We start from the raw sequence: 72,089 nt of genomic DNA on the forward strand, positions 1-72,089 counted from the left end.
GACAGCTGGTGTAGAGAGATTCCTTCTCTATACTTGGGTAAAAATACTGAATCATTTTTTCTCCTCTCCGGAAAGGCAAACTAAGAACGATGTCATTGAATCTTTATTCTCCTTTATTTGAACAGCTTCCCATGACAAATGTGTGCAAAATTTTGCCAATATTCTGCTATCGTAGGAATAACTCAATTGTGGTGTTTCCAATAAATAGGAAATGCAACGAAAGTCACACGTGAATACGTTTGTTCACGCGTTGAGTCACTAAACAAAGGTCATCCTCCTGCTTCCTGTCTTCTTCTTCGTGGTTTGCGACTCACCTGATGCAAAACAAACATTTCCGTTGCAGATTTGCAGCATAAACAAATTTCGACACTGCCAAAGAAAAGCCATCTTGGTGGCAAAATCTAAATCGAAAAATTTATGTCGTAATTAAGTTAATTTATTTTCAAAATGTCAAATCGTGCAAGATTCTGGTACTTGGAATTGCAGCTGCTGCTAATGCACCACTGTTTGGTATTTTGTGGGAGTTTTGGTCTGTTACAGACCGATGAAGTCGCTCTCTGCAGTTTTTCCATCTTTTTTGACTCGTTTCTTTACTTCTCTCTGTCTTTTGACCACCTGGGGTTTAAAGTGCGGTACTCTACACACACGCTTATTTAAATGAGATGAAGTTTTATCTCATTGTGGGATTCAAGCTTTAAGTCAGAGCAACTCAGAGTGAAGGTGGAGGCTTATGTAACATTACATGATGTAAAGTTCTTATGATCAGCAAGGATTTGCAATGGAACTTAGATTTTTTTTTGTTTGTTTTATTTCAAAAATTGAAGCTGGTTGTGCTAAACTGGCTTGATGATTGAGTCTATATACAAATTACCCTGGTGTGAGTTGAGGTAGTCGACTGACAGGTTCTTTTTTTTTTTTTTGAGTTCTTGTGTATGAAAGCAGAGTTTTCACTGACTTTTGTGCATTTACAAACAGAGGTAGTTTGACTTTCTTTAAAGGCACATTTTTTGAGTGAATGCTAGCTGTTTTATGTTACAATCTCCGACATTGTTTCACGACAGAGAACAAGCTGAGCGTAACGTAGCGGTTCAGAATGAAAGCACGGCGAGGAGAATGGCTGTAATGGAGCTGTCGGAGAAGAAAGGAAGGCATGGCAGCTGAAATGAGAACGTAAATGCTCCGTAATGTACAGGTCAGCATTAAAGACGCTGATCTTTAATGTACATGAATGGAGTGGGAGAATTATTTGATACAAAGGATAGTGGCAGAGTGACGAGGCTCTTTTTTCACTGACTAGAGTGCATGTTAAGGTTACATTTAATGCTTTTAATAGTCATTTTGCATCCATTAAGCAGACTGACGTGTAACATTTAATATGCACACATTTTCTTTAAAATTACTTTCATACAAGAGCCTCAAAGGTTCTGCGGTTCTTCTTGAAGGCTTTTCGTAGCTAAGCTGAAACGTCCTTGACAATATGGCGCATAATATCTCAGAACTACATGAATGTATGTTTAGTTTGTGTTTCCATTTGAAGTCACTGATGATTTCAGCTCTGACCAGTCGCCTTGTTGTCTCCTCATACATTCGATAGTTTGATCTGGGTTTTATTCAAGATTGTGTTCTTCTACAGGCATTTGCTTACAACACCCACAATGGAGTGTTTTACCCCTTCATTTCACCATGCATGCAAAGAGGCAGCAACATTCAGCTGGAACGACTTAAAGCTGTACCTTTTACAAAAATATTTCTTGAAACTGATAGGGGGCACTAATGGCGCGTTCAAACACGTTGACGCTTCAAGTTCGGCGAGTGTGCACCTTTGGTGCGCTCGCGCCAAATGTCTTTTGAGCGTCAGACGCGTCTGGTTTACATTCAAAGTCTCTGTGGAGCGTCGGACAAGGTTGGATGAGCTCGACGTGTCAAACACTCGAAACGGTTCAAATTGTGCCGCGCTAGACGCTCGAAAACGCGTTTGGTGTGAACGCACCATAAGACCCTCCTCCTGGCTCTGACTGGTTGTTTCTAATTGAGTGCTGTATTTCTGTACAACTGAGACAGAGGAGTTTGATTTTTTTTCACAGATTATCTGTCTCAAATTTTTAACAAATATGGAAAAAGTATATATATATATATATATATATATATATATATATATATATATATATATATATATACTGCAGCTTTAACTTGAATGTTTAGACTTGATCCAGGGTTTGTGGGCTTTGAGTGAGAATCCTAATAATGACGTCGTCTTTACCAATGCACTGTGTTATGGCTTTGTTTGGTTCATATTTTGTTCCAGGTATATCTCAGTTATCCCATGCCTGATAGACTGAAACCGCTAGTGAGCTGACCTTCTCAGAGCCTTCGTCATTACTGCTTTTCTTATGTATGGCTGCCATTTCTATCCCCTGATCAGAGAGACTTCTGCCTTTGTGGACCCCCATACACCCCATTCTCGAGCTCCTATTTATTTCTGGCGTTTCGCTCAGTTTGTTGTCATTGTGAACGCGGTTTCTTAGTCCCAACAGAAAGTTGCTGTGGTTGTTGCTGCCATCCCTCAGTTCGGTCCCTTCCGACAGCGCTTGTGCAGATCTTCCTCTCCGTCCCCATCGAGGCATTCTGCACTGCAGCCAGGCGACGCAGCAGAAGGGCTTCGTCTTGCACACCGCCTGAAAGCCCCGCTTGAAGTTCTTGTTGTAGTAGCCATAGACAATGGGATTGACGCTAGAGTTGGAGAAGGCCAACCAGTGGGCGAAGGGGAAGATGTAGCTGGTGAGGAGGTCCAGCTGGTCCCTGTCCAGTCCACCATAGTCCGCCATCATCATGAGGGTCCAGAGGGGCAACCAGGACAGCATGAACAGCAACGCCACCACGATGAGCATCTTTATGACCTTGATCTTTTTCTGGGAGATCACTTGCTGAGCGTGTCTCCTGCCTCCCGGCTGGACCGTGATGTTTCCCAACTGGGGCTCTCGGTTCGCCACAACGGGGGAGCAGAGTTTGACGCCGATGCTCACGTACATCAGCGTGATCACGGCGAGGGGAACCAGGTAGATGTGGGCGAAGAGAACCGCCGTGTAGACCTTTCTCATGTGGGGGTTGGCAAAGTTTTCATAGCAGGTGTAAAGGGGCAGCGTGTGATTGAAGTCATCATTGTAGACCATGTAATGGAAAGGGACTTTCTCCACAGTCAGGGCTATTGCCGCGGGACACATAATAGCCACGGCTAACACCCAGATGGACACAATGGCTACTTTGGCAACGAGCAGAGTCAGCTTGGGCTGGAGAGGATACACAATGCAGCGGAACCTGCAGTGGAGAGGCAGAGAAGAGCAATGCTGCTAATTAATGAGGACACAAAGAAAAATAGAGTCAAGACTTTAATGCATGCACTCCCTCTGTGTACATTCATGATCCAAATGTCTTCCTGCTTATCCACAGCAAGGCTTCTGCTATATCTGGACTGTTGCCATGTGCTCATCTGCAGAAACCCATTTCCTGAAAGATTTGAGACTTTTCTGGAAATGTCTCCAAGTTGCATATACATTTTGGAACCAAAATGCGACTGGCATGTTTGTAGATCACTTGTTGATTCAGAGTCAGCAGTTGGTAGGACGGTCGCCTTGCACCAAGGAGGTCCTGGGTTTGAATCCCTGTCTGGAACCATTCTGCCTGCAGTTTGCTTGTTCTCCTGTATGTGTGGGTCAAACAGCATGAGTGTTAATTGGTCTTTAAATTGTCCTCAGGTGTGAGTGTGAGCATGGCTGCTTGTCCTGACTGCCTCTGTGTTGACCTGGTGAACTGGATAATGACTGGATGGGTAAAACTCTGGTCCAGTCTTTCAAGTTTTATTTGTGCCTCTGGTTCTGCACACCTGAATCTAAAGGAAGAATGAGCTCCAGAAACTCTTGCTAATTTGGCCATTATTGTCCGGTGTGATGAGACAGAGACACATCGGACTTGTTCCTCTAGGATTGCAGTTTGTTACTAAGGGGGCACTGAAAAATCAACGCAGATTTTCTTCATTTTGTGTGATCTGCAATTGGCTGGTAATCAACACCAGAAACCCGATTTTATCTACCTGTAAAAGGGTCTGACAACCAGCCACCGAGAGAGGTTTGACTAACAGACCCGCCCACCCGGCCAGTAAACAAAGTCAACTCAAATGTTGCCAATTTGGCAACTTTTCAAGGAAAAATTGCTGTTGGCCAAAATCGGAATCAGGTTTTTTAAAGCTCAGTAATTGGCTAGGAAATTGCAATTGGTGCATCCTTCTTTGCAACCCGGCTGGTTAATGGTTAATGTCCTCACCTTCCTAAAATAATGTCCAATAAATCTTTGCCAAAAGTTTTTCTTTTCCTTATTGCCTAAAAGACATTTTTTGGAAAGAAAGAGGTGCTGATTTATTATTATTATTATTTTAGGAAGGTGACAATGTGACCTCTCTAAAGAGTTTGCTATGGTTTTCTTATTTATCGTAGATTTCTCTAAACATTTGCAATATTTTCTCTTTTTTTTGTCTTGAAATAATGATTGACAATGTTTGACTTTTTGCGGAGCTACAGTTTGCTTAACACCTCTTATAGTGCGTTCCTGTGGCAATATTAAGGGTCTCTGTTTACACTGAGAGGCAGCAGCTTCGGGTCACCAAATTCCCACACCTGCCTTGATTACAAGTGTGCATCCCGGCAGAAGAGGAGACATGATGGATGTGTGAAGAACAAGGGGGAGAAATCACAAGCTTTCCCTTTCAATCGTCAGGGGAAATCTAAGTTCCTTACTATATAGAAGATGGATCAGCTTAGATCCCTGGCAAATAGAGGGCATGACTTCTGAGAACACTGTATAATATTTCTCCAAACTCTGGAAGAAGAAACATTAAATTTGATGCATCTGTATTTGGATTTTCAGTGCAGATGATTTCATATATTGCTCCTGTGGATGTGGCAGAGTTGTGATGAATAGCAGTGGGGGGATTTTGTTTGTGTTGGGTTTGGAGTCTGATATATTTTAATGCATTGACAGTTGCTAATGCACCATCAGCTCAGACTCTAAAGGTCACTGATATTCTGCAGTGGTTCTGGTTTTGGCCTTTTTTTGTGCCAATATATGTTTTAAATGTTTTGAATCTTTCCACAATATTTGCAACAGCTGGTTCAAGAACCATATTCTTTGGAATTAATAATTCAGAAAAAATATTTTTATGGTTGATTTTGGTAATTTATTAGTACTTAGGAAGGCTCAAGGCACAATCACATATCAGGACATTTCTGTTTTTAAGAACTTCACAACTGGTCCTTTAAAGGTGCAGTAGGCAACTTTTATAAACAATAACTTTTTCTTACATATTTGTTCAAACCGTTGTGACAGAATGTTATGAGACAGATAATCTGTGAAGAAATTGATCTTCTGCATTTCCTCTTGTGGCTACTACTGCTGTCTGATAAATGCACCAAAAACAACCAATCAGAGCCAGGAGGCGGGTCTTAGCGCTGCCGGTTCACGTCATGTACTTGCTGCTAAACATGCTAATTGTGGAGAAACTACTTACCGTTACAGAAAAAGCCATTGATCCACGGTCAGCAGCGACCATGCTAACCAGGCTTAGAAGTCAGTTCAAGCTCTGCAAGCAGGGAGGGCTGAGCAGCACCACACAGAGGGGTGATTGACAGCGCTAAGACCTGCCTCCTCTGATTGGTTGTTTCCAGACATCACTGCGAGAAGGCGAAGGAGGTTCATTGTTCTCACAGATTATCTGTCTCATACCAAACTGTCATGACAGATATTTTAACCAATATGTAAAAAATATATTTTTGATCAAATTTACATACTTCAGCTTTAACTGGCTTTCCAAGACTGAACAAAATATTTTTGCTAAAAGAGTCGGAGCAACACGTGACGACAGTAAATCAGCTGATTTTCCTGTGGCCTATTTAAGCTCTGGCTTCAAAATCCGTGCAGAAATGGGCAAATAAGGACGAAATTTTAAAAAATGTTCCTCTATTTTATGAACAAAAAAATCAAGCAATTATAGGTGGTTTGTTCAGTTTACTACACCAATCGGTAAAAAAGAAAAAAGGTTTAGATTTAGGAAAACTCCACTAAACGCGGTGAGTCTTGGATATTTCAGCAATTCCTCACATTGAGGATGAAAGTGGCGACAGTGGAGAGGAAAACCGTTTTAACAAGCAACCTCCAGCAAAAGCTGGCTTAACGTCTTCAATTATTTGCACCACAATTACTATATTTGAGAAAATTGATCTGAAAATGCCCTCAAAGCCCACAAAAAATAAAATAAAAATATACAAAAGCACAGATAACAGAGAATGTTCCGTTGAAAAATCCCCCTCCATCTGTTGCTTCTGTCTTCTTATCCTTGCAGGGCTTCAGGCCGGCTGGTGACTATCTACTTCATATATATCAAAATGTGACTAATCTGAAACTAACTCACCCAACTTTTCAGGAAATTAGATTGGCAGTCACAGTTCTATTGAGTTGTTATAGTTAAATTATTACTCTGGGATTCCAGCCACCTGCCAAACTCACCTTTCAATGGCAATCGCTACCAGGGTGAAGACCGAGGCCGACACGGACACGCCCTGCACAAACCCACTCATCTTGCACACTGTGTTGGAGAAGGGCCACCCTGAGGGCAAGGCAGAAAGCAAGATTAAAAACATGTGCTTAATGTCGGAATAATAAATGTTGCACAGCTGATTGACAGATTCAGTTCTATTGTGGATCAAAATTGCAATGTTTGTTACATTTTCAGCCAGTGTGTTTTGTGTCAAACCAACGAAACTGTTGGAAAAACCTGTTTTTCCTCCTCGCCTGGGGAGGCGCTGCAACAAGAGCCATCGAAGGAAACAACTCAAACTTCTGAAAAAAGGGATGAATGGAACTTCCTTCTTCTCAAAATGTAAACAAAAGATGGAGTGTCATCAGATCTTAGTGTTTTGTTGTTGGTAAAAAAAAACAAACTACTAGTCATTTCTCCTGGTAGCTGTTTTGCTTTAGTTGTATTTACCCAGGATGCCTCTCACTGTAGTCCACTTCCTGCTTTTGGAGTGGTCTCTGGTCCACTCGGTAGTCACATATGCATTCAAGCTGCTTCATAGTTCACTTCAGCCAAACAAAGTCCGAGGTTTTCAGGCGGACCAGATTTTGCTTTTTTTATGATTATTTTTTTGATCCTTATCAGAGTTCGTTACACCTGTCCTCATGTGCTCTTTACAGGAATTGCAACCCAGCAACCTTTGGTTATTTGAAACAAAACTGTATTGAACAGCAGTAGCAGTCAAGCAGACAGTAGGGCGCCAGTACCCACTTTGTGAGGTCTGGTTAGGGTGAATATCTGCAGACATCTGTCATTTATAGCTGCATTGCTGGTACGCACTCCATGAGTAATTCTGTGGGATGATTGCCGTGCCAGATGTAGCTTACTAATTTGACTGTACAATAAGTTTCTTATGCAAATCAACACGATCCGAGAGGTTATCCAAAAGGGGGTTGGCAGCATAGATTTATAGATCTATTTAGGGTGGCATCTGGCAGAAACTGAGCGCAGAAGTGCATTCTTCACGTATTTATTATGTTCTTTGTCTTGGTTTCAGTTTCACCCTTTTGACGGTCAATTAACCTCCTGACATCGGTCTTCTGTCTTTGGAGTTTTGATTAGAGAAAGGTGTTAGCTTGCCTTTGCATCAGACATGCACCAGTAACGGCACACTCTCTTTACAGTTTAAGAACAGTACAGGTGAAAACTTTATATTTGGCTGTTTGGGTCTTTCTCGATCGGGGGAAACTGCTGAAGCTCAGACACATTGAGGAAAATGGACAGGAATTGACATTGACCTAAGGGAAGATAAGATCACTGTTCAATAGGGAACCAGCACTTCTTCAAACAGCTACCTGCAGAGGACGGCTGAGGTAGCAATGGTCTCAGTGATACGCTTATAAACCGTAGTGCTTTGATTGGGATTAATTGCATTCAAGAGTCCTGTAGCGCTGTGAATCATGGCTGAAACAAAACAAAATGTTTTTGTAGGAACAGCTTAAAGTGACTATATAGGTGGGGGAGTAGAAAGTAAAACACTCGTAAAACCACATAATTGCACCTTTTAAAGGAGCGGGAAATAGGCTTTGTGCAGCAGGGGGGTCTGAATCTGGTCCCTGAGGGGCAGCGTTTTAAAAGTTCTGAATCACACCAATCAGAAGGATTAATTACCTCCTCAAAATGTCGTCAAATTCAAAAAGAGGCTTGGCTGTAAGTCATTCATTTCATTTGGATGCCTTAACGGGGCAGAAATCTGAAGCATTCTTGTTGCTTGTCATGTATTGTCGAAGGAAGCGTAATAAATGTTGAGGTGTGTATTTCTGTAGTGAAAAGAAGGGATTAATTCATAATTAGAATTTTTTCCATTTGTTTTCCTATATTTTACGTTTTCTCCACCTGTCCAATTATTCTACGCCTGCTGCTAGGAATCAAAGCTCTGAAGTCATTAGATTATATTCAGTTTCCCACTAAAATTACAAACTTCAATGTGTGTCATTGAGATTTTACACCAAAAAGGTAGCAGGTAGTTGTGAAGTTGAAGAACGATTGAAGATTTCCAATATTTTTTCTTAAAATAGGGTCTTTGGAAGTTGTAGTTAGTGGCATTACAGAGGAGTTCTGGATTCAACACTATGGAATGACAAACTCAACTTTTGATGAAGGGAGCGACGCTGAGGGAGCTCTGGAGGAGCCAGTGCCTACAGATAAGCGCATTGCTTATCTGTAATGATAAGCATGATCATAACAGATGATAATGCTTATCTATAAGCAATGAGCCCAAAGATAAGCTCATTGCTTATCTGTGGGCAATGAGCTTATCTCATTGCCCCCCATCAAATTTGTGTGATGGGGGGGGGGGAAATGTTTCCACTGCAATTTTGCAAAATACACAAATTTCGATGCAATAATTCTCAAAAACTGTTAGCAAAAAATTCAGTTTTTTCAAAACTGCCATTTCCATAAACCATGCGTGCTTCTGTCATTTCAATTTGCTACATATCCATTGACCTTAAAACTCCACAAATCGGAAATGCAAAAATAAATGAATCTGATAAAAAGGCGACAATTTTTGAAAAAAAAAAAAAAAAAAAAGACTGATGAGATGAGTTTCTGGCTCCACGTAGATTTATTTATTTCTCCCGAAGCTGGAATGGAATGTTGCTACTGACAAAAACCACAAAGAAGACAAGAGGAAGTAGTTAGAAGATGGAGGCGAGGCATGCTTTTTTAATAACTTATCACATGGACAAACTTGTTCATGTCTGATTTTCTTACTTAATGGAAACACCTCCATTGCTAAATAGTTTATCTTTTTTTTAATATATATTAGCAGAATATCAACAAAGCTTTATGCATAGTTGCAGTGGAAACATGGCTGCTTTATGTGGCAGAAAACTGTCTCTTACATCATCCTGAATACGCCTCACCCCACTGTGAAGCATAGTTGTGGCTGCATCATGCTGAGGGGACATAAATCTGGGAGACATACCTCAACAGACCTACGGATGTTAACCACAGGCAAAGGTGGATTTGATTATAAAAAGTCTAAAATAATGGTCTGCTTTGCTGCAGTCGATCACAAAATGATCAACAACGTTGTTTTCTGACAACATGGAAGAGTTAAAATCAGCCATGTTGAATTTAAGTTGATTCCAAATCCTGCTGTTCTGCCACTGCTGAGCTTTCCAGGCGTTGGATGTTACTCTTCATTCTCCCTTAAAAACAGAGTTGTTGTGAGCTGCACGGCGAAAAACATCAAAGTTGAAATAGCTCTGAGTCGGAGCTAACGGCACATTACTGTACAGAACAATGACACCTGAGAAGAACCCCCGTTGGTGGAGAGTTTCATTATGCTGTTTGTGCTGTGGGAAAGTGGAGCCGTTTCTGTCACAGCAGCTTCCTCACAGAACGCATCCCTCCAACTCTCTTTAAACCACCTGCAGCAAACCACTCAGTGGGGCAGCGTGCAGAAGTCTATCATTTTTCTTTTAAATTCTTGTAACTGTTTATTGAGTTATTTAAGCAAAACAATCCAAACTCCAGACTCAGGGATTTATTTGAAGGCATTTGATGGAACTTTTTTTTTTGCACATATACCCTCTGTGTTTTTTAGAGACATGTATAGAAACCAATTTGTCAGACCTGTTAGACTAATTATAGGTTACCTGAAGGTTTGCTTTAATAATATGGTTGACACCTCAGGGGGCTTTAATGATCCTCTGACCTGCTGCTGATGGGAAAGGTCTAAGCAGTCACAGATTGGCTCAATGCATGACATTTGTTCATTTACTTTTCTAACGCACCAAGAAAATAAAGGAAGTGCTGCCGAACATATGCATGCATATCGCTTTCCGGACGGGTGGAGGAACCGCGCCAGAGTGTCCACAATGGCAAGCGGGTGGCGGTGCTGGGACTCCCGCGGTCGCCGTTCAAGGCTGCTTGCAGCTTAATTTATTTTTTAAGCTAATTTGATTAATGAACTGAGCTAAATGCACCATTTAGTGACCAATAATAATTAGAATGTGCGACCAATTGAACTAAAACGACTTCTTTGGCGCTCAATAAATGTAAGCCTTTTTCCCTTGAGTGAAATCTGAATTGAATGAAATCGAGAGAATATCTAGCGCACAGAAACACAGAAAGCGTGGAGAATTTTTCATCAGTCAGTGGGAAAGAAACTGTTAAGATCATTGGTGTCAAAGTCCAGTCCGCCAGGGACGCTGTCCTGCAGTTTTTAAATGTGCCACAGGTACAAAACACTGGAATGAAATGGCTTCAATATGTCTTCCTTGTGTAGATCAGTTCTCTAGAGCCTTAATGACCTAATTATTCTTTTCAGGTGTGGTGCAGCAGAGGAACATCTACAAGTTTCTGGGCAGTGGCCCTCCAGGACTGGAGTTTGACACCTGTGGTTTAGAAGAACCAGATTCTTTCAGTGTGTCTGCTGAGAATCAAGAGATTCTAAAGAAATCTCCGTGTATAAAGGCCAAAGTCAGGAGTCACACATAGATCTGTGTGACCTTCAAGCTTTCAAATAGCACTGCTTGTGAACTTGTCATGCAGCCACAATCAATAAAATCCCAGCAGGATAACTGCTCTCACTTCAAGCTCAAGCTGAAGCGTCCGGAAATAAATCCCGAAGTGTTCGTATGAGCGAAGTCTCAGCTCTGCAGAGAGATGTCTCCACTACAAGCCTGTCTCTGACATACATGGTCATTTGTGTGTTGGGGAATTTATCATGGTGACACATTTAAGTAGTGTTGGTGCGTCGCCTCGCCACTGACTGCACAAGAAGCTAGAAGACATGAAAAGTGTCTGGGGTGGAACTGAAAGAAAACTTGCGACTACTTTTGCCGACCCTCGACAGGAAGTTGAGCTGGCCGAAAGCCGAATCGGCTGTTGAGAAAGGCGAAAAGGTGTTGGCGGGCTGCATCAGCGCCTGCTATTGCAGATATAGATAAGCAGGGTGCTTATCTATAAAGACCCCGACTCAGGAGACTATACCAGAGTCTTTTCTGGGCAACATGTCCATCTGGCGTCGTCTCAGTGGGGAAACCGCAGACGACTTCTTTCTGCACAACGTCCAACTGTGTTACCCAGTCAATCACGCAAAGCGTGTGTGACTGGGCTGCAGGCGGAATCTCATTTCTATTGACAATGTCTGAAGAGGACAATCAGAGGACGGGTCCAGACTGAGGAGCCCTGGAAGTCTTGTAAGATGACAGGCTGGGAACACTGTCCTTCATTCACTTCAGGCGCAGATGCAGACTTCCGTAGTCATCTAAGAGGCTGTGGCTCTGCATGCACCAGACCCGGGAGAGACAGAACCACTGCAGCCTCCAGTCAGGCTGCGGCTGAATATATCGGCCATCAAGCAAATGAAAGGCAAGAAACAAGTTGGGGCCTGGCGAATCGGTAGGAATGTCTGACTTTCATCTCTCCAGTGACTTTTCAACATGATCAGCTTGTTGAAGAGTTTTAAATGCAGTGAAAACACCTGGAAGCCCGGTTCAACCCGCCTTCCAGGAACCTGACAGACTTCTCTGGTTTTTCACTGCATTTCACATTTATGCTTCATACAAAAACAAAAAAAAAAAAAGAATACTTTTTTTTTGTTATGAAACAAAAAATGTATTGCAGTTAGTATATATATATTTTCCAATATACTGGAATATAAAAACAGACAATACAAACGCACACATTATCAAATACAGAAAATGCATCATGATGAATGTGTCTCATCTTTCCGTTTCTCTGTTTTGTCTAAGTCGGCTGTTGTCCATATTCGCTATGAATAGAGTATGACCCTTTGTGCAGAACCTTTAATCTGGCTTTCTTTGAGGTGAAAGGCGGTTTTCATCAAACTGAATTGCATCTGAAAAAATATGAAGTCATGCAACCTCTCAAAAAGCTCACCATGTCTTGTAATTATCAATCAAACGAATGCAGGGACGAACAAAATGCTTGTGTTTGTATCTTTAGATATTTTTTGCAGTCTCCTCGACACCTTGGCACAAGGCGGATTCAACATCTTTTGGTTTTCTTTGACAAATACAGACTAATTAATCCTGTGATTGAACTACGCACTTGTTTTTAATATTACAAGGCTGGAGGGAGAGAATAGAAGGCAGAGGAGGAAAAAATCCCCCCAAAAAACCAAATCAATACACTTCAATATCCCAGTCGTGTTTCTGAAACATAAATGAACGTAACATTTTGTTATTGCAAATGTTTCATTAATGATATTTGCTCTATCTATCTATGGAATCCAACACATTAATTTCTCATACCGTTCTGTCCAGACATAGTTACAGATTTAGAAAATGTATAAAAAGATAGTCTTTATAAAAGTTACCGCAGGTTTAAGTTTCATTGTAAAAGCCTGCGGCTAATTGAGACATGATGTCGTAAATGCTTCAAAACTTATAGTAATTATCCAACATGTGCAGATAAAGTTCTGTTTAATTGGTAGAAGATGAAGAAAAAAATTAAAAGTCTAATCACTGTGGACTGTTGGTTTCAGTCCTGCAGAGTTCCAGCCAGACACTTTACCGAAAAGTAGAGAGCAGAGGTCAATCTAAAGGCAGAGGTCAGGAAGAAACACACATTTATCACACAAGAAATACCAATAAATGAAAGTAGGACATACAGTAAAACACAGGCCTTTACTGTGGTCAGATCATGGTAGCTGGTCCGGACTGAACCTTTGATGTAATTACATCAGAGCAGGTTTTGGGCCCCTGGTTCTGCTTCAGTTCCAGTATTGCACTTCCAAACACTTCGGCGTCTGCAGCCAGGACTTCACTTAATTGAAGCATGCCGCTTGCTTATGTCGGCCGTGGAGAGCAGGCTCATGTGCGTGCTTTCATGTTGCCATAGTAACAGAACAGAGACTCGATGAACGACGGAGCGATGAAGCCCGTTGGATCAGCCAGTCGTTGAAGCAGAGATGAAGCTTCTTCGGCTCGGTGCAGATTCTTCAGTGATTCACTTATTAGCACCTTCATTCATCTGTGACATCTCTTTTGAAACAGAGCTGTCAGACATGAGCTGTGTGATCTGGAGGTGAACAGCTTGGTGTTCTTTTGTTTCTTACGTTCAAGTGTGAATCTGACAGAGCAAAAGGACAAGGATGATAGGAAGAGCCTAGAAAAGCTGAATTAAAAACTAAAATAGTCCTTGTTGTTTATAACAGTTTGCACACAGCTTTAGAAGTAAGACAGAAGCTCGAGTAACTTCCAGGTACCAGTGACCATAAAACTGCACAAATTGGTATGAAAACAAATTAGCCTGATGAAAATGGAACAATTTTGAAAAGAACTCAAAAAAAAAACCAAAAAAAGTTCTTGCACTTGGATGAGGTGTATTGAAGTGGATGTATTTTGCCAAAGCGCATTGGAAAGACTTTCCCCACAAGTCATGTGATCAAGAGCCGGATGTTACTACTGGCAAAAAAGAAGAAAACAGGAAGTGGATGGGTTGGTAAAATTATCTATGGATATATGGATCATTTTATGAAATGAACAACTTCCCCAAAACGCCGCACGCACAGCCACTCCGAAGTCTACAGGACTTGTTTCCCCAAAGCCTGAATAAAACACTGATGTCTCCTCTGATGGCTGATGAGAGCTGGCACAAAGGCTGAATAATGAATATATCTCTGTTTTTTATTATTTTTAATGACTCATCATGTCAGCAAGTTTATTCACATGTGACGATAATTTAATTTATTTTTTAATTGAATCAACTTCTGTCCACTGCATTGTTTTCACTTTTGGGCTGGGAGGATTTCTTTGGTTCAAATTGCTCTGTTTATCACTCACTATTCCAGATACTTCTGGTAGTAATTTAAAAAGGTTTTGCACTCGCCTTCCTGTTATTTCCCCAGTTATGTGTAGTTATGCATCCCGGTTCCTGTTAGCTTGTACCTCTTTGGATTCTCACACTTCCTCTTTCAAAAGCAGATTGTAATGAGATTTAATAAAACTGGGCTCTGTTACTTGGGCTATAAATTACATAAGTTATAAGGCCTTCATAACATGTAAAATAAATCATTATATAAGCCTCATAAACTGGGCGACAGGAGGGCTCACCCTAAGAACATTTTTCACAACTTCAACAACAAAGTGCTTTCAGTCAGAAGCTTCTTCTGATTTCCAGCAGCACAGACCCACAGCTATCACTATTAGCAGCTTACCAAGAAACCAATAAGAAAATTACTTTACCATCCAATTGAGCTTTAGGATTAATTAAGTATTAGTGAAACGAACTGAATTAAATTCTACTGAAATCAGCAGAGAGTGAGAGTTCCAGTAAATTACCCACAAGCTCGGACTGTGGAGAAAGCAAATGACTGCAGCGCTCCATCATTTGCTCTCTCGGTGTTAATAGCCATCAGAAAGTCCAAAAAGGAAAAAGATTGAGTAGTCTTAAATAGAGATGGAGCAAATCTACAATCAAATGACCGAAAAAGAAAAGAATGAAAATGTGACAAAAGTCCCAGTCAAAGTTCGGATCTCAACAAGGCTGATGTTCTGTGATGGGATCTTCAGTGAGCTTTGCCCAAATGAATATTTTCCAACCCCCAAAAACTAAAGTTAGGTGGTAAGTAAATCTCAACACGACTCATCTCCTTCAGCTTCCTGCAACTAGAAGTGGTTCTCAGTGTTGGTGGAAGGGGAATCTTCATCTCTGGTGTGGTGGTAGCTATTGGGTCATAATGTGGAGTCATGGGGTCCAGGATGGTCACCTGTGGCTTCCGGGGACGAGTTGGGCTGACTATGGGCAGAGTCCTGATAAGGATCCTGATCTCTTAATCCCACCGGGGGAAATCCAACATGTGTTTAGAGACAGGGGGCAGAATGTTGAAAGACAGAAAGACCGGGTCTTTCTGGGTCACAGTCACGGTGGATTGCCAGTCCCTGTCCAGCAGGTTGGAGGCCTCTGCTGAGTCCTTGTGGCGGAGATATAAGCCGCTTATAACCCGGTGCAGCTTATATTTGTACGTTTCCAAGTTTTTTAAAAAAAACTTTGTGGAAACGACTTATAGTGAGGTGCACTCTATAGTCCAGAAAATACGATATTAAAAGTGGAATAATGGAATGAGTCTGCAAAACAAAAAAAATCATAATATAGTACATTTATTAGACTCTCACTAATTCTATTGAATTCAATCTTCTTAATTCTAGAAGATTGAGACGGGACTTTTCATCTTGATCTATATTTAATGAAAACCATTTTTTACCCTAAGAAATGAGGAAGAAAAAAAGCCTAATTTCAAAAATAAAGGATTTACTCAAAAATCTGCAAAGTGACCGATCGTTATCTTTGAGAAAGAGAATTTTATCAAAGGCATCATCAGAAATCTGGAAAATCCCAGATTTATTCTGCTCAAAAAGAAGACTGATATCTTACATTCTCTTTTTTAATGGAAAAGTGAAAAAAAACAACAACAAAAAAACACTTGCATCAAAGAATTTGAAAGCTAAATATCAAAGAGCAATATTAATCAGTAGTTGTGCTTTGGGGTTCTTAATAACGGTAAAGTTTATAGACAAATGTGGCATCAGTAACCTGCAACGAAACCACAAGATACTGAACTGAGTGAATTATTATTTTTTTAAAGTTACTCTTCAATTGGGATAAAAGAAAACCTGAGACTTCAAAGCAGAAGGGTTTTGCTGACAATGCTCTGTTTGGTCAGACACACTACTTTGCACTTCACTGCACTCGATCTCAGAGGTACACAGAGATTTGATGACCTGCAGCAAGGTTTCACCCAGCAATCCACGACAACACAATATTACCATGAAACAAATTCAAAATCACAAAAATGTCAATGTCAGAACAAAAGCTTCTGGTTCCTGAAAGAGAACTTCTGCGCAATCAGTCCAAAACGCCAGTCAGCAGCCGAAGACCTTCAAGTGCCGACTTTTCATCTGCAACACCTGGAGGAACAAAAGCAACCAGTTTGCTCTCCACCTGGGGAACCACAACAAAACAGCTCAACCAAAGCTGTTGCGATGCACAACAAAGAAACGACAGAGTTGAGTTTCTTTTATCATTTGTCTTCATCATTCATCAAATAGTCTTTTTGTTCTTTTGAATATAACAGTTCCTTTCTAGGAGTCTTCTTGTATTTCTTTTTATTTTACTGTTTTCTAGGTGTTTAATGATACATGAGATTAGTTTCATTATAAAGACATCACACACGATTAAAAAACAACTACAGACCTCTGTCTCTGTTCGGTTAAAATGAACTTTAGTGGAGTTTGAGTAGATATGTGGATGCCAGAGGAGCGGAGACCCTTTCTAAAGCAGGAAGTGGATAATAGAGCTGGGCATTCTGGGTAAATAAAGCCATAACAAATGCCAGCGTCCAGCGCTGTCGAGGGAAATGGCTCACCGTCTTTTACCAAAAACAAAAGACAAACATATGACGTGACTCCATTTTTGTTTAGTGAAGGAGGAAGTTGTGCTCAGCATCTTGTCCAGAGGTTTGTGTTGCGTCTTCAGTAGTTCTTGGTGCAGCGCCCCCACAGGCGAGGAGGTGAATTGGTTTTTCAAGGAGTTTGGATCGTTTGACAGAGTTCTGTGTAAAAGTGAGCCTCTACAGAAATGTTGCACTTTTCAAAACGAGTCCGCTGGACGACCAGGTATGAAAACAGCCATCTTGGATAAATAAATGTATCCAAGATGGCTGAAAAGCAGGTACACGTATTTGTTGAGCAATCCAGAATATCCTGTCAACCCTTCTATTCTAGAAGAACCAAAAGGGGTAAAAATACGATGTCATGCAGTAATAGCAAACTGATACTTTATCTCCTTTATCTAAAACAAAAATTAATTTGGAGTTAACCATGTGTCCAGTGACGTGAACAACGGGCAATATCAATCATTAATTTTTATGCCCTTAAGACTATATATAAACACTAATTTTTATTTATTTATTTTTTTTTAAGGTTTCCATGTTTCATTTTTCAGAGGGTTATGATACCTCAACGTTTGGCAAGTTCATACATTAATTCATGCTCATCTCAGTCGAAGAAATGCACATTGTGTTTTCACAAACTAAATATAGTTTTTATAAACCTTAAGCAGGGTTTTAAAGAATCTCTGCTCAGTGTAAAAATAATAATTAAAAAAAAAAATCTTCGTATTTTTGGATTGGACGTCTGCTCTCAGGTCAATGATTTCTTACTGCGTTCACAAATCATTTGTGTAAAAATTAATGGAAATATTTGAGGCATTTTTGATGCAAAAGATCCACAAAAGGGGAGAGGTTTTGTGGACAGCTGTTAGACTCATTCGTTCAAATATTCTGTCTTTGCTTCGGCGACTCACGACACACGGCAGTTAGAAATGAAGAAAGGCTCATTTCATAATCCGATTCTCGTCTCAGGTTGTAATTTTCCTCCCCATGCAGCCCCATTTCCACATTATGAGCGGAACACGGAATAATAGGCTTGATAATAAGCTGAAAATAACTATAACGATATTACATAAGAAATGACTACAGTTCTCGTCTCAGGCGGTGCAGTATTGAAAAGACTTGAACGTCAGTTTTCTTACAGTTGGCAACTCGTCTCAGTCTCTCACACAAACCCTGCGCATCTACACAAAGAATCTCATAAATCTCAACATTATCACATTTTCTGCTTTTATTTTGACAAATAGACGACGGAGGGTGGGGGTAATTTTCTCCAGAAGAAGACACGTCCGACATCTGTTCCTTATGTCAATAGTGATGAATCCGAAAAATAACATAATAAAGTGACACAAAGATCTTTAAAGAGAATAAAAGAGATGTTTTTTTTTTTGATAATCAGTCATCTCTTTAAACGTGTCGGAGGAGCAGAAAGCTGCCTTGAATGTCAGATCCCACATTCTATTCAGCGGCTTGGAAAAAGAATGAAAGATGTTTGTGTTCACGAGCAGATAAGCCGATTTCTACATGCTGGGAGGCGTGACTGTGTGTGCGTGTGTGTGGCTGCTGGAGATGCTAATAGACATCGCCACTGAACCAGCAAGAAAATCTGTTAATTATTGTTAACACATAATAGGGAAAGATACACTGATTTCAGTTTCAAAGTGAAGTGAATAAATCCCACAACTTGCTGCAATATGTTCAACAGCGGGACGCTGATCCTGCTCGGCTGTTTGTGGAGGAAAATTAGAACAGAATGTACGAGTTCTGCTCATTTTAAAGGGAAGGTGTTATGTGAAATCAACTTTTTTTTTTTAGCTTTACATCATGTCATGATCTTATTTCCTCATCAAAAACACATTGTGATTGATTGCCATGCCTTGATTCTTTCATGCACGTTTGAGAAATCCCGGCATCGCCTTTGGCGCTGCAGTTTCCCAATTTCCAAACTTTTGCCTCAGGGAGCACGCAACTTCCTCACTCGGTTCCTCCAGACTAGCCAGCAGTAAGTAGCAAACACTTTGTGGAACGGAGCATCTGCTTAGCTCATTATAGGAGCTACTTCTCAGTGAAACGTTGGTAAAAACTTTGTGAAAGGGAGAAGTTTCATAAAGAGCAAGAGTTTTTAAAGCTAGCTAGCTCACCAGCTTTATTGACAGGTGAAATGTGCACACCTGCGGATCTTGTTTCCTTGTTGTAGTGCTCATAATTCATAGCAAAGTGAAGCATCCCTTTTTCCTTTATATATCACACGAATCTTTGAGATTAACGACTTGACTGCTATTATACCAACATAACAATGAGTGTGATGGAGGGATTGCACCCTCTCATTCAATCAGAGAATACACCAAAAAGGATTATTATGCCTTTTTTGGGCCTCAAAGCGTTGAACTCCATGAACCAGAACCTATAGCAAGAATAAATCTGCTTTACTCCTGGCACAGACTGTGGCTCCTCCTATGGGTCAGACTGGGGATGAGAACGCTCTTCCACATCTGATGTGAAAAGAGGATTAACTCTGCTAAAACCAATGGCAGTCGTAGTCGACGAGCCGTTCTTTTGCATCTTGTGAGCATAACATCACGCTGCAATGTGTCTATAGGAAATGCTTGGATACTAATCCGCATTATTTTGAACGTGGGTCAAACCTGTGATCATGTAGAGTTTTTTGACAAGCGCCACAGGAGTTGACAAGCGTTCAGGTCATTTCACGTCTGTCATGGCGGAGTAGGAGTCTGAAGCTTGGTATCGGTGGAACAAATTGTGTTAGCATCACTGTGTGTTTGAACTTGACAACAACTAATCCACAATAAATCCTCGGCCCAAAAAACGAGGCACTGCTGGGGAAACGCTCTGACAGGTAAAAATGAACGTCTGAGCCGCGGTCCAGATGCCAGCGTTGTTCTTTACACGTCTGATTAAGATATGATGAGCTGCTGCACTAAAACCAAGCTAATTTCAGGAAGAATAAGAAGGAATCGCAGGATGTTGTCAGGCTTGATCAGTTGGTTATTGGTGACCCTCGTACAGCCAGAGCTACAGGAAATATTTGCTTCAGTATTTCAAACAGAAAATTTATTTATTTTTTGAAACAAAATGCTATTACTTTTAGCAGAGTGATTTAGAAAAGAGTTTTTTTTACAGCAGTTGTTTAAAAAAAACAACAAAAAAAAACACTGAAGTTGAAAGCAACAAGGACAGACGTGAGAAAGAAGGAGAGGATGCAATTACAGCCGGAACGTTACATATCTGTACCTGGGATGTGGAAGCAGCAGGCGATCAGAGACACTTTGCTGCGGTGGGTTGATGTTGGATGTGGACAAGAGTCAACACTGTTCCTGGTTGGAGTTTCAGCTCACTGTTCAGTAAAATCAATTTCCTCAATCGATAAGGAGTGGATTTGTATGATCTGTGGGGCAGGAAACACTTTCTGTCTGTGGCCTCATTTGGCTGCTTATTCATTTATTCAATGAAGCTAGAGAGCCTTTATATCCACACTCAAACACCTGGGATTGCAAAGGCTGATTAAAACACTTCGGACCTTCTCTACGCTCTAGTCATGTTATTTCCTGACAATGAGACAGAGGTTTGGACCTTAAAACCTGAGATTTACTTGTTTACACTGAATATTTATTGTGGCTTACAGTGCACAATGACTAGCAGAACAATTTTTTATTTTTTGAGTATGTGGACCTCAATAAAACTTTGCCCACCTTCTGGCCATCTCTTGTATAAAAGTCTAACTCCTCTACTAGTGCTTCCTTTTTGTAGCTTTTAGAGTTAGTGGTTACTGCATTGTTAAAACCAATATCATACTGAAACTTCAGTGCTGCAAGGAGAGCCGTTCACCCTGTTGTTCTCGGCTGACGAATAAATAAATGCTCTTAGAAGGACGCTGAAGGAAAGGGCACTCATTAAAAACAATTTAAGGCCCTAATGAATAAATCTGCTCTGTCAGTGTGCAGATGAAGGGCGACATGATAACCGGGCTTTACCCTAAACATTCACCAGAACAGAAGGAAGTTGTCAGATCACGTGTCTGAGCTGATCAGGAGAACACCGAGAAAATGAAACATTTAGAAAATCTAAATGAAAGTGAATCATTTGTAATTAAAAAAAAAAAACATAATCGTCTGCGTATATCAGAAACCTAAACTAAACCTGGAAATGTTGAGATTTTTTTATATCTTTTTCAAAAAGCAACAACAAAAAACAGAATTAATGTTTCCACAAACAAAATAGCTTCTCTTTCCACTCTGACTCTTTCATCTGACAAACCACTTGTGTCTTGTTGAAACATCCTTGTCTGTACAAATCCCACGCTGGCCTGTCTATCCTGCACACTTCATTTGTTCTGCATCACCTCGTTTGTCATAGAAATGTTTTTCTTTCTCAAGTATCGGCAAAAACGACTGAGTCGGATAAACACCAGAGTTCTTCACAGACACAAGTGCATTTGCATGAAGCCTCTGCCGGCAGCCAGACGGACAGGAAACACGCCTGACCAGCTGCGTTTAAAGCGAAAACGTGCGTAAAACTTTGCCGATATTCCGCCAACGTTGAAAAGACGCACAAATTTGCAATTGCGATGTTTCCCTTTGGTAAGAAATGCAATTAAGGTCACATGTGAATAAATTCGTTCACATGGTAAAAAGCGCATCGCGATCCTCAAACCACTTCCTGTTGTCTTCCTCGTGGTTGTTGTCGGTGCCAGAACACGGTTGATCATGTGATATGAAAATAGTGCTTTCCGATGAAAAATAAACTAATTTTGATACAAAGAAAAATAATTAAAAAAAATCACCCCATTCTAGTGCCAAAACTTATTAGACTAAGAGTTTTGTTTTTTTATTTTTTTAATTGGGGTGTTTCCTTTGTGTGGATTTACCTTCCACAACGTCAAATTGCTCAAATATATGGTCAATGAAAATACAGATACTATCTCTTGCTGTACAATGAGCGCCTCTCATATTGCAGCTACGGCTCAGTTACGGGAGCAATCAGTTTGAGACAAGCTCTGCCTTGTGCTCTAAGCAAAGAGTCCACAGTGTTTCACACTGCTGACATGCAAAAGAAGCTCAAAACAGGTTGTCACCGGTGGCTGTAAATCCATGACTTGAGTCCTCAAGTCATGGATTCAAACCTGGTGTCAAAAATCTTCCTCAGAGGTTTTTTTTCTCTGTCACACAGCGGCTGCAGATTTATCTTTTTCACATCTACGATGGTCGTGCATTGAGACGTACGAGCCGCACATGTGACTGGAACTGCTGTGAAATGAAATATTGACAACGAAGAAAGAAAAGGTTGGAGATAGCATCCCTCTCTTTCACTGCGTGGCATCACAGGAACATCCTACTGCTGCTGGCAATCTTGACCCACATTATCATCATTACTGATATTATGGCAATCTCTGCAGAAAGCAGCGTCCCTGTGTTCACGACAGGGTTGACTTAAATCAGGAAGCTGAAAATATGGCTGCAGTCTGGAAGACGATTTTCCTCTTAAAGCTGTGGTCATCACTGTGAGAGAGTGTGACACACTGCAGCTGTGTTTCCATTACAAATTTTATCAGTAGCTTTGTCAATAGAGCATATAATTACTGGTTCGTTTCACAAAACGGCAATAGAAACACTTTTATCGTGTCACATGAGTCACATGATGTTTCTATTGGCACAAACCCACAAAGACAAAGAAGACAGGAAGTAGCCGGAGGATCATCGTGGAGGGTGCTTCCCACGTTTGAAAAAAATTGTGTGAACAAACTTATTCAAATACAATTTAAATATTGTTTTATATTTAATTAATCAACTTTTTCAGTCACAGAGGAAGATATTAAAAAATACTTGGATGTTGTCAAACAGAAGTGTCATTTTTTTGTATAAATTCCTGTATATCAGCTATTTGTCTTATATACGTGCGTGTAGGTTTTAATCATGTTTAACATGCTGCTGATAATTCTGTCAGTTCTTTTAATCCTCTCAAGAATAAATTATTTAAGAACTGTTTCTGATTTTCTTAAGGTATAAAAACAGGTGCAAAAACAATTTGTTGAATTTTTGCTTTTTTGTTTCAGTTGTAATTTTCTCCAAATAAAAAGTTATTAGGGAAATACATCAGTAGCATTAGGATTTAGTCTTTAGGTGTTCATTGATATCACAATATTTTTTGAGTGGAAGGAGGGACTGAATGTTCTTGAGTTGCTTTTTTTTGTTAAAAAAATGTAACAATTTTTGTGAAATTTTTCTCAGACTTCCACTGATCCAACAGGATTCCTCTAGTCAGACGCTGATGGATCTCTTATCTGTCTCATAACATGCTGACAGTTTTAGCAAATATATATATATATTATATATATATATATATATATATATATATATATATATATATATATATATATATATATATATATATATATATATGTTTTTTATAAAAGCCACAAACTTCAACAAACCAAGATATGTGTAAGTCAAAAAACAATTCTTTAATATTGGATTTTTCTCTTTTTTTTTGTTTGTTTGTTTCTTGGTGCACATACAACATTCATTTCAGAGCACAGAAACACATTTAACGGTAACAAAATAATAAAAAAAAAAAACGTAAAAAAATTTAAGCCACTTCTTTGAAGAACTTTAGTCAGTTTGAAATGGAACCTTTTTTGAGGTTTTGCTAAAACTGCAACTTTTTTCAAAAGTAAAATGAGTGCAATTTCTGAAAATCCAAGGACTAACCAACTCAAACTACATTTTAAAAATATATATTTTAACACACAAACCCACTCAAACATTGGAGTGGAGGAAGGTCAGACTGTTCATCAAAGATAGAATCAAGCTTAAACCCTTGTTAAATTTTGATTAGAGATTAAGATTTTGAAGTGACAAAGGGAAAACTCTCTGCTTTCCAGTCGTGACTTGAAGTGACACAGTCTAAAGTTCACACTTATTACTTGAAACACAGATTAATATAAATGTTTTGCGTAGAGGTAGAAAATAAAGGGATCATTTTCTATACTTTTCCAACATCCTAAAACAAGATTGGGACTAAATTGTTCTCTGATAACAAAAGTCAGAAAACAAAACGATAGTGTGAAGAAAAAAAGTAGCAATTCATTTCTCTCATCTCCTAAACCCAATATTTTATGTCTCGTTTTGCGAGCTGGGTGTGATGCCACACCCTCAGCTCTGAAGCTTAAACCACATGATGCTAACAAGTCCTCACCCAATTTCTAGTTTTGACAGTTTTGCTAAATATAGTGAGTTTCTAACAATGCATATAGTATGTTTTCAAAAGTATGTGTTATTAATTATATCTACGATGTCAGCGTGCACATTAATAACTAAACAAAGGACTGAGTGTACACATAGGGCTGGGTTGTTTGTGAAAATTGATGCAATGTCGGAGTGAAAGTGTTGAGTTTTAGGGCTACTTCTGTTTCGGATTTTAAAGTTTATATCAACAATTGAGAGTGAGCATGGAATCGTGTAGCCCATCTGTTAATTTAGTCAAGTAGAGTTAGGATCAGGACTTTCACAGATCACCTCAAGTTCGACGTCCTCTCTGGCCTGGGCCGGAGTGTTCATAAAGAAATCACTCCTGCCTTCGGGTCGGTCTCACCAGCCTGCACCTCCCTGAGACGCTGCAGCAAGTTTTAAAGTTCACAGAAGTTGATGTCACTTCCAGTCGCTGCTCCCCTTTTTAAAAGCACTTTGGTTAGCGTCAGGGAGGCCATTGAAACGGATGAGCTCAGCCAGGCACCTGCTGGTGCCTCGTTTCATTCTTAGATTACACAAACGCAGCCATTCAGGAGCTCAGATCTCATTAAGCGGAGCTCCGCCGGAAGGAACACTGACGCCTGAACGCGCGCCTCCTCTCATCGCCGTGATCAGCCCCGGCTCTCGGCTCACCAGGCTGTCTGCAAACGCTGCACCCGCCTGAGCACTGCTGGCGTTAAACCCTTTCAAGGCCCCGCCACACCTAACTTGTGCAACACTATGTTCACATAAAAAAAATATTCTCTTTCATACAAAATTTTCTGACGGATCTTAGCAATACAGTAAAAAAAAAACATAAATCAAGACATATTTTCTTTTCAATACCTTAAAGCTACAAGATGCAACTGCTATAAAAACAGTAGTTTTTTCTTCTTACATATTTGTTAAAACGTATACGGTATGAGACAGATAATGAAAGAAGTGAAAGACAGTACTAGCTGCAGAAACACGCCACTAATCAATCAGAGCCAGGAGGAGGGTCTTAGTGTTGTTAATCATTGCATGCATGCGCTGCTCACTCTCTCCCTCTTGCCATCGGTTACGTTAGAGCTTCTTCCCTTGTTTTATTGTAACAGTGACTGAATTCTCTCACATTTAGAATCACGTACATGAGTGTGATTGATGGCGCCAAGACTCTCATCCTGGCTCTGATTGGTCGGAGCCGTGGATTTCTTCAGATGACATTTGTAGCACTTTTTTTTTTTTACAGATTGTCTGTGAAACAGTGACGGTTTTAACCAATGTGTAAAAACTTTATTTATATATAAAAGTTACACACTGCAACTTTCAATGATCAAACACAAATTTTCAGTTGTAGTTTGTAGTTTCCATAAGTTTGATAACCGAACACTTACCCGTGATGAGGTTGTCCACCAGAGTCGTAGGGATGCAGAAGATGCCCACCAGGAGGTCGCTGACCGCCAGGTTGAGGATGAAGAGGTTGGTCACTGTGCGCATGCATCGGTTCTCCATGACGATCAGACAAACAAGGACGTTTCCCACCATGCACAGCAGAAAGATGAAGGAGTAGGCCAGGATGTAGCTGGCTGCTACGTACAGGGAGTGTTGGTAGTAGGGGAAGAAGGTGAGGTTGGTGAAGTTGGCAGAGCCATCCAGGCTGCTGTTGAGAAGGGTTGCCATGACGGCGGACCCCTCCGTCTCCATGGCTTCCTCGCCCACGTTCGCCAGGACCTCCATCTTTTACATGTGGCAGGACGAACTGTACGGGAGCGAAACAGAGAAAACTGAGACGATTGACGGTTGACTGACGATACAGTCAGTGGGGAGAAATGTAACAGGAATAGACTAATCAAATTCTAACACTTATATTTTTAGAAATATTAGTTTCCGCTTGCAATGGCAGCTAATCTCTACCGATGTGCATCCATTCTCTATTTGAACAGGTCAGTCAGTAAGATGAATACCTGTTTTTATATATGCACACATTTTGTTTCATAGTTTGGATTTTATTGAGATTGCATGCAGCAGATCTGTGAAGAAAAAGACACTCTTTAGATCATTTTCAAACTTTTTCACAATTAAAAATCTGAAAAGCATCTATTTGTAAGTCAATCCTCCTTCACTAAGTTACATCCACAATTCTGTTGATTTATATCTCTGCAATCTTTGCACCTCTGCAGATTCACATTTTGCACAGATTTATCTGGAACCGTTTGAACTTTTCCAATTTTAAGACGTAAAACAATGTTGGACACCTTTCAAACTTTTCATTTTACTTTCTGACTGTGCACTAGGCAGCTGGTCTACTACATAAAATTCTCATAAAACGCACAGTCGTTTTAAGGTGACAAATTGTACAAACGTTAAAGTGGTCTGAGTTTTAAAATTATTATTATTATTTTTAATGTATAATCTTTGGTCCGATTTTATTTTACAGATTAGGATTCTTGTTTTAAATATTGCTCACATCTAGAAAAACAAGTCAATGCAACAATACTCCAGATTATTTCAAAACAATTTTGTTGACTATATCTTGGAGCAGACGCCATACGATGTGAAATGGCGTTAAAAGATAAACATAAACAGAAAACGTTTCACACTGTTGATGACATGCTATTTGTCATCAACATATAGCATGTTGATGACAAAAGCTAGCATCAACATGCTATATGTATAAAGCTGAGTCACTCACTAACTTACAGAAATATCAACCTGAAGGCGAAATATTTTATTCAACAACGCTTTGATTAATTTATGAACTCGTCATTATTACACTGCACCGCTTGTGTGTGTGTTATTAGCACAGAGAAGGAGAGAGAAACTTACAGCTAATTTGAGGCTAACTGCTAGCCCTGATTTGCCCTAAGAGTCACGGCAGTCCCTTCATTCGCTACCTGTCGGAGTTAAAATGCTATAACAATGCAGGTCCAGCCTTACTTTTCATTTTACTTTGTTTCTTCATGTCCTCCAGTGCCTCAGGTCTTCGGTTGACACTGAAGCTGAGAACTAAAACAGGGAGTTAATTATCTTTCTTCCTGTCATGGCCCTCCTGAACACCAGGGGGCAGCTCAAAGTTTGGATATGTCGGACTGCAAACTACTGATGCGTCTGTTCAGCCATTTAGATTAAGTTTATTGTTATCAATTTCTTATTTTTTGGTTCAGTATTTTTATTTCAGTTTCATTTATTATCAAATTAAGCTAATTTTATATCCTCACGTTACTTAATATAAGTCCTATGTTGTACTTTTTTTTCCTTTTTTTTTGCAAAAAGATAATTTAGGCAAAAGCAAAATTACTTGTGCAAAAAAAAAAACACTTCCCACCTCCTTATTTTAGTAAGATGACAGCGTAATCTATTGGTGTTTAGATTATTAATATTCTTGTCAGTTTTTGATTGATGCTGCCATTTGGTGTCTTTGATTTAATTTTCTAGCAATAATGTTTTTGTAATCCGTACTTATGGGCTGAGGTCGTTATCTGTAAAACTGAACTTTCATAATTCATCTCCCATTTTTAATTAGATAAAGTGTCTCTTTAAATTCTTCAATTTTCTAAATGATCACAAAAACACTACATTTTTTCCATGCCTCTGTGTGAAGAATGCTTTGCAAACTGTTCTATTAATACAAGTTGACTGATTTATGGTGTGAAAGAACAAAGATTCCTGGAGAAAAGACAAATGACAGCAACACTTTAGGAGTAACTCGAACAATAACGCTCTCTAACAAAATACATTTCCAATTTTACCATCTTCGCCCGCAGGCACACATCACCTCCCAGCACACTCACAGACTCATTTCACAACAGCACCATCATTGAATCATTTGACCCAAACTCAGACTGAAGATGTGCTTATCAGCACTGATGTCCTGCATCCTTCAAAAGGCTAATTAGCTTCTGGAAACAACTGTTTGAGAGGTGAAACAGCAGCAGAAGAAAAGTGGACCAAAACCTGTGGAGTTCTTAGCAAACACACCTGGAGTATGCCAAACAGCACTTCTCCCCTCGTTATTCAGGATAAGTTTCTCTTTGGTGTTTTGAAATCCTTAGAATATCTAAAACATGCGGATAGAAACGTGGTGGAGTTCAGCAGCAAGCAGCTCCTTCAGCTGGTGATCCAAAACACGGTTAACCCAGATACACAAACCCGTGAGTTTAGCCTGGGAGTCTTTGTGAGAATATAAGTTTCAGACAGAGAAATTATTTTCTTGGTGAAAGTAAGGAATCAAAAATGATTGTTTTTAACTCAATAATTCCTTAATATTGATGACAAAATACTGGTTCTATTGGCAGGTTATTACACTGAGTTACAGAGCGAGTTTATTTGAGAAGTTGTCTATGTTGTCTTTTCAACTGTATCAGGACTGTTTTGTGCCGCTGAATCCAAAGATGACATCCATTTTTCTCCATCAGGTCAGGTTTTTGTTCTAACTTGATTTAGAGAAATCCAACCTTCTGACTGAACTGAATACATGATGCTAATTAATCTCTCCCGCTTCAAAACATCAGTCCTCATAAGTGTAACTTGGCAAAATACGTGAAAGTGAAGCCCGGATTTTTATGTCTGGAACGGCTCTGTGAGGCAAGAGAAACAATAAAAGCTGAACATACAGTGTATAAAGATTTGAATGGAGCTGAAGAAGGAAAATAATCTGTTACTTCCCCCAGTGTGGATAGCTGATCTCTGTCGTACCACAAGAAAAGAAAAAAAAACAGCATTATTATTATTTTAATGAGAAACCCATTAATGTGTCCTGTTGTCCTGCTCTAGGAGTGTGAATCTGTCCATCTTGAAAGGTTCAGGCTGTCCGTATGCGCCAACACCGACGCTGACGTCAAGGTTGTAATAATTACAAGGATTTGTCCCTCTGGATTTTCACAACAGCAGCCTCAATAAAGCTCCACTGCGTATCCCTCAAATCAATGCTGAACATCTCTGCTCAGTTTTAGCACATTGGTGGGAAATTCCTGGTCTTTCCAGTCAAGTGTGAGCATGCTTATTTCTCACAGCTAAACAGCCATAATGTCTGTAGACTCACACATTCACATTCACCAGACTCCAGACTTCAAATTCAATCTTTCAGAGACTCTTTGCGGCGCCGCCTTAATCACGACTTTTAAACCCCGACCGCCTTTCACCCAAGTCTACATTTTCACCAAGACCTTTAGTCTCATTTTATTTTGTCTCAGTCGTTCCCACTGTCATTCTCAGTTATTCAGCTTTTCTCTCTCCATCTTCCTCCACGTGACTAGAATGTGCCGTGGGTTCAAAGGTCAGCCTATTCCCACTGTGACTGCTATTATTGCTATTATGGTGGTTATTTTTGTTGCATGCTTTTAATGGATTCATAGAAATGCTGAGGCATTGAATGGGCACAAGGTTTCCTGCTGATCACGCAATTATAGCAACGACACTCAGGTGATAATTGCTCCACAATCAACTGATAATCACGGATCAATACAACAGTTTGGACAAGAGGAAGACCCAAGAGGAAACTACGCAAAGCCAGGAAGAAATATTATTGTTTGGAAATGAAAGAATGGACAGTGTTAACAAATCAATGAGTAAGTACATTTATGTTTCTGGAATTGTTAAAAAAAAAAACTTTCAAACTTGACCAGTGAAGTGTTGTTTAAAAAAGTTTTAAATGACAAGAAATTGACAAATGTTGCAATGATTCAGTGTTTGGGCTTCATTCAGAAATCAGTCACAATCACAACATGATGTGTCTATTATATGCTGTACATCTATGCTGATGAGAAACAATACAACTTGTTGCTTTGTCTGTATATTTAAAGACAGCATCAGACATGTTTCTGTATCCGATGTGTTTCCGGTCCTAAGAATAATTTGAGGCTAAGAACATAATTGATACATATGTGTTTATGGAATCAAGAAGAGTTCACTTTGACCCTTTGAAGACATGAAACATGCTGCGTGTTGTGAATGAAATCACTAAGTTGAGGTTGTTTCAGTTTTACTTTTTTATTTAACATTCATGTTAGTCATTTGCTCTGGGTCTTTGTCATTATTACCAGTAGAAATGTTGGAATATCAGGTTTTGTTTTTGTTTTGGCTTTTGTTCTTGCAGACTGAGTATATATGTATAAAAATAAAAGTAAAATAATAAAAGTAAAATGTTATTTTTACAAGTGCAGTTTTCCTAATCGTGCAGCTTCCAAGTATTTCTATTGAAGTGTAAACTTTAGCACATGGTCTTTATGGTGACAGATTTTCGTACAGCTCCAATATGAAACAGTAAAATGGACTATGGACATTCAAACTATGTCCATGGTTTGAATTATTTTCAAACTATGGACATTTCTCCTAGTATCTAGCTTCTCTTTTCTTCTTCTTCTTCTGTTTTTTTTTTTTTTTTTGGGAAGAACAGCAAATAATGTGTTGGTGCATCATCACCACCACCTGATGGTGAGTCTTGTCTCATCTTTGCGTTGCAGTACAACTCAGCCCAGAAGGAAAATCAAGCCCAAAAGTGGCATCTGTTTGCATCTGTTTGTAGTATTTCCCATTTTCTTTTAAACATATTAACATTCCTCCCATTTTCACTTAGATAAGTTTCAACTTAAGGGTTGAATTATCTTGTCTTGTCCCATGATTCAGTCTGCTGCTGTTGTTCCGGAGCCGTGTGGTACCGCTGTGATGGCTGCTGTCGCGCTGAATTAAAAGGATTTCTCAAGGTTTGCAACCGTGACAGCTTTACATGGGCAGAGTCAAAGAAAAGGCCGGTCCATGTGGAGCGAGAGATCCAGCCAGAAATATTCGCAAGCATGTGTTAGCATGCGGATTGTCTGTTCTCATGGCAAAGCCTACTTCACACAGAGCAAAACCTCCTGTGCAAAATACCCCCTACTGCGGCTCTGAAGACCCAGACAACGCAAACACAAAGAGCTGTCAGAAACGCTCCTTCTCCAAAGACCAGCACTGTTTTGATCCAATTTCTTTGTCGGGTGGATTTCTCACAGGTTTCCTAGTCCTTGTGGCAATGCAACGGCCCATCCTGCAGTAATCTGCAAACAACTGCAGAATTAATTGTCTATTTCTGACGAAGACCTAAGACTCGGATATTTTGTGGTCCTACAAAAAGTGTTGAATCTTATATCTAAAAACAGAAAGTCGTTCAAAGGTACTATCTAGTCAGCGTTTTCCTATGAGCAGCCATCTTGTCACTAGCAAAGCTTCTTTGACGTGGTTGTCGTTTTTTTTTTTCTTTTTGCTACACCATTTTTAAAGAACAAAGTCCGACATCAAAGTCCTTAAGTTCATCTAAAAAGTAATATTGTTAGAAATGTTTAAAATGACTGGCCTGTCATTTTAATACTGATATCTTCTCTGGAAGTGTTGACCCTAAAAATCGATTTCATCACTTCTTAACTCCACAGAAATCTTACCGATATCGCTCCTTTTGTTAGATCGTAGATCAGTTAATATGCATTTTATTTTCTCATGTCAATAATATGTCATTAGAAATAATCAATAGCGTTTAAACAACATCAAAAAATTAGTCAATGAATATGTGCGTGTGTGAAAAAAGTTGGCAGACAGAAAGAGTTTAGGAGGAAAAACATCAACGTGGAGGTAATCAGAAGGGTAGGTGTTTTCAGCGATCATTTCCATAAAATGTGCTGAAATGTAACTCTTCATGACGGTTCTACTAGAAGTCGGAGCGGATGGCAGGAGAACCCTTCGCCCGTTCTTTTTTAGACGCGAGCGGACACATCATACGCTGCATCCGGCGGAGACATTTAAACAAGTTCATCTCCTCCGAGTGTCAAAAATCAAAAATGTCCGTTTTACGACTCCTTACAACCTGGCTGGACAAATGATTACCGACAGAACAACAAAATTTCCACAGACAAGTTGCTTTGTTTCTCTCTTAAAAAACATTAGAAAGCTTGTCGGTGTCTGAGTGTTTGACAAATTGTCTTCAATGCAACCTTTTATTTGTAGCAGTACTATTTTATGTTGGGTTTAAAAGCCCATTATTCATGACCTGCATTGCAGCAAAACAGCTGACATCCAGGATTAATGACTGCCTGATAAAGTTACCAGCACTTGTATTATATAAAACCTTCCCAAGAGAGAAGCAAGCTCTAACTCAAAAGCATCTCAGAGGAGTGAGCCCTTGACATAAACATGCACTCTTTGCTTTAAACACGGCTCGGGTTGTTTTATACTATTCATAGTTACACATTTTCCAGACCTACTTGTGGTTATAATTAGACCCTGCTGCGTTCAGAATGTCACCTCAGTACAGGTCTCTCCACTCTTATTTACACCCATTGTAAAGATGTAGTACGGCAACAACCTCATGTTGTTTAAAAAAAAAAAGAAAAAGAAAAATTGTGCCTTTAATTACAATTCATTTATTTACTGAAATTATTTTTAAATTAAATCAATTGTAACAGACTTAATTTCTAATAATTATGATAATTATAATCATAATTTTAATATTCTTAGGTTTAGAATTGTGAGTTTATCAAAGAAAAAAAAAATGTTTAAGTTTTTTTTAGATTGAGTTTAAAATTGCAATGCATGTCTTTGTGCTTCACTGGGGTACATAAATGATGCGACACACAGGCCCGTTTCTGGCAGTGACCCTTACGTACGACAAAGACAGGAATAGGCGCCACTGTGTTCCGTTTCTCCATGAATGTTAGCGCACCTAAAAATGCAACTCAACACGTGAACACACGAACACATGTTGTAAAACAGAGTCCAGTCGCAACTTCAAAGACGCCGTTACGTTCAAAGTGTGGTGAAGGAGATGAAGTTCACAGTGTTCAGCTGTGTTCGGTTTGGTCAAATGCTGTCATCCTTTCCCAAAAATAATGGATCTGGAAATGAAAGTTCAATCCTTTGAACACGTCTGCCTCCACTGACGGCCGGTCCAATTAGTTGTAAAACAGCCGAGGCTGCTGTCAGCTGGAGCAGCTTCATGCTTTCGGTGTGCAGACAGAGGGTCGGCATAGCGTAGTCCGTCACAGGTAACCAGTCAGATTCCTCGGGAATAAAACAATCTCCTCTCATCTTCCTGATATCATTCAAAGGGAAAACTGTCCTATTCATGAAATAGTTTACTTTATATTGCCACTCTATGAAAGTACATAGTGTAAATAATGCTTGTATAGCTCAACTATGCAAATAGGGTCGGTTCTGATATGAGAATGCCTCTTTGATTGACCTGCAACCAGATGGTGGATCATGGGAAAAATCGCAGAGCTCATTGATAAACCATGCCACGCCATAAATAAACCATGAAGGTTTTTTTGAAAGCATTTGCAGCTTGTTTAAAAACTTTCATTATGAATATAAAGCAGCTGGTGGAGCAGGACTTTGACCTGGCAGCACGGCTCCACTTTGGTGGAGGCGAAGTAAACTCTTCTGAGCAGATGTTGGCGTTGTGAGTGACGGAATGATTATGTTTGACAGACATCACCTCAACATGTGTACAGTAAAATAAATAAATATAAAGTGGACCGCATGCTAACCTCAGAACGTCTCCCGTCAGGTAGATGCTTACAGGCTAAAGGGTGGGAGACAGACGGTCAAGCATGAAACAAATGAATACACAGCATGAGTTTGAAAAAAAAATTGTTAGAGCCTGGTTTTCTACATTCAGATAAATGGGACAGTGTTGTGAAATCGACTTTTTTGAGCTTTACATCATGTTATAATGTCATTCACTCATCACAAATATGCCTGTGGTGTCGTCTTCTTTCATACATGTTTGAAAAATCCTTTAATCTCCCTTGGCAACCAGTCAGCTGTGCAAAACGCTTGCATGCACCAAGCCGCTTTCTGTTTCACAGAGCAGCCATCCTCCATGATTCCACCACCCGGCTCCTTCAGACTAGCCCAGCAGCAATTAGCAAACACCTGGTGGAACCGAGCACCTGTTGAGCTCATTGTTGCAGCTACTTCTGAGTGGTGGAAACGTCGTAGAGGAGCCATGTTGTGATGACTTTCTGAAAGCAGAGTTTTCAGAAAAAGGATGCAGGCCCATTCCCAAGGTGTTGAATTATAAATAAAATGTCTTATAAGTCATATTTAATAGATGTGGCACTTTTTAAACAACCCAAGTTAACATGGTTTCCTGGCTGTGCTATAAAATGGCACCATGTGCCTGGAAGACACAAAATGCTGCAACCTTTAATTTAAAACCTTCAGGCAAACTATTCCACCGCGTCACCCCAGCAACAGAGATACACACACTTCTTTAACGTGGCCTTTTGTACTCGCTTGTGTCTTCGCGGAAAACCTGTAGCTTCTCACACAGATGCTTCACAGCAGGAGAAATCTTGCTGGAGACGGAGGCTCGCGGCCAAACACAGGGGGTGAAGTTTCAGCGTTGTTCCCTCTGAACATTCGCCGCTGCCCCTTCCCTGCTTTCCGCTCTGCCGCGGTTTGGCTGAACTGACAGGCTGCACTCCCTGATCACTGTTGCAGTGCTGATATCAATACCGGCCGCAGACTGATGAGCGAGCGTAAACCAACGTGCAGGTCAAAATGATTGATCTGGAGTCTCGTGCGTTCAGTCGGCATTTCCAGTCAAAACACGAAGGAGGGCTGGAGGCTAACAGAAGGCCTGCAGCTCGGTTCTCACTGCGCCTGCATTCCTCCACCGGCCACAGCTATGATAAGAAAGGAACCATGGGTGTTGATTGTTATAATTGAGGCTTTGTAAGAATACATTCACATCAATTATCAAGCTTTGCAATGACAATAAGAAAAAAGGTAATAGCAACGTTCAAAACACAGTGAGATTACAAAAGCTGGATTCTGTACACAGCAGTGTAAATATCAAGAGTTAGGGATTTACATCTTCCTCCTCTGAAAATGGTCAATTTTTTTTAAACCCTGCTAGTTTTGCTGAATAGTTGTACCTTTTTTTAGTTTCACCAGTATTTTTCAGTCAGTACTTGATGTTCCCCCCCACCTTCCAGGCAAAGTGTTTTTCTAGTCACATCCATTGTCCAGAAGATTCCACATCTCTCAGCATTCAGATGGTGCTCACAGTCTTCCTGCTGCCAATGTTGTCTGGGTCCTGGCAGCAGCCGGACTCTGTTTCACCGTGCTCTGAAGCAGAGGGTTTGGAGCTGACTACTCAATTTTCAACTTTCACTTTTTAGCACTGGAAAATGAGCCATTTCAAAAACCTCCCGATTATTAAGGGGGCAGCATTATGTGCTTTCCAGGCATACAATTTTATAGCACAACACCATGTTACCTTTAGTTGTTAAAAAAATGTCATTTTATTTTGTAATTTAACGCTTTGAAATTGGGCCTCTGCGTCTTTAAAATCAACAGCTGTTTCTGAAACTCTGCCTTCAGGAAGTGGTCACAGCATGGCTTCCCTATTAACCCTTTAACAACTTTTTACCAGTAGATCCTACCAGCAGTGGGACAAGGACGGTTGCTACAGGAGATTCAGGGATTGTCAAACATGCATGAAACAATCAAAGCAATGTTCCAGGAATGTTGTTAATGAGCGAATAACTTTATGATATCGGTCGATTTTACATGACGCTGCCCTTTTAAATCACCTCCATTCCCAAGCAACTCACTCACTTTTCCTCATCTAGTTTCACTGCTGTACAATTTCTTCTGGGGAATACAAATGTTTTCTTGCTGACTGCCATAAACAGCACATATCACAAACTAAATTTATACCAGCATAATTATAAAGATAATTGCAGAGAAGCTGTTAGAACCTGTACGGCCAAACTGGTCAGTTTGACCTTCAGAATCTTAACGCTGCACTTTTTTCTGAAACACTTTAATCAGCTTAGACAAACAAAATGAAAGTGTTACAGAGAAACAATAAGGCTCGCCCAGTTCAGAAAGATTAGTGGAGGTTCCTGGTTGAGCTTTATTCTGCAGATGACGCGTCTCCCCCTGAGCCTGACGGGAAAGGAAAAAAGAACAATCCTCCATCACGGGGGGAATGGACGCTCAAACAATACTCTAATCTACAAATCAGCTCACTGTGTTGTTTAACAATCAGCCCTCCTTCATGCTCTCTGCATCTTCAAAAGGGACAAACGCTGCATCCTAATGTAATCGCTAGGATAATTAGCTGGGATTGCTCTCCGAATCACTTGGGAAATTTTTCGTTTTGTCAAGTCAATGCAGGATGAATAAATAAACAGAAAGCGTCAACTGTGCAAAAAGGAAACATTCTACAAATAAAAAGTTTCCACCATCCCTCCCAAGCCCTCACCAGCGCCACGTGATCAAAACGAATCAGTCAAAACCATTTTATATTTTAGCATCCTTTCAGCAGCCGCAAATCATTATCCTCATGCAGGCAGAACCCAGAGCGCCTGGGAAAAGTCTTTCTTCTGACTTTCTGGCGTTGCCATGTTTCAGATCATCAAACAAATTAAAGAAAGTTAACCTCAGGAAATATCAGTGGTTTTCAAATGATGATTTTAATTATGAAGGGAGAGCAAACCCCATCCATACCAAACTGGACCAGTGAGCGAACCCACCAGGGCAGCTGGTGATTAATATTTCAGTCATCTTAGTATTCTATCAAATAATTCATCTATTACCTGAGAAAAGGGGTGAACAAGGCATTCCAAACCTTTTTTCTTCCTCAGACTCCCTGCTCCACACCTGCTGCATCCTGTGGAACTTTTCTGCATCCAAACTCAGCCAGCCATCCAGAATCCTCTCGGCCATGTATCATTCATATGTGAGAAATTCAATTCAAGATGTTTTCTTTCAATAGAAAGCTCACACTGGGGCATTTGGTGAATCAGTTGGCAGAGTTTGCAGAAGCTGCAGTCCTGGGTCCGACTCCTGACCTTGGGACATTTGTTACATGTCTTCCCCTCTATGTCTCTCTCCACCTTATTTTCCATCTCTCTTGTGGTCAATAAACTCTACTAGTGCCTAAAAATATAGTAAAAAGCTAACCATCACCGAGATCTTGGATGGCCAGGTAAGAGTTGTCAGCGTTTCCACTGACCATATGAATGCGCAATTTGGCATTTCCAAAGTAAATTTACTTGATGGAAACTCGTTTTTTTTATCAAATGTTTTGGTGCTAGGTTTTGCCTACATCGTGTCAAAATTGGTTTGTTTCGCAAATCTGCAATGGAAACGCTTTATTTCGCATCACTTGGGTCACATAATCAACAACAGGATCATACCACTGGAGAAAACCACGAAGAAGAAGACCACAGGAAGTGGTTAGAGGATGACGGCTTGGCATGTTTTTAATGACTTATCACGTGATCGCACTCATTCACATGTGATTTTAATTCAATTTCTTATTTAACTGAAACAGTTATTGTGAAATTGTGTTTTTTCAGCATTAGCGGAACATCAATAACGTTATGCGCTCTTTAGTGCTGGAGACTGTACTTGACTGTTTTGAGTTGCTGACTAAAGTGGTAACATAATACTTAGTCAGTTCGCATCTGACATTAATGTTCCTGGTCAAACAGGCTGAAGTTGTTTATAGCACTTAAACATCGTCATTGTAACTTTCACAAACATTTCCGCCATCACAAGAATTTCCACCAAGCTGTGACGCCTGATTATTCTCAAAATGTCTCAAACATACGCAGACACAGAATAACATGAAATTCAGCATTAGTTATGTCTGAGTACAACAGTGTTGATAATCCAAAGCATTTTGAACATGTTCAGCTTGAGGTGTAACATTTTATTTTATTTTATTTCTCAGTTTACCATCACAATTCCTATTAGTGGAAATAAATAACTGCAGCTGAAGATTAGCATGATGACAAGGGGGTCTCTCAACCTCTGAGACTCTGGAACCGTTGCCAGGAAATATGCCAAGAGCTTTTTTTGAAGTAATTGCTTGATTGATGCTGTAACACCAAAAAAAAAAAAAAATTTAAAAATTCATGAAAAATTCATGAAAAATTCAATGATTACTAAGAAGGTATCATCTCTCCTACATCGTCTTGTTATATTGTGGCAGGTGCCTGTGTGTGTCAGCTCTAATGAGACAAAAATCTTTCTGCTGCATTCAGCATTAAATCTATTGAGAGGCTGCAAATGAATCAGTTGGACAGAACCTACCTGTGTAAAGACATTGAAGTGTTTCATCTGTGAGATGCTTTATTTGATCATTTCCCAACTCAAATTTGTTCTGCAGTTTCTAACTCCAATTTGAGACGATGCATCTGCCTGTTGTACAGAAAATGTCCACAGATGAAGCTGCTTGACGAATCCAAAATATTGTTATGAAGTTCCTACATAATTTAGGAATAATTTAAATAAAACCCATGTCCCATGACTTAAAAAAGTAATATTTCAGCCATTTAAATATGACTTAAATGAAATTAGATTTTTATATTTCAAACCTTGCAATTGGGCCTCTGTCTCTTTAAGAACCCCTTCTTTTCCTGAAGCTCCGCCTTCATGAAGTCATCACAACATGGCTCCTCTATTAACCCTTTCATAGTGCTTTCACCAGCGTTGCACTGAGAAGTAGCTCCTATAATGAGCTACTTCTCACCTGCTCAGTTTCACCAGGTGTTTGCTAATTGCTGCTGGCTAGTCTGCAGGAGCTGAGTGGGGGAGGGCTGCTCTGTGAGTTTAAAAAGTGCGCCTTTGAACATGTTGGTAGTTAGTGTGATGCTGCTTCAGGACCTGAACAACTTGATATGAATGTATGAACCATGATTTATGTTTTTGTGTTAACCACAGTAATCTTGTTCTTTTTTGTATTTTACTAAGTATCTGGCTTATATGGGTTTGGCTATATTTGTGAGCAATTTTTGTGATTATATTAACATGTCTTATTCTTTTCAAATCTTCTTTCTTTTGGCTCAGATAGATAGAATACAGATGTATATAACGCCTTCTCGACTACTGATGTTTTATTTTTATTTTAACAAATATTTGACAAATCTGGACAGACTTCAAATTACATGGACAAAGATATTGTCATAAAGTGGGGATGAAGATAGCGAGGATAAAGTGAAGGACCCAAATGGTTGAATGGTGATGATGGTTTAATGACGAAAAAAGGACAAAAATCCAGGCGACACAGAGGAGCCAAAGCAAGTAGCTAGTCTCTGGTGGCAACTGGTGAATAGAAATAGACCAACAGGAGACAACTAGACAGTTTAGACAAGGACCTGACAGAACAAGAAACACAGAACAACCCTGAAACTCAACTGACACGAATACTTAAATAAAAACACAGAAAAACTCAAACCCTCACAGATATCGATATTTCCTAATTACTTGTTTATTTATGGCCAAATAAACAGCTGTCTCAAAACAGTGAATTAATGATGCTGGCACCTCTGATCCCTTTCCAAAACTTATTGGTAGCATATGTTCCTTTTTTTTTTTTTTTTTTTAGTTTTTCTGCAATTATGCAAAACCATGCTGTCCAATTAACTTTGTGTTAGCAGCTTCTTGAGTGAGGCAGAATTTACATGCCTGAAATCTGGAAAGGAATCAAAAGAAAGTCGGGTCTCCATACCTGCACAGTGTCGCGTGTGAGTGAAGCGTCAGTCATTTGTGTGCACCTACAAACGCATTGGGACGGTCACTGATTTCACCAGAGAAACCTTCTGCATTTGGTTACAAGACAAGAAATGTGATGAGACGTTTTAAGGTTATGGAGTTTATTTTGATGTGTACAGTTTGTTACCCGGTAGTTATGGTTTCCAGTACAAATGTGCTCAAATCTCTGTCTACATCCTGCTGACGTTGAAACTGCAAAATATTGCAGTTGTGGTGTTAAAAATAAGTCTCTTCACTCAAAATGTCATCAAAAGTCATGGCAGAAGGAAACAGTTGCATGAGAAATATTCAGAATGTAGCCATGATGCTAGCGCTCATCATCTGTCAGCCAATCAGAGGAGATGTCAGCATCTTATTCAGGTTTTGGAGAGACAAGCCTGTTACACGTGGGAGTGGCTGCCTATGTGGTGCTTTGGGGGAACTGTAATCTTTCAAATGACACAACGTTTTTATGAAACGCACGATACTACGAGCTACACAATCTGAAAAAACCCTCATCCTCCAACCACTTCCTGTCGTCTCCTTCATCCGTGGGACGTAAAAAAAGAGAAGTGTTTTCCATTCCAGTTACCAAAATACATCTACATTATCTTATTTTTTTGTTTGTTTTTTTTGTTAAACCAAAATACCTGGGGTTTTTTTCCCCAAAAATGTTGGGTAATTTCTCAAGACCCAGAACTCTCAGGAGGGACTGTACATCCAGCCTGATCATATTTTGGGATCCACCAGGATAAGCCGGTGGATCTGGTACGAACCTTTATGGACCTGCTGCTTCTGATGAGCAAAAGACAATGGATGGAAATAGTGAGGCGTCACACGCCGCACTATTTCTCAGATGCTTTTTTCCTTCCTCCTCCTTGTTTCCGAAGCACTCTGACAAAAAGCCTCTTTCCACCGTTCCTGCCACAGGCGCAGCTAGCTGTCCTGCCAGGCAATCCGGAAAACAACTTGGCAAAAACCTTCAGTTCACATTTAATTACAAACACTTGTTAATTATACAATTACATTTCTCTCCTCACTGACAAGAGTTCTTGGCAGTGATTCCAAATGTTTGGAGCCATTGTTTGCTGCAGATTGCAGACAAATTTAGGGGGCACTTACTTTCGCACATGCTGTCGGTTTGGCTTGAATACGCCTTCGCTCCTCTCACAATGTGAAACAAAATCGTCACTCAAATAAGTTTAACAGCCAACAAAAAAATCTGAAGGGGCAAATACTTCTTGACATAACTGCATAGTGAAATGTCTTTTTCTAATGTGTTCATTTATTTTCTATGCTTTGGTTTGTTTGACTCTTGTTTAGAAGAGGCTCATCTAAAGTGAAATAAGTGGAACTGGGTGAAAGTAGAACGATCAACAATTGCTGCTGATGTTCTTGTTGCTCATGTCCAACTGGTAACAGAAAAGTCTTCCGTCCAATAAGAAACATTGTGATTTTTTTTTTTGTTCATAGAGCAATCCTGCATGGGTTTGTCACAGTAACAGCTGGACAATAGCTGGATGATAAATTGTAGCAGAGGTCATTGCAACAAATGATGATTTTGTTTTGAGGCCATCATTTGTCTAGTAATGTAATAGTGCATAATAATGCAAGGACACATAAACTTTAAATTTTAGTGAATGTTTAACCCTGGAACTGGAAGACATTTTAAATATTCAAATTCAATAAGCAAAACAGCAGAAACAACAAACAAAACCAATTATAAATTCTTTGCACACTAATTTGTCCTTCAAAACAAACAAAAAAAAGGGTCTGATTGAAACCAATGCACCAGACTGAAGTTGCCTTTCAGTTTTTTGGTAGAAAGAGAAAATGAACAATTTATTGCATTTGTTTTAATTTGCCATGTGTTTTATTACATATTATGACAGGTCTACTCCTGCACAGTGTGCTTGTAGCAGCACTGCTGTGCATATGTTAATTACTGGGGTTGTTGCTGGCAGCGTGATTTTCTTGTAAGCTGAACATATTCGCTGAGATAAACATTAATATGTTCCACAATTCATTTTCTTTTTGTGCACACATGTATATTTTCTAAGTGTAAAACCACAGCATGCACCCAGCTGTTTGACAGGGACATAATTTTTCTGATGCCTTTAGGACTTCATATTGCAACAATATCTTTTTGACCGTATCCAATTTATTTCGCATGACCTGGAGCTGCATAAGGAATCGCAGCTCTCCTTGCTGCATCCTGTAGTTCTTCAAATGCTGCCGTTTGTCTGCTGCTGCCTCTCTGCGTCGCTGCCCCCCGGCTCTATTTCTGATGGTGCAATAAATGCACGGTCCTGGTTTATATCCTCAGTCGTTCTGATTAGAAGGTTTTCTGACCAAACTGAGTTAGATTTATTTATGTTGTCAAATTATTCAGTGATCTTTGAGTCATTTTAATTTCACCGGGTTCACGCCGTGTGATTAATACGTGACGACCACTTGTTTATTCACGTTGCAACGACTTGGACAGGAAGACATGCAAGATTTACTGAACTTATCTATTCTCTGCTTATGAACTATTTACATCACTGTCTGTGCTTTTCCTCTCACTCTGACTGCTGTTATTTAAATAAGTAACACAATTTTGGACAGTTGACAGCAAATTATCTGGTTATTATTATTATTGTCAGCAGCAAATGATGCGACTGCCAGAATCACCCTGTGTTTTTATATGGGTTTGATCATGAATAACTAATAATCAGTGTCAAATGCCATTCTTAACGAAACAAGGTTTTATTTGTCTTTTTTTTTATTTTTTATGAATTATTGTTTTATGAACATCTTCCTGGTGAGTTGCGTTGTGGTATTATAAACCAACAGATGGAGTGAATTCACATGGTGGAAAAGAGGAAAAATAATTTTTTTTTTGAAAAAAGCAACCTTCCACTAGACAAATGCGGCTCGTCCTTTTGCTGCTTCAGTTTGGAACACCTGAAGTTGGCACTTTTGTCTTTTTTGTCATTTGAAAAAGCCTTCTGTTCTCCAAACCTATAATCTCACTCTCACAGCTGGGCTTTCTTCGTTTCGATCGGTGCACCCGGTTCTCTTTGTGCTGCAGCTCCGTCTTATGAGATTTCACAGCAGGTTTTTCCCTTCAACGACATCTTAGAAGAGAGTGTTTCTATAATTATGCCGGGGAACATGTAATAATAATCTCAGCTGAAAGCAAAGTGGGGCGAAGGCGTGGAGTTAAACATTGATTGTGATTGGAGGCAAGAGGTGAGCATTTATTTTCCCACCATAAATAAAGAATAAATGCACAGGGAGGGCAACGCTCATACTGATATTTGCGATTCCTGGTTTTGTATGAATACACAAAGCTATTGGTTCAACACAGAACGCAAAGGTTTTATTTCATAGCAATTGAAAATCCCAGCGATACCGCTTTTGGGAAAATGGACTCCAATCTGTTCATCAAGCACCATGAACACATAAAAGATCGTTGAAGACTATGATGGAGAAGCCATTTTGGAATCTTCACACAATGTTTGTGAGCATCGAGGCTCAACAGTCCGCTAGTGACGGTCGAGAATGCGACTCATTTAATATTTAGCATTAAGCTCAATATTCAGCTTGCTAACTATATACAATATTTATTTTGATGCTAGTTGGTAGTTGGTAGGGTCCAAATGAAATGGGCTCATTTGGACCCTACAAGTTTCTCATAGGAGAAGTAAATGTGTGCCTATTGCAATGCAATTGATGGTTATTAATCATATTTCTCAAGACAAAAACTCCACATTGCGCTTCAGCAAACAAGCAAGATATAGTGGAGTTATTCAATAGTGTTATTCTTTTCAGTGATGACAATCCCATTTTTGCTGGTGGTAAACTGGAAAAGTTCAAACTATTTTCATTGGACAGAGGCAGCCATCTTATCCTTTCTCTTCACCAATGGTTACAATATGGAGAAAAAAAGTCCATTGACATGGACTTTATCTGGACTTTCATTCATTTTTGTTCATTTCTGCAGCCTAACCCTTATGATGCCTTAAGACTGAATGCGTTCATGTTGCAAAATCTAGACGCTTGTGGACTTTGAAGTCAGAGCCAACATTGCTCCAGAGATGTGACTGAGCAGAGTGTGGAACGTGGGTCCAAACTGACCCACATCTCCTGGCAGGACACCAACTACAGGTCACTACATCACAGAGCAGAGTCTCTCTGATTGGTTGATGCGCCGCGTCCAGAGGCAAAAGTCCAATCCAGCATTGGCTGCATTGGAGGCACGTCAAACCTGGAAACGCTTCAAACGTTCAGCCCCAGACGAGTATCCACAGAGAGTTTATGTGTGAACCTGATTCTCACATCGCATTTGGTCTGAATGCAGCACTAAACCTAACCAGTACCAGGACATGACCCACCCTAAATGTAACCCATAAACTAATAGCAACATGTCTTCTTATGCTGCTCAGGCTTTGTTGGAGAAATGGGCCTTACAATGTATGAGGCCACAGTATTTCATACAGTATATCTTTCTATGGCCACAAGGACTTTGCATTGACTTCCATTCCTTGTTTCATTAGTTTTCATAACCTAACCTTCACCCATGTCCGAAACCAAACCATTACCAGCAAATATCTAAACCTAGTCATATAAACCTAAACTTAATTCATGCCTTAATCCTAAACCTGACCCATAACACAAAACCAGAAAGTCTCATGAAGCCCCGTAAGAAGCAGTCGGTTAATGCAATGTAATATGTGTTAGGAAAATGGGCCTTGCAATGTGTCAAATACAAAGCCACACACACACACACACACACACACGCACGCGCACGCACGCACACACACACACCCACACACGCGGACACGGGCACACACACACACACACACACACACACACACACACACACACACACACACACACACACACACACACACACACACACAGTCCCTCACTGTTTTATTTTAATTAAGAGATTCACCTGAACTTTCATGACGACAAATAAAACTCAATTTGTGTTTTAGCAGGCTGATATGGAACACCGTTGAGCTAAAACAATTAAAGTGGTGCAGTGGTCATTTATTTTCATCATGTCTTCTCTCACTAATGTGTTTACGAACTAAACACAATGAAAATGCATCATCACTCAATAGTAATATGAGGGGTTAAAAGGTATTTATTGTGAAAGTGAACTAATCTTGCGATTCTTTGCATACTGCATAACAACAGCTCATTATTGTTTACCACAGGCAGCAGGCGTTCATAAGCAAATTATAATTTTATTATTTACCTGACAGTAGAAAAAAAAACTAGACTTTTCTAATCTTACTCAAACTAGTGGCTGGTGGAAGTTGAGCCTCTGCCTGGATCAGCAGGTTGGCTCCTCAGCACAGGAAAGAACATTTCTTTCAGGTCTGCCTCTTGACTTTTTGGCTCCACACTCTCAGGATCTTGTAAGGAACTTAAAATGTGCCACAGCCGCACGCCGGCTGACCGCCGTGACTGGCCTCGCTTCTGGAAATAAAAAGCACTGACAGAAAACCTTTCTGCGTTTGCCACTATGGGGTCAGGACAAAACGAATGCCTGTCGGCAGAAAATAAAGTGAAGAGCCCCCATCCAGGCACAGATTTGAACTTTTTGAAGACTAATGGTTTGTGGGTGAAAGTTGGAAATTTTTCCCCAACCATCACTGGAAAAACACAGATAGACATGACAAACTATCATGCACACATAAACCTATTGCCAAGAGTAAATTAGGCAGTCCAAGTAACCTGAAATATTTTGTGGAAGAAAGCTAGAATATCTGGTATATATATAGGGAGAACATGCACATCTTTTTATAGAACAAAAGCCGAGTCAAAGTCTCATTCCCTAAATACCTGAGCGGACTTGCCATTTCTGTTTTACAGCATTGCTCAAAGCATTAGCTGGCTGTTGATGCTTTGCATACAACGTGCAGCTGCTGCCAAGGTACATAAATGAAGGCGTAAAGGAAAAATAGGTGCAGGAAATAGTAGTGGGGACTGTCCCCTTCAGGCCAGAGATGGTGGGGACATGTCCACACCAGCCCTTCAGGAAGTTACGCTTTTGCTTTTTGAGGACAACTTACATTGGTCGATCACCCCAATTTACATCCTTTTTTAAATCTGTGGGGAACCAGAGCACCTGGAGAAAACCCCACATTAACAAAGGGAGAACAGACAAAAGCTTTTGGTTCTCCTCAAACCATCTTGCTCTGTCCTTTTCCAAAAGAGAGCCAAGTCTCTGGATGTCTCTCTGTAACTCAATGGGAGGCGTTCTGTTCTCAATCCAGCCTTGCTGATGTTGTCCAGCTCTCCAATCCCACGGCTGGGCTCTCATCTCACCGTTGGAGTAAAGTTGCCTTCGATATGGCATGATTTACAAAACAATGCTTGTTCAAATCAGTCTTTATCTGCAAATAATCTCACCGATCGACTCTGAAAGCGTTTTGCGAAGGTCTGAACTTGTCAGGTTGTTCAGGTTAACTGCTGAAGTTGTGTTGCATCTTCAATGTTTTACTTATTTTATTTATTCCTGTCTTTAAAATAAAAGCACTCTATTCATCAAGACATAAAAAGTTATTGAGTTCTAATATTTTAAGCTTAAATTTCTCAAAGACTTCACGGTCAAACATTGGAGCACGTCTCAGACAACAGAGCGCGTCTTCTTTTGGCTGGAGGTCGATGAGAGACGTTACAATAACCGCGTTGTAGACGTGTTGTTCATGCGATCCTGACAAAGTTGTTAGAGAAAAACTTCTTGCGCTCCAATGAGGTGGATTTCTGGTTGAGTGTTTCAGTGGAAGCACTTTTTTTTTTGCATCACACGGGTCATGTGACCATCAACTGGATGTTACCACTGGCGAAAACAACAAAGAAGATGGCAGGAAGATGATGGCGAGTCGTGATTTTGACAATTTATCATGTTAAGAAAGTTATTCACGTGATTTTAATTGAGGTTTTGTGTAATGAAATCACAGCAATTGTGAAATTGTGTTGTTTTTTTCACATTGGCGGAATAGCCACAAAATTTTGTTCACATGCGTGATGGGAACACATCTAGTGTGAGACTCCAACCGTCTGTTTAATTGGGTCAGTTAATCCGCTTGTTTTTTATTTTATATATATATATCTATATATAGATGTAGCCGGGGCATTATGTCCATTATGCACTCTTCCGGTTGCCCATATAAGGAAGACGCTGTTTTAGCGCAGCTGATTCATTACGGAGGCAAGCAATCGGTATTTACATTTAAAAGCGGGTAGATCGCTGAGAGGGTGAGAGTCCAGGCTGATTTCTCTGCAGGTATGGTTAACATGAAGTGTGCGCTGGGTTGAGAATTATTTCTGATGGCTCCATTTTATTGCAGGAAACCTCCTCTTGGAGAGGATATACAGAGTTCTGCTAGCTTTTAGCGAAGGTAAAGGCAGTTCATTATTATGTGGTTATTTAAAATATCTGTTTAATTTTATTCTCTGTTGTGTGCAGGTTGGCCTGCTACTGTTTCAGTTTTTAGTTTGTTTGGTTATTTATGGATTAAACTTTTATTCTTTTGGGAGTTTTTACTGTTCAGCCCTCCAGGCTCGCTTGTAGATAACCTGTGCTGTCCCTGGTTCCAAGCTGTTTTATCTAGATTGAGGAGACTAGTGGAAGGGGAGTTTCTTGTTTTGTGTTATTCACCGGGAGTTTTTCTTTTGTTGTGCGAGTGTGTTTTTGTTTGGGAACACCTAGGTGTATTCAGTTACATTTGTTTTTTTAAATTATTATTTCTCCCCCAAGCAGTCTGATTTTATTTAATCAAAGTAACTGGTCATCAGCGGGTAAGGTTTCCAGGGCCAGCATAGATTTAGGATTTTAAAGTGGTTGATATTGTACAATAAAAATGAATTGACTATTTATGCCTAGCATTATTGTGATTAAATAAACTGTGGTTAATTTGCATCAGTGCCTCTGATCATTTTCTTTACAAACTTATGTGTGAAGAACCTTAAATCCTCTGGTGTTGTCTTTTTACCAGATATATCATAGATATATATATATTTGTTGTCATTATTTTGTAGAAACCCATTTTCACTTGAACAAAACGTTGTTTGTTTTTGGGTGTTGTTTGTATTGTTGATCAGAAAAGTCCATTTTGTTGCTTGTAACAGTTTTGAAAAAGCAATGCAAAGTGCAAAACATCCAAGAAGGTGAGAACTTTTTACAGGCACAAGAAAAAGTTCACTTGCTGTTTAAAGTTCAGAATAAAACTGGAAGCATTCAGTAGATGAAAGACGGCCCCTCCCGAGTGTCTCTCACCGTGTTAAACAGACAACCGCAAAACTTACAGCCTTTAATGTTGTAGTTGAAACATGGGACTTTAATTGTGTTTTAGATTAAAACTGGCCACGGGGGATTTTATCACGGCGATCATGAAAAACTCCTAATTGTTTCATTCCTAACCAAGAGCGGCACTTTTGATTCAGAATTGAATTATCCGCCGATCAAATTATCTCTTATGAAATATTCACAAGGACCCGCAGATGATGCCCAGTTGTAATTACGCGGAGAAGAACTCTGTGTTTACTGAGAAAACACTCTTTCAAGGCAACGTTCACACGCCGACGTCTGCGGTCTTCAGGCTGGTTGATTTTCAGAGACGTAGAGTTGAAGCAGGCGTCTCGGGAGCAGACGGACTGACACTGGCTCTGCCTCAGGGAATCAGAAATGTCAAACTCAGGAGGAGGGGCGGGGGAGTCAAACGTGACACCACCGCACCACCAGGAACCGAACTGTCTAATTTTCTCTTTAAATGTTGAAGTGAATCAAATATATGTTGGATTCATTTATTTAATTTTTTTAATAAATGAAAAAGAGGTCCTCAAAGCAATTCTGGTGTGCCAAAAAGGCCAGACGTCAGGATGAGGAGTGTGTGTCTGAGTAATAACTGTTCGGTTTTGTTTCATATTCGTGATGGGCTGTCATCGCCTCTCGACAAGTAGCTCGTCCTAATCAGCACCGGATAAAGCGCAGATTCTGGCTGGGGGTCTGACTCATGTGCTGGGAGTCGGTGCGGACACGACGCGCCCTGATAAAAATATTCACACCCCTGGAACTCTTTGCGTTTTGTCGCGACCCAACTACGAACTTCAGCTCCTTTCGTTAGTATTCAAGCAACACAAAGAACCAAGTACACATGAAGTTGGCTTTCACAGGTTTAAACAGTAAAAATAGTTAAAAAAATAATGAAAAGTGTGGCATGCATTTGTGTTTAGTTTCCTTGAGCCTAAACGTTTGAGCCACTTTCCTTCATGTGCAGCTGAAACTCGTTCGTAATCCCCTTTAGCTCAGAATAGTTCATGATATCGGCTTTGAGTCATCTTAGTAAATTTATCAACACAAAGTTAATATCTATGTTTTGCACTGGCCCAAGGAAAATATCGTGCAAAAATATGGTCAGCATTCAAAAAGTGTGATTGCCTTTTTTTTTCATCAAATCTCAAAGAAATGTATTGGTGAAACAAAAGTAACTTTGAATCTACGTCTGGGAGAGTTACATGCTTCCCGATTTGGAGACATACGCTTTTGTCCCCTCGTCTTTGCGACGTAACTCCAGCTAACTCTGATAGGAAGGATGATATGTGTAAAACTCATTTTTGTTGGAGCGGCTCAGACTTGGATTCAGGTCTGAGCCGCTCTAACATGAAAATGATTCGATCTAAATTGTCTCATCGTTGCTTTGGCATTATGTTTAAGGCGAACCATCGCCCCGGCCCATTCTGGCCCCAGACAGATTTTTTTTTCCTTCTCCTTGTTGGAGGGCAGTGTCCCCACATCATGATGCCGCCAGTTCTTCATGCTGCTCCAGTAATCTGGCTCGTTTTCCTTCCATGTCTTTATTCCTCTACAGGATCTGATTCAGCATTTCCTCTGCAAAGGTCCTACAGGTTAGTGCTTCCAAACAATAAGTTCATCCCTTTGTTATGCACTTTTAAGACTGACAATATAAAAATCATTTAGATCTTAATACCCAGTGAGCTTGGAGCCACAAAGTTCTCATGTGCTGAACTATAAATGGAACTGGTGCCTGGTGAACACAGTGTTGTTCTGTTGGTTTAGCATGCTGGTGGTAATTGTTTGGCTGGCAGAGACAGGAGACAGTGGACAGCCTGCCTGCTCCAACAGTCTGCTGCACAGCATGGCATTCTTTGGAGATGTTTCAGCACACAGACATGCAGGGGAAGGAAACTGTTTTCTTTTTATGTTTTTGTGTGAACTTGTACAGCAGTGAAAATTTTGCTGCACTCTTTTGCTAATGGTGAGTGAGCAGGGAGCTCAGTACCGCCGGAGGTTCAAAAACAGGAATTGCAACGTGGAGCTGCACTGTTGCTGTGAGGAAGACAGAACCAGAACCTCGTCTGTTCAGCAAGGGTCTCCGATGCTCAACAAACATCCATCCATTTTCTAACACCCTTTTCCCCCAGTGGGGTTGAAAGGTGCTGGTGCCTCTCCAGCTAACATTCCCTGAACAGATCAACAGTCTGTCTCAGGGCTGCTTAATGATCACGGCTTCTTATATTAAAAAATTCATGTCTTTCCTGTTTTAAATGTGCACACTGTCATGTCTTGTCCTTCTGATGTACGCAGATGAACTTCTGAGTCCAGAGCTATTGAGTTTGGCCTCCCATGTTGGATCATCCTTTTGTGTAGCTGCTGTTTCTATCTGTAGCTCTACCTCGTCCTCGAGGGTGAACTCGTCTCTGTCTGAGAGTAATGCTAGTTTCAAAATGATATATTTTGCTTTGAAAATTTTGATTTAGCCCCAGCTGCGGCTAAATCACAAACAGCTCACTCCCATATCACGGCCGACCCAGGTGAGTCCCCGTCGACGACTGCAATACCAGAGTAATGTGTTGCATCTGTGTGTGTGAGGTCAGACTTTTGCATGAAGCCGTCCTCCAGAGTAAAATGTTGCTATGCTTCATTTTAGTCGCCTGTTATTTTCAGCCAGTTAGAAATGCATAAAAATTTATGTAAAGTAAACAGCAGCATAGGACAGGTGAGTGTGACCTCTATGTTAGAGGTCACACTCTAACATAGAGTGTGACAAAATGACAGTATGGATGGATATCCTTGATCTTGGAAAAGCTCCAACAAAAGTTCCTTTAGCTCTTAACTAAAGAAATTAAATTTACTCTGATCTATTCAGATACAAGAAGTCAAGCTGATTGTTCTGACTTTTTTTCTTTTTTTTCCACCACAGTAATTTGTATTTTATGTCAGTTGTGCAATGATGACAACACAAAAACAGCATTTTTAACATAAAATCTCTTCAACAAACCTTTGTTTTTTCTCTGAAATCTTTTTTTAATCAACTTGCATCACAAGATAAACACACCGGCACATTCAAAACACTGACTAATTAAACTAACTCAAAGAAATAAACGCCAACACTACTCAGGATCAGCGCTCTCTGCATAATAGAGATCTAACAATGTGAATATTGTGTGCCTGCATTATTTTAGTCATTTTCATCCTTCTCCCACCAACACGTTGAGTTTTCTGCATCGCATTTCTACCTGAACATGCAACGTGCCCAAACACGCATTTTACATCATCAGAGCTCTTATTGTGAAGGAAGAGTAACTAAAAGATTCTCTGGCACAACGGTGGCAACAAGTCGAACAAACAAACCGGACCCTTCTGACGGATCGACCCGCACAGGGACAAAGTTGCATGCTCGGGTTATCTCTGGGTACTCCAGCTTTCTCCCACAATCCAGACCCTTCAGCCCCCAACCTCCACCCACAGACCATTCAAGGTGTGTCGTCAAACGTTTTCTGTTGTTGAGACTGTCTGTCAACACGAGTTCAGTTTGCTGAGAGTCCAGAAACAATCATTTTTGAAACCAGGTTCAAGAGTGGATGCTATTCAGAACGCCGGTTTCATGTTTCTGTGAGGTCGGACTGCAGTGGCACTTTTTTAAAAAGATGACGTTGAAGCTCCATCTCACTCTCAGAAATAACCAACATGGCACAGGAAGGACGATATGCTCCACTTCCTGCTTTTGGCGCACTCTCCGGTCCTTTCAACATTCACATACATATTCGAACTGCACCAGAGTTCACCTTAACCGATCAGAAACCCAAGTATTTAGACAGACCTGAGTTAATTTTAAAGATCTGCATCAGTTGGATTGCGTATTCACAACTTCCCAAACAAACTGGACTTTCTAGGCAAACAGACTGAAGTTTGATCGTGTATGGTTGTTTCTCCTGTATATTTTTGTTATGCCCTGGTGACCTGTGCAGGGTGAAACCCGCCTCTCGCCCGGAACGTTAGCTGGACCCGACCCCACTGGGGACAAGGGTGTTGGCAAACAAAATGACAGGATGGATGGATATCCTTGATCTTGGAAAAGCTCCAACAAAAGTTCCTTTAGCTCTTAACTAAAGAAATTAAATTTACTCTGATCTATTCAGATACAAGAAGTCAAGCTGATTGTTCTGAGAAAAGCTCTTCAGATGTGTTTTTTGTTTCAGATCCAATGTCCAAACTACCCTCTAAATGTGATTAGTGGACCTGTAAGTGTAACTCATGATGACCAATTATTGATTTCAGCTTTCCCTATTGTCCAGTGCTGAGAGACTGATATTGTGATGATGATGATGATGATGATGTATGTCTGGCAAGATATGAACAAGCCAGTATGCAACACTAATTTCCTTTCCAACATTTAACAGTTTTATTATTATTATGAAGAAAAAGCAACAGGGAAAAGAAGTTCAACAAAAACTGCATGTAATACAGTTTCCTAATGGCATTAAAGCACTATGAAACCTTTCTGATACTCTAAACATAGAAATACACTCTGAAGTTTTTTTAAATTAATGACAAAAGAGTCTGTAAATAAGATAAAGAACTTTATAGAAATGTCAGGATAACTAAATTAACTTGCAAATTCTCTCTTTGCAGTCATCAGACCACCTGGTGGTAACAATACAAGGCTGTTGTGATAACAGAGTAGGAACATTGTTAGGCCAAAAATTGTGTCTGCCTCTCTGAGCAACGACTAACAACTTAGCAGATCATGGACTTATGTTGCTATGTTTCCAGAGTGATTCCTGCCCAGCTGTGTGGGAAGGTCATCAGGTCATTTGACAGTGGGGCTCCTCACTGTTTACAGCAGTGGGCAACAAATTACACTCAACTCCTTCAGCTTCTGACAGCTGGACAAAAGATAAGGCTGGAAGTGAAAGTTTGTCTTGAAGGAAATGCCCAGGGATTTATTTGCCTTCTTCATGGTGGCGCTGGGTGAATACTGGGATCAGAGGAGTGTCCATCCTAAAGCAGAGGAAGTAATATCACAGCTAATGCAGCTGAGTCTGAAGAACGCCACTTCCACAAGTTCTTATGTTGCTGGATTTTTGATATTTAGTATTCGGGTATCAAGGATTTTCTTCTAAATTGACCTTAAGTCAGCAACTGCCTCTTTGTCTGCAAGTACCGACGTCTTCATCAGAGGAAGGCTGGATTCAAACTGCAGCGCGTCTCCCACCTGACAGAGCGCATGTGGCCTCTTGTAATACCTGGAAACTGCAGCTCTGATGAATGGAAAATAATGCAATATAATACAAAGTAATAATCAGGAAATGTATAGTCTAAGTTCAAGTTCTTTGCCTGGCACGTTTCAGCAACAAGGCAGTTCAAACCGCTTTATGTCATAGTAACCAAATGTGAAGACAAGCTATGAGCTTTACATTTTGACATCAAAATGAAAATGAGCAACAATAGATTGTCTGAAGCAAATGGTATTTAGGCAAATCTAACAAAACTGGATGTGGAAAAATAAATAAAAAATAAGACCAGTATTTAACATAACGGCATCATTCATCCTAATTATAACACTTAAGCTTCAAGTGAAACACCTACTGAACGTGGAGGGGAGAAGGAGACATTTAATTTAATTCAATTCAGTTTAGTGATATGGCGCCAATTCACAACAAATGCCGTCTAAACGCACTTCACAAAAGAAACGATTTTGATCCTGTGATGCACACATTCCAGTTTTTTATTCAAGTTATACTGTATTTTCTCAGATTTTCTTAAATGATCAATGCAAATGATGGTCAGTGTAATTTTCAAGTCATGAACTATTACAGTATAAATCAAATTTTACTGAACAAAGTTCCCCATGAGAACAGTATTTTTGTTCCAAAATAAAAAGCTCAAAGTGCACTGTTCCAAATTATTATGCACAGCAGATTTTCTAAACATTTTATGGATTATGAAGAACTGCAAATGGTCATTCTTTGAATGTGCAGCAGGTCACATATACTAAAATCAAAAGCTTTTTCAACCAAAAACATCTTAACAGACCCAGTCACATGTTAACATTGGATTCCTTCTTTGGTATCACCTGCACAATTCTTGCATCTATTGAACTTGTGAGTTTGTGGAAAGTTTCTGCTTGAATTTCTTTGCAGGATGTGAGAAAACTTTCCCAGAGCTGCTGTTTGATATTGACTGCATCCCACCCTCAGATCTTCTGCTTAAGGAAACTCCAAAGGTTCTCAATAGGGTCAGAGGTCAGAGGAGGATGGTGGCCACACCATGAGTTTCTCCCTTTTTATGCCCATAGCAGCCAATGATTGCTTGCAGCATCAGATGATGCATTATCATGCATGAAGAAGATATTGCTACTGAAAGTAGCAGTCTTCTTTTTGAACCATGAAAGATACTTTTTTTATGACACTTGAATCCACTTTGCATAATAATTTGGAACACGGTGCAGGGCTGCGAAAATGATTTAAATAATTTTTAAAAACTGTTTTACATCATCTTGGAAAATTGACAGAATTCCATGTTCTTTTTCCATAACTCTTCCCAACACGTTGATTTGGAAGCGTCTATGTAGCCTGCTGGAGGTTTCTGCATTTCGGGGTGTTAAGAGGACAAAATTATGTTAAAATTAGACGACTATACCTGTCGGGTTTTTCTATGAATGCTGTGCCGCCCCCGCTGTGATTGGCCTTTATGTTCTCCACCTCATTAACAGCAGTGTGTGCCCTGGAGTTATGGCTAAAAACTGAAATGACAAAACCATTCAGTTAGAAAAAAAAACAAGAGGCAAACACCTACGGTGTTTAATTGTAGATCAACACCTATTTTAGCTAAAAAAAACAACACAAAGAAAAGGTTTTTACCACACTGAAGGCATTTTGAGACAGAAATAATTCTAAGTTATTTCAGCCTGGCTCTAAAGGCCATCACTGCTTGGAATCAGCAGCGGTTTTTTAAGACATCCTGCCTGCAACAAACTGTGGCAAAACTGATGTTTATATATTTGACTTTAACTTCTGACACGGTTGAAAATAAAATCCCATTATCTCGACTGGACGATTGTCTTGGCATGAAAGCCTTTGTCCTGTCCTGGTCTAAGGTGAGAAGTCTTTGTGCTGCTGATTTGATGTTTCTTTCCCTCCATGGTGCTCAATTCTTGGCTCTTTGCTTCTCGCTCTGCATTTGCTCTCCTTGGGCGCCTCTATAGTGAGCAAACACAGCATCTCTTTTCATTCTGATGCACACGATTGCTAGAAAAAACACTTGGATGAAGATCCGGTAAAAGGATGTGAAGGACGTCTTGAGGTGTCCTTGGGCAGGTAGAGAGTTTTTGTTATCAGTTCTTTGGAAATGAAACTGAAAAAATCAGGATTTGTTTGTTTCTCTCACTTTCACTCGTGCATCCTTTATGAAGCCTGAGGATCCTAGCCAAAACGAAAAATAATAAGGCAAACAGGTTAGGGAGGCAAGTTATTGATTTATGAGTTCATCTAAAGTTGACTCATTTAACCAATCGACAAACTATTAATTGATCAATAGACATTATCTTGAAAACCCAAGTTGTTCCTATTTATCAAGGGGGTTGACCATCTTTCTGTAACAAGATCCAACATTTTAAACAATAAGCTCTTTGTTACATTTTAACAATATTTTTGTTTGAGTGCATAAAGTGTTTTTGCATCCCACAATGCAATCTGTTAAAAAAAAAACATCTGTTGGGATTTTCTGCAGTTGTTGTCTTTTGTTTTCATAGAAATCATTGGTATAAATGTCATACAATATTTGATCTTTCACTTCTGCATTTTTCAGGGTGGAATGATATGAATGGTAATAATTCATTGCACCAGTTTGAACTTCCTGCCGTTTCTTACTGCCACACCCACAGGATCAAAGTTGTGTGTATGTTCAAGCTAAGCTATCCTTGCAATCATCTGAATCATGTAATAAGTTGTGTGAAAGGTTTGAGAGAGCGGTTCAACTTGCGAATCCCAATCCTATCATTTTCTTGTCAGTCATCTCGACAGGCTGGTAGTTTCTATTCGCCGGAATAAAAGTGATTTGCTTGAAGTCGTATCTGAAAGCTCAGAAAAACAGGAGAGTCCAAAGAGTTTGGGGAAGATTTAGGGAGAAACATAACATGCCATTCCTACTGTTCACTCCAAAACCGTGACGATGCGTTTCCAACAGCAGAAAAGCTGCAGTACTCCAACCATCACACCGCAGCATTCAACAATTCCTTTATGTCCCCAGACCCTGACAAAGCGCAGCACAATCCAACGCTATGCTGCGAGCACTTCATAACAACTCACAGGCGGATGGAAGATTATGATCCAGTGGAGTTCGGCATGTTACATAATGAAACGTAATTTAACGAAGCGACGAGGCAGGTAAATTTTCCTCAACCAATTTTAATAATCGAGGTACTTGAATCATTCGAGGAATCAGGCCTAAAAGAAACATCGTTAAGATAGTCAGAAATGCAAGAAGCTCTGCAGATGTCTTTGTCCACAGTGAGGCAGCTTGCACAAGTTGATGGACTCTGAGTTTGCAGACAAAGAAGGAAAAACAATACTTAGAGCTTATTGAGACTTTGGAACCCATTCATAAGTGGAAATGTTGAAAAAATTGTGTCAGAGTCATGCACACATCGACATCATATATTGCTCTCTTTGGGGCACACACCTTCCTCCTTACACTAATTCACAACTCCTGCATTGGTTAAATTCAGAAAGGAAAAATAACATTTAAGCGGATGTTTGGCATGACAATGCTACAGACACCCAGATAAACAACCACGGCTGACAATCCAACAACTTGGCAACGCTTTTTAGGGTGTCTTCACTTGGTTGGATTTGGGACCAAATTTGCTACATTTCTTACAACTTCGATTGGTGCCATTCGTTTCCACACTACACTGAGTCAGAACATCCAAAATACTTGGAAAACCTTTTTCCCGCCTTTGCCTGTGGTGGCGCTGCACCAAGAACCACTGAAGGAAAACCTCTGAAGAAGACACAAAGAGCAACTGCTTTCTTCACAAAATGTAAACAAAAATGGAGTGATGTCAGATTTTGGCGGCTGTAGGATTTCTTTTTTGTCTATAACAGTAGACCCGCTAGCAATAGACTCGTGGGTTTGTTTTGATTGTGTTTACCCAGAATGCCCAGCGCTGTCATCTGCTTCCTGCTTTTGGAGCGACCTCTGATCCACACATGCTGCCAGAGGTCAATAGAACCAAGGCCCAGTTTTTGTTGTTTTTGTTTTATGCGGACCAGGGTTCACAGTTTTGGTCCTCATCAGAGTTTCATTACACATTCACACCTCCCTAAACGAACCAAACCTCCTAGACAAACGAACTGGAGTCGGATTATTTAGCAGGGCTGGTGTGAATGCATCTTCACAGGCTGATTTTTTGTGAAGAATTTAAAAAAGGTGAGTGAAGTCCCCGCCTCTACAGCAGCAGAAAATTAAACATGGACTCCAGCATAGGTTAGCACCATCTGTTTGAATATTAGCATTTTTGCCGATAGCCACATCGTAGCTCTGTCCCCTGGAGTACGAACAGACGTTTGGTTGTTATGTAACGTCCAACGGCAGACTCCTCTGTTTGCTTTCGTTAACAAACATTTTACATGTGCTTCACGTTTTGAATGAATGTTAATTAATTAATTAATCAATTAATTAATTAATTAATGTCAACAGACAGTGAAACCGTACAACGGGATAAAATGAGAGATCCTCTCCTATGAGGACCATTCTTTAAAAATAAAAACCATCAGACACATAATGGTGCTGATCAGAAATTAGAAATTTTTACATTTTTGGGTTTTTAAAACTCCCAGACTGAAGCTGACCAAAGTCAGCCTAAATCAAATAAATCACATGGAAGCGTTTAAGGAAAGTGGAATTTGTCAGAATGTTGTCAAAGTTATAGAGAGAAGACATTCATAATTACAGTTTCTATGCTGGAAGACCTCCTTTGACCTGCGCAAACATTTAGCTGTAATCAGTCATTCCTGCAATAAACTACCTGAAACAGTTTCTTGTTGTTGATTTCAATTTCAATTGCAATTCAATTTGATTTATTTATTTAGAGCAAATTCACAACAGATATTGTCAGATTCCTAAAATATTATGTCATTTTTGTTGCCAAAATGATTTTGGCAAAAATAAATAAAAGACTCAGGCCATTATTTTAGGGAAAGTGATGAGATGTTGATTCTCAGTGAGGAGTAAAGTGCTTTTGCTGAGTATCAATTATCATAAAATGAAAAATGCTGACATTTCCTTTTCTGTTTTAGGAGCGGAAAAAAACACCTGAGTCTAATTTTACCCGCTGTGTTTTATTTAGACACAATCAAGGAAGAGCTGCTGCCACCTGGCAAGCCCGGAAAGGCACAAGTAAGAAAGTGGCGAAGCAACTCGCCCCGACAGAAACCGCTTCAGCTCTGGAGCGATACGGCCGAGCAGACTTCAGGCGCAGAAACGAGCGCCGCACAGAGACAAAAGCCTATAGAAAGCGGAGAAAGAGAAAAATCAAAGCCAAAATCGTGTCTGCTGTTTGTTCTCATCACAGACTGCCTGTCTGGGCGTAACCGAGTCAGCGACGTGTCAAACTTGTCATTTCGTCAACAGAGAATGAAAGATGAGACTCGCTGCCCCGGGAAATGTCAAAGCCGCACCTGGCTCACATCCTGGGAACATCAAGAAAATATTTCTAAACACGTTCCAGTTTTGGAATGCCAGCCAAGAAAACGGAGGCTTGGAGGTGTTGCGGTGGGGGGGTTTGAGGCGAAGTTGGGAGAGACTTTGTTACCGAGTGATCAAAGACAAAAGCAATGGCAGACATCCACCGCAGCCGCAGCATGCACACCACAGGTAACAGTGAACATGACAGGAACGCTCCGAAATGGCAAAGTAGATAATACCTCGGTTGCCATTATCCAGAGAAATTTAGCGAGGTTGGATCCCTCAGGTGGAGGAGGAGGTGGAGGAGAGAGGGAGCTCGAGGGAGGCTTCAGAACGATTAAGGTTAAACGGTTGCTGGTGTGAGCTCAGCTTGACGCAGGATTCCTGAATGGGTCGTCACATTCTGAGGCTTTTTACATTCTCTCCAAAGGGAGCGTTCCACTTATTATCACAAGTATTCAGATTTTTGGCAGTGCAGCTATAAAACCTTTCTTAAAGACTTCCTTAGCGTGCCGGAACAGCTGGATATTCCTTAAACATGGCCATGGGTTTATGGTTTTATTTTCTTTTTTAATGCTGACATCTCAAGGTGAGAGCAAATGTGAAAAAGCGCCATAGCATCCAGCAAATGGTGGAAAGACCTAAAGGTTTCGATAGGCAGCATTTCTCTTTTGGTTGCATAGAGTCAGCACACATATTTTTGTCCAATATTTAAACTTTTTATTCTTAGATGTCAAGGAAAGTATGTATAATACTTTCTTTCCCTCATAATGTAGTTAGTTAAAGGACTGACTCTGTCCATGGTGCTGAAATTTGACCTGGAGTTGGACGGGAGCTGAGAGGTTCCTCACTTATGTTAAGCAAGTTTTTGAGCAAAGAATATTTTAGATGAGAAGCGCTTCTCAATATGTGCAGGAAAACTTATTTCCCTGTGTCATCTTTTTTTCAGATGGAAGGGGAGAAAAGTTCTGGTTGTGTAGAGAAACTAGACAGAGATTGAGATTTATAAATGAGCGAAACAGAGGAGTCTATATAATGGTCTGAATTTTTTTTTTGACAAGCTTTAGTCTTTCTGGTCATTAAAATTCAGATTATGGCTTCCTATAAGTAACTCTAAAGAAAAAAAAAACTGTTCTTAAATGATGTTTCCATTTCTTCGGATCAAAACGTTTCCAAACCAAACTGACACTATATAAAAAATAATTGCCTCCTAAAACTATCTGGTTGCCCCTGTCTTGACGGTGACAACAACCATGACGTGTTGGACAAATTTAGTCCCCCAGTTTGCGGGAGGACGGCTTGAATTCAGCCATTTTTCAAGAATAAGGCAGCAAAGCAAGCATAGACTATCAAACTACCACTAATATGTCTATAGGGACAGTATTATATGTTCATAATGCACAATCAAATGAAAATGTTTCCTTCAGTAAAAATGCTACACATGACATATGAGAAATGTATTTCCATACAGACGTTTTGCTGTTTGGATTTCTTTTTAAAAGTCCATGTTGGTGTTGAAGAAGCTGACAGTTCTTAATGATGAAAGACAACCGCTAATATCTGGATCAGACCGATCGTCGCATTTAGTGTTGTTTGATCCACATCTTTGAAGAGACGATTATTGAAAAAGGTTTCTGTGCCTAAATGGTACCCGGCGCCAAAAGGAAAGAAAACAAAAAACAAAACAACTGAATACTTGGTAGGACAAACTGCAGTGCACTCGATAGCTTTCTCTGCTAAACCGGTGCAACACAGCAGGCAAATTTCTGTCAGGCAGGGAATTATGAGATGGTGAAAACCGCATCACTTTTCTCCGCTCTACTGTTTTCCTCTCTAATAAACAGACAACATCAGAGCGAGTCATTCGCCGTTGTTCAGGAGGAAACGATGAACTGGCGTGAAAGACCCAGGTGAGAGAGCCTCGTTAAATGCTTGAACCTAATAACCGGCGATCAGAAAGAAAAAGCGCGACTGCAGACACTTCTCGCCTCCTCCCTGCATTTGCATGCGAGCTCCACAGACAGTTCAAGCTTCCACATGATCTCACGATGTTCAATGTTCCACTTCGACAATCGACAGCAGTTCGTCGCATGCAGTCCATATTCATTAGGTAGAAATGGTTTGAGATGCAACGCTCGTTTTAGGGAGCAGTTGGATCAGCTGCAGCTGCTTAAAAATATTTAATGATTCTCTGAAAGCTCTAAGCGTTTTTCACAGTGCCCTGCATCCTGACAGAAAGCAGAAGAGCTTAAAATCTATTAAATCCATTCCTTTCCCGATGAAGTCACCCCTGATTTTAGGGCTACAGATAACTTATCCTCCAAATGCTCAGCAGACAGAGACCAACATTAGAAGAAGGCAGCTTGTGTCCATTCAAAACGTCTTCCTTCTCCTTAGACTGTCTCGGTGACATTTGGTGACGTTAATGAGTCGTGAAGCTTTCACTTCTCTGGAGTTGGATCTGCAAACATATGAAACCCAAAGTGGCAATTCCGATCTAAATTAAGACACGGTTTGTTGTTTTAATCAAGTCAGTGCTCAGGATTTCCTCCGGCGTGTTATAAACCTGACGGGACATCAGAGAGGACACGGTTAGGAGGGGAGGGGCAAAGAGGGTGGGAGTTGCCGGGTCAGGAGAAGAACCCGTGATGACTGCCTGCAGTTCTATTGTTTTTCTAGAAAAATCTATATTTTCCTAGATTGGTTGATGTTTTGAAGTTGAAATTTTTAAATCAACTTTAAAAACATTAGTTTACAATTTTTACTGAAACTTTAAAGTCATGGTCTTACCCGTATTTGTCAGTGCGCCCACACCGACACCTCCGTCACATGGTTGTAAACTTCTCTGCCTTCATTTTTAAAAGCTTTAATGGAGTCGATCGCCACAAGAAGGAGAGTCAAACCTGCACTTGTTTTTTGGGGGGGGGTTTTTGACATAGTTTTCCAATTATTTTCTACTTTTTTAATGCATAGAAGAAGCATGCAAATGGTTATCGACCCGCCTTCCTGCCCAGGGCTTGATTCAGAGACAGGAATCAGTCTGTGGACACAAATTCACTGAGGTATTCAACATTCACTCAACTTTGGGAGCCGAAGGCGGCGCTCTGTCAGCTTACCCACGAAATCCTCCACGGCTCTTTTGAGGCAAACGGCTCTCTCCTCTCCTGAAACAGGAAACTCTGAACTAGTCAAGTGGCGCCCATGTATAACAAGAAGCCTCTTTGTATGGAAATATCACTGGGTGATGCCTATAAATATGAGCAGAGGCGCTGACCCCTGCCTTTCTCACAGAAAGTGCAGATCCAACTTAAAATATGGCCAAATAAACAGCATTTGTGCTGAGCTTGATTCTTCCCAAAATAAAATCATTAAAAACACTCAGGTGGACCGAAACCATTCACTCACACACACACTCACACACACACACACACACACACACACACACACACACACACACACACACACACACACACACACCCCCACACACACACACACACACACAAGCATCGCAGTGCCACTCCCACTCATGACACACGCAATCACGCACCGACAGGCGGCGGAATGCAGCTTAGTGAAAACAGCCTCCTGATTAAAAATGACCCTTCAGAGTCAGCGGTGCAAGAACCTGCAGCGTGGCGTCAAGTCCGACCTGTTGGAGACCAGGGACCGAGTCACATGGATCCCGAAACATGTGTTTAAAACATAAAAAAATAAAAAAATAAAAAATCCCATATTGCACCGACGTGCGTCATACCTGCTTTGTTCGTCCCTATTTCTTGTTTTATAAAGGGACATAATGCGCTTTTTGCCAGGTGGTAAAGAGCTTATTAAATGCACAGAGGGAAAATTGCAGTTTGATAAAAATAAATAAATGAATAATAAAAATTTAAAAAAATGGAAAAACAGGATTGTGATTATTGCGCGACAGCGGCGATTTTGTCAACTCCTAACTCCTAACACAAACCACTGAGAAATTAAAAACATAGAGACAGTCGCGTTCCCCAAAAAGTTACAAAAGATGTTCCCTGTCTTCTTGTTTTTCTAAATTTAATTTAAAACAAATGATTGCCTCTTTTTTGGTTGTTGTTGTTACTTTTGCGTTTTAAATTCTCCTTTTATCTCCACATTTTATGGGAAAATGTTTTTGTAAAAAAAAAATAATAATAATAAAAACAATGATACTAATAAAAATTAAAATGTAAACGGGTTTCGACTCATGTCACTGCAACAAAACAAGAACAACAGAACCCGAGTGAAGGCGGCAGACGCTCAAAACTACATCGATCTTCGGTAATCGCAGGTTAATTAATCGGAACGTGATCGCTTACCTTCAGGGTGTCAGGGGATCCAGCGACTCTCCAGAGACGAACAAAAACGGCGAGAAGTGCCGGGCTTGACTCCGTCAGGGGGGAATGAGCTGCGGAAAGAAAGAAAAAACCCTGACTGATGTCCTGTTAAGAAGCTGCGCGGGCTGCTGCCAGACGGCGCGCTGCCTCGGAGAGACTGACGAGGAGCGCAGCGGAGTGCAGGAGAGGACCGCAGCGCTCACACAGAGAGCCGGGTTAAAGAACAGTTCTCAACCACGTAACTCCACCGATTCTTCGAGCAAAAGCAAACAGGTCATGTGAACCACGTGTGAAAGGGCGGGCTAACTTTGAGCCTCTCTAATCGACTAATAAAAGACGATTTTTTTCTAATTAAATCGGTCATGTCGAAAATTTTGAATCGATTTAAAGTTGCTTTTTTTACGTGTCCTGCATGCAATAATTTTATTTTTTTTCGCAACATATTGTGAATAATTATTAAGAAGAGGAGTGACAGAGGTTGCACGATGACCGTCATCAAAATCATCAATACACGTTGAACGTGCAACTCCAAACAGCTGCGCTTTCAGCCCTGATTTAAAGGAACTCAGTGTTTCGGCTGCTTTGCAGTTTTCTGGCCGTTTGTTCCAGATTTTGTGGTTTCTGGTTCTGAGGATGCGCAACAGAACCAGAATCAGAACCGGAAGTGATTGACTCCGGTCAATTGCTAAGTACATATGGGAATGATATCAACTTTTACACTTGAAATGGGGCAACACAATTGTAGTCACACTTTCATTAATCGAAGACTAAGAAGATAGTCCCAAAAAGCAATGAATGGATATGTGAGGTTTTCCTTTTCCTGATGTGGCTTCAGAACAAGATTAGTGACTTATCGAGGCAGGTTCAAGCTCAGGGCTTTCTGTCTTTCAGTCCTACTGCATCCCAAAAGGCTGTTCGCGTAGATTTACCACCTACACGTAAAAGCAACACTGAGCAATGTGCCACTATTTCAACTCGGAGTGTCGTAAACGTTGTGTTGCACTTTCGTGACAGAAAAGGTTCAATGCTTTTCGAAATGAGGTTCTCTGCTGTTATTATCAGTTATAAAACTCTTATGTGTAAAAAAATAAATAAATAAAAACCTAAGATGCCATGTCATCATTATGTCACCAAACGACTTCAATCCTCAGACATTTTGATCAGTAGCCAAAAAGCCACAAAATGAAGAACCAGACAAGCTTCCTTGAAGAAGTAGTGATCAAAATGAGCAGACTCCTCTTTCTCCTCCTTCTGAAGAAGTCTACTCATTATTTATCGATGAATGCAGAAGTGCAGCGCGCTTCGTGCTCTCCAGCCTGCCATGTTCGTCGTGTTCATCCCCACTTGTGCTGTGTCCACCTGCCCGACAGAATCGTTGCTTTGTCAATAATTGAGTGCAGAGTGAACTTAGAACGGTCAGGACCGACGCACTGAGGTTGAGAGGAAAGTTTTGGTGCAACAGCTGCATTGTTGCATGCAGTTTTGCTGATGCGGACAACGCCTCATTAGTAAAGGCAAGAGTGGGAAAAGCCAAAGGAAGCCACTAAGAGCGTTTGAGCACACTTCAAAGAAGCTTTAGTAACAATATTGGGAGATTTCGGCTGTGAGGATTTTACATGTAGAATCTGTGGGATGAGAATCTTTTGTACTGAGGTTGGAGTGGTTTAATGATGATGTTTTTATCCCCACAATGCTTATTATTTTATAATACCACAATGTAGTACAATGATGACAATGTACTACTGCCCAGTCATCCTTCATTTTGTAACTTGAAACTTGTAACTTGCTTCCTTCGTTCATCAGAGATGTTCTGCTTCTCAAGGACGACTAAAGTAAGAGGTTGTGTCTGAGCAGAGTTACGTTACGTTAGGAGAGACAACTTGAAATTTGTTTTCGGTCATCTGTTTTTTGCTGTCTTGCTGTGTTTTGCAGGAATGCCCCAACTTTCCAAAACACAGATTTTGTCTCAGTCAGTCATATCATTGGCTCTCAAAAATATATGAAATCATTTATGATTCTTGAAACGCATCAGGTTGGAGCTTCAGTCTACAGCCTGACTTCCACCACAAAGAGCAGCCGCCCTCCACACAGCTCCTCCAGACTAGCGGCAGCAGCAAACACCAAACACTACTTTTCTATCCAACACACCTAAGAACAGTTGTAAATGGCATAAAGGCAGAGCATTGCTGTGATATCGTACAGAAGACAGTCAAAAAGAGTGGGAGCTTCTTAAAGAGAGAGTAGCCCAATTCAAGGCACAACAATTTGCAAATTAAAATTTCTTTTAAGGTGTGTTTGACATATGCAGCTATTTTTGTGTGCTAACAAAGTCACACTGTGAATGCTTGATAACACAAATGCTCGGACATGTGTGCAACTTTGTTTAATGGTCTATCAACACGTTTAACGGTAAACGTAACAGAGTTTGGTGGTGGAGTTTGCCTGTGTTTGTGTGAGGCCTGTGAGAGGTTTTGGTCGCCTTTATGCAAATGGATCTTTGCTTTTGTGTGAGGTTACATGTCGACATGTAAGCGCAATTATAAATAACGTCTCGTGGGTAAATAATAACACCCGATGTGATTCGGGTGTTTATTAAGTGTTTATTTCATCGAACTTAAATAGAAAACATTAATATGTCTCTGCTTGTCAAAGCAGCTGCCATGTACTATATTGATCCCACTCTTTATCAATGTGATATTTCTCTTGTTAGTGAATTTATGAAGCTGGCTGAGAAATTATTTAGATTTTCCACAAAAGGCGACTGACCTCACAGAAGATTAGAGATATTGTAAAATAAGGAATAAAATCATCTTCACTGTTACTCTAAGCCAGAACTGGAGAACAACCTCAGGGCTTGTATTTATTTACTTATTTATTTATTTATTTATTATAGTTGCTTCTCCACTGGTATAACGTGGGTATAATATATTCTTTTGAACGTCTGAGCTTTCTCTGCAACAACGGCCATTATTGTGATAAGTTCAGCTTGTTGATCGACTTCATTTAGTGGAGATTTTCTGCCATCCATCCCTCCGTCTCTCCCTCCTTCCATCCATCCGTCCATCCGTCCGTCTGTCCGTCCGTCCGTCCATCCATCCATCCATCCATCCATCTTTTACTTGTCTGAGATTTTGTCACACAGCAAAAGGCCCAGAGATCCATCTTAACATCAACACGTGTTGGAGGACCCTGGGACATCTCAACTTTGGGCTGTCAGAAAAGTGCTGCACTGTTCAGATCCATCCACTATCAGTGACTGCATGTCTTATTACTATAAGAAAGCTTGAAATCTGTTTTCACTCTTTAAATTAGAGAAAAATGTCTAAGAATCATTTGCTAAACAAATACAGCAAGGTTTGACAATGATTTTTTTCTTTTCTTTTTATTCATAACATGTGTCTCCAGATAATGTTTTTTTAAATGAAAAATATTCAGTAAAGAAGCTTTTGATTGATTTTTGAATGCTGTTCGTTACAAAGAGTGAAGGAATAAGGGGCTTCCCTTCTACTTACACTTTTTTCATCCTCTATATTGTCTTCCTGCACTGATTCAGATATTGTTCATTATCCATGTTTGTATTTAATTCTGTTTCTTGTTTTTTGTGTGCATGTTTGACTTGGAAATAGATGTGTCAAAAATAACCAAAGCAGAATAAATTCAAACTAAAACACTTTGGCTACCCGGGAAATCAGTTGGTTGAAATATGAGAATGTGCAATGGAACAAAATGCCAACATATTGGCCCAAAATGAGGCACTAGAATAAGAGGATCGGTGACATCGATCCTCCCCAAAAACAAAACCTTAAGGTTTCTAAGACATTCTCCTCTTCACAAGCACATCTGGAGGTTGTGTTCATAAAACTCTTCAGCAGGATTGGTGGCAGGCATCATCTGAAATGATTTAGACCGCGGCTGGACGCTTTTCTCAGAGATACTCTGAGAATGCTGTATAAGTCATTATTTTCCTTGTCAAACTGATCTGTTGGAAAAGTTTCGGGTTAAAAAGCACCACCCCAACACAGCACACACACAGCACACAACACAGCCTTTCTCCCCCTCCTCCAGCTTTGGACAAAGAATGTGTCTCAGTGTTAAAAGCTACTCCTCAACTCCGCTGCCATGTTGAAGTGCAGCAGCAAACAGAATCAATTTTCTCCACACTTTCTTCAAAACATAGTAAACACATGGTGTAAATGAAAGTCATGCATTCTAAACATTGAGTTTTCTCCAACAATTAACAGATGAATCTAATCAGTTTCTTATTTCATCACCTGCGGCACTGATGTGTTTATGCAGCGAAGGCTTTCTTTGGCTCTGATGCCTGTTGTAGAACCTTCAAGCTCTGCAGTCGTTCATTCCTACAAGAGAGTCGAAACACCGTGCTTACCTTCAGGTTAGTTTTACTGTTGAGAAAGTGAGTTATGAACTGGCTGAAGAAACATTTCCTTTGGTTCTTAGTGGATTTGGTAGCTGGACCTCATTTGGTCTCGGAATAAACCTGAAAAGAACCAAAAATTTAGAACGTAATTCTCTCTTCAGCTTCAAAGCGTTAAGCTTTAATACTCTCGTTATTTCTATCTCCGCAGCCGGGGGTTTTTGTTTAAATGTTTTTGAGGATACAAAAATAGGTGAAAAGACAAATTTTTGTTGTGTTTTTTGTTGCCGCTGTGCAACTGTGAGCGCTCACTGAAAGAAACTGGGTAGTTACTCCTTCTGTGGCCAAATTTAGACTCTAAAACTGCAGCCATGACAGTCATGTGTAAACTCAGGTTTTACATGGTAGCTACATTTTTTTTACTTAATCTTCAGAAAGTTGTCCTTTTAATATTTCACCACCATGTTGTCATGCTTGCATGACGACACGTTGGTAAAGCTGTGTTCAGGGTTTCCTCCAGAAAACCTTCCAAACCCAGAGATAGGGGGCGCTAGGGCAGTCCGTCAACGTGATCTGTGCTGAGAAATGTTAAAGGTTACAAAAATTCAGAGGTGCACAAGCAGTCATTATTATTTGTATGTGGTAGCTTGAGGCAGACACAGGGGCCATGTAATTCGTATGGACCCTGTTACACCCAGTTCAACGCGTCAACTCTAAATTTAGCTTAATCCATCTTTACTGGCGTATAAAAACCCCTTTCTGAAATAAACAAACAATGCTTAACCTAGTGGGAGGGGCAAGTAAAGCCTGGTGTTTTGCTGGGGAAACCTCACAAAACACTTCAGGGTTAAAAGTTTGACTTATGAGACTTAAATAAAAAAGTACCAGTACTGGTATTGTATTGGTGTCGGTGATACTGGCCCCGTATTTACTTGGTTCATCACACAAAACCTCATTGGCATTTGTAGTCTGAATCACCACAATTCCTCCATATTTGTACAATTAAAAGACTTTTGGAAAGTAACTAAATGTGTCTGAAACAGTGAATTCGTAAGGTGATCTTATGACGTGTTCGTGTGTTGATCCCTTTTCAAATTTGGTTTGAAAACCAGCGCCGTCATCTGACGATAACGTCCCTTGTGTCGGAGGCTCACCGCTTTGAAGGAGCTTTTGAAGGAAGGTGTCGGAAAACTGAAAAAATAGGGTTTTGGTTTATCTGAGTTCCCAGTTTCAGCGTACTGGTGCCAGATTCTTGTCGATTTCCTTTGTTGCCAGGATTTCTGATTACAATAATCAAAAGCTCCCAGAGCGTCTAATTATTGTAATAAGAAATTCAAATAAGAAAAGGAGCAATCAGGCAAAATTTGGAGAGAAAAGAACTGCAACAGGCCTGAAGCTGAAAAAAGAAATGAAAAACTAAATGCAAAAGTCACCTCACATAGTGATACTGCTGGCCTTGTATCAATCGATCAATTAACTTTGTTTGTATCACTAAGCCACTTTGGTTACCGTGAGGGATTGAATGAAAACAACCAAACAGCCCTTAGTTTTCTTCTGGCGCATTACTGGAAGAAAAACTGAATCACAAAACAGGCAGAAACATGTAAACTGTTGACTGGCGTCTATCCAGGGTTAGTTTTCCTTGACGAAGAAGCAAAAAGTCAAGCAGCTTGTGAAGCAGTAATCTGCAGATCGTAGAAGCTCACCAAGTGAACAAGATCACTGATTATGTTGCAGGTTATATTTCCATATTCATTCTTTTCCAAATACATAAATGTTCCCTCTAGCCTTTGGAATAGAGCGCATGTTTAGCCTGTTTTATAAAATTGGCTGGGTCCATGTGGTAGGACATCAAAAATTACGACACGCCATCGTACTCCTACCGCTTCCTGGCGTCTTCTTCATTTCTGCCAGCAGTAACATCCGGTTGTTGATCATGTGACTCTTGTGACTCAAAAAATGTTTCTAATGTTTCCAATGACGTTTCGTAAAATGAACCAGTTTCAGCATGTCCAAAGAAAGCTAGGATGTGATGGGGGGGCTTTGCTTGTCAAAATTGCCATTTCGTTTAAGTTCATTTCTTTTCGAAATGTCAAATCGCACAATTATAAGGGCATTGGAAGCACAGCTGAAAACAACCAAAAGCTGATTTGAATCTTGAATACAACTGAAATCTGATAAAGAGAAACAAGGCATGGATAATGGCTGGAAAAGAAAATAATAATCTAGGCTTAGAAGATAGTAGAGACAAAACATGAGTCGACCATATTGAGGGTAAAAGGACTTAAACAAGAACATGACCAGGAGAGAAGTAGGTAGAGCTGTAAATGTGAGAAACACTGCCACCTGCAGGTGGGAGTAACCTAAACCCAATGTTTCTTATCATTTTTGTGGAAAGTTTACAATTCACACTTTAGTGGGAAAAAAGTGTGGGGAATCTGTTGCACAAATTTTCACTAGTGGAGGAATTTACTATAATGATTCACGAGGTGTGTGTGATTGTAATTAATTGACTAATCAAGTGCAATGACATGTTGGCAATAAACAATAACCTGAATTGAAGTGAGTGGAAAACCGCCTCTAATGTCTAGACTTCTTCCTAAAATATGTCCTAATGCCATGTTACGCAAAAGCACCTGGTCATTCACAGGATGTAAAAAAAAAAAAAAAAACTTCACACCTGTTGGCCCTGTCAGTACTGGACAGGTGTCAGCAGGGTCACGCTAATTGGTCTGCATTGTTTCCCGATGGGTTGTGGCTGTTATTGCCATTTCTGTGACCCTGACACAAGGTCACCACTTCACTCTCACATGGCAAAAACACTCCCAGAAGAGCTAAATGCTAATGCTCAATTTGAGTTTGAGGGAGTCGCTGCCAACGAGTTTTGACTGTGTTCGTCGATTTTGGAAGTTGGTCTCTGTTTGACCGAAACGTTCTGCGTTTTGTTGCAGCTGTTGTCGTTCTTGCTTTAAAAACAGGGTGGTGATAATGCATTTAGGAATCTTTCAGCTGGAAATTTACATTTCCATTCATCAGGACACAAATAGAGTGATGATGCCACAACGGAGTGGCGTCGTTCCCGTTTCTTCTTCTCTGTGCGTTTGCTATTATCTCATTCAGCAAACAGGAGCCGCTGGCTCAATCCCGTCTGCGGCGTTGTTTCACGACCGGGAGAAACTGTCTGAGCCTGGGTCTCTTCAAAGAAATTCTCAGTTCAGCCTTTTATGGTGCGTCAAAAAGTGCCTGGAAGCCGAGCTGTTTGCAGATTTTAGCCTGTTTTTCCCCCCTGATTGTGCAGTTCACGTATATTCATCATCCACTCTGGTCTTCCTCTTTTCAGAGAGTTAATTCGTGGCCTTTAGCGACCGTCAACGGACGGCGAGGTGGGGGCGCCATGACGAGCCGCCCCGTTTCTTTGATTGTTCGTCGTAGACCGACGCGTACCGTCACACGGCTGATGTTAGGAGCAGAAGACAGAACTCTGGCTCTTGTTAACGCCGACCTATGAGAGCAGAGTAAACTGGTAGGGGGGGATGTTGGTGAAATGACCGATCCAGTACATTCCCTTTCATTCTCACTCTTTTTCAGAAAGAATCCTGAACAAGCTGTCCGCGTCAGCTCAGATCGCTCAGTCCGTTACATCCGTCTTACCTCTTTACCGACCTTTTGAGTGGAAACTAATTAGCCACATAATGAGGTTATTCAACGAGCCTCAATGCCGCTTCATTCATTTGATGACCCCCCAGATTCACCCAAGTGGGAACACAGGTGCATTGAACAGCCACACTCACTCAGTCAATTCAATATCGCTTTGGGGGGCAATAAAGTGGTTTTATTATTACTATTATTATTTTTAATTGAGAGGAAATGCAGCACTGGATGAGATCAATGAAGAAAAATGTCCAGTTTTTTGTAGATTTATAAGAGAAACCTTATGGTAACCTCTGACCCCCTTCAGTCTTCAGGTCATGTCGCTCTTGAAGGATAAAAATTATTTTTTTGATTCACTTTCTGTGGAATAAGGAAAGCATTAAAAAAAAATCAATGCTTCCACCCAGAGACAAGCTATTTTTTTAGGCCCGAGCAGCTAAGCGCTGCGAAGGCCTATTGTTTTCCTATTGTTTATTAGGCCCGAGCAGCTAAGCGCTGCGAAGGCCTATTGTTTTCCTACTGTTTCTTATTCTTATTATTCTTCCACCCAAATAAATTGGCTTTTTGAGGGCTTTATCATATTCAAAAACTCACCAAACTTGGCGGACGCATAAAGGGAGTTTCAAAATTTTGTATTTTAAGGTCATTGCAATAATCGCACAAGAAACGGCTCAAGAGCGCCACCTTGAAATTTTCAAAGGACCCTTTGCTATTCACTTACTTTATCCTAGAGACATGAAATTTGGTACACTTGTAGAGCTCCCCAAGACGCTCAAAATTTACAATTAATGTCATAGTGCAAGTATCACAGGAAGTCAGCCATTTTGGATAGAAGTTCGGATTTTGAGCCCATTTTTGCCGTTTACAGCCTTCATATTTGATCTATCTCCTCCTAGGGATTTTGATTGATCGGCTTCAAACTCGGTCAGTCTGTTCATAAGGCATGTCCCATCTAAAGTTATCTAAACGGTGAGTTTTTGAGTA

General features: G+C 40.2%; 1 protein-coding gene across 1 annotated transcript; it reads right to left on the reverse strand.

Moving 5' to 3' along the window:
• Positions 1 to 2,202: 2,202 nt before the first annotated feature.
• Positions 2,203 to 27,216, reverse strand: npffr1l2 (neuropeptide FF receptor 1 like 2). Its single transcript, XM_055050478.1, has 4 exons — positions 27,155 to 27,216; positions 25,612 to 25,976; positions 6,553 to 6,652; positions 2,203 to 3,315 (listed from the first exon to the last, which is right to left on the reverse strand). The coding sequence occupies exons 2-4, from the start codon at positions 25,952 to 25,954 to the stop codon at positions 2,313 to 2,315; spliced, it is 1,446 nt and encodes a 481-aa protein (XP_054906453.1). The 5' UTR covers positions 25,955 to 25,976; positions 27,155 to 27,216; the 3' UTR covers positions 2,203 to 2,312.
• Positions 27,217 to 72,089: the final 44,873 nt, after the last annotated feature.

Source organism: Poeciliopsis prolifica, unplaced genomic scaffold (genome assembly GCF_027474105.1).
Source record: "Poeciliopsis prolifica strain line A6 unplaced genomic scaffold, Auburn_PproV2 SCAFFOLD031, whole genome shotgun sequence".
Taxonomy (NCBI): Eukaryota; Metazoa; Chordata; class Actinopteri; order Cyprinodontiformes; family Poeciliidae; genus Poeciliopsis; species Poeciliopsis prolifica.

What these genes read in the sequence shown, in the direction of transcription:
- npffr1l2 (XM_055050478.1), bottom strand. Translation starts at nt 25,954, where the DNA reads ATGGAGGTCCTGGCGAACGTGGGCGAGGAAGCCATGGAGACGGAGGGG. An exon ending in GGTGGACAACCTCATCACGG is followed by an intron (nt 6,653 to 25,611) that starts GTAAGTGTTCGG and finishes CCTTGCCCTCAG; the next exon opens with GGTGGCCCTTCTCCAACACA. An exon ending in GTAGCGATTGCCATTGAAAG is followed by an intron (nt 3,316 to 6,552) that starts GTGAGTTTGGCA and finishes TCTCCACTGCAG; the next exon opens with GTTCCGCTGCATTGTGTATC.